Source organism: Vigna angularis, chromosome 2 (genome assembly GCF_016808095.1).
Source record: "Vigna angularis cultivar LongXiaoDou No.4 chromosome 2, ASM1680809v1, whole genome shotgun sequence".
Classification (NCBI taxonomy): Eukaryota; Viridiplantae; Streptophyta; class Magnoliopsida; order Fabales; family Fabaceae; genus Vigna; species Vigna angularis.
In genome coordinates, this window is record NC_068971.1 from 11,783,436 (window position 1) to 11,849,535 (window position 66,100).

General features: G+C 33.1%; 7 protein-coding genes across 10 annotated transcripts; 4 read left to right on the forward strand and 3 right to left on the reverse strand.

Annotated features, from left to right (window-relative positions):
* Positions 1-9,630: 9,630 nt before the first annotated feature.
* Positions 9,631-11,402, forward strand: LOC108321322 (uncharacterized). Its single transcript, XM_017553042.2, has 5 exons — positions 9,631-9,989; positions 10,063-10,189; positions 10,285-10,563; positions 10,650-10,754; positions 10,832-11,402. The coding sequence occupies exons 1-5, from the start codon at positions 9,631-9,633 to the stop codon at positions 11,354-11,356; spliced, it is 1,395 nt and encodes a 464-aa protein (XP_017408531.2). The 3' UTR covers positions 11,357-11,402.
* Positions 11,403-15,320: 3,918 nt separating this feature from the next.
* On the reverse strand, positions 15,321-18,963 carry LOC108321332 (alpha-galactosidase 1). Its single transcript, XM_017553052.2, has 15 exons — positions 18,673-18,963; positions 18,309-18,367; positions 18,067-18,123; positions 17,904-17,938; positions 17,666-17,769; positions 17,498-17,573; positions 17,347-17,405; positions 17,175-17,240; positions 17,011-17,094; positions 16,643-16,707; positions 16,471-16,553; positions 16,305-16,395; positions 16,001-16,050; positions 15,775-15,915; positions 15,321-15,601 (listed from the first exon to the last, which is right to left on the reverse strand). The coding sequence occupies exons 1-15, from the start codon at positions 18,846-18,848 to the stop codon at positions 15,509-15,511; spliced, it is 1,239 nt and encodes a 412-aa protein (XP_017408541.2). The 5' UTR covers positions 18,849-18,963; the 3' UTR covers positions 15,321-15,508.
* A 9,100-nt stretch (positions 18,964-28,063) lies between these two features.
* On the forward strand, positions 28,064-30,872 carry LOC108321352 (mannan endo-1,4-beta-mannosidase 6). The gene is made up of 6 exons (XM_017553085.2): positions 28,064-28,353; positions 28,433-28,706; positions 29,001-29,195; positions 29,400-29,522; positions 29,718-29,929; positions 30,331-30,872. Exons 1-6 carry the CDS (start codon positions 28,202-28,204, stop codon positions 30,761-30,763), a joined length of 1,389 nt encoding a protein of 462 aa, XP_017408574.1. The 5' UTR covers positions 28,064-28,201; the 3' UTR covers positions 30,764-30,872.
* Positions 28,900-35,555, reverse strand: LOC108321350 (serine/threonine-protein kinase STN8, chloroplastic). Of its 4 annotated transcripts, XR_008247307.1 has the most exons (6): positions 34,828-35,554; positions 34,133-34,306; positions 33,381-33,785; positions 32,569-32,940; positions 29,442-31,700; positions 28,900-29,203 (listed from the first exon to the last, which is right to left on the reverse strand). XR_008247307.1 is itself a non-coding variant. In XM_017553082.2 (5 exons), the coding sequence occupies exons 1-4, from the start codon at positions 35,401-35,403 to the stop codon at positions 32,599-32,601; spliced, it is 1,497 nt and encodes a 498-aa protein (XP_017408571.1). In that variant the 5' UTR covers positions 35,404-35,555; the 3' UTR covers positions 28,900-29,203; positions 32,569-32,598. The 4 variants fall into 4 exon arrangements, 3 of the variants coding, with proteins under 3 accessions (XP_017408571.1, XP_017408573.1, XP_017408572.1); XM_017553082.2 differs by lacking the exon at positions 29,442-31,700 and having other exon boundaries at positions 34,828-35,555; XM_017553084.2 differs by lacking the exon at positions 29,442-31,700 and having other exon boundaries at positions 32,565-32,940; positions 34,828-35,555.
* A 907-nt stretch (positions 35,556-36,462) lies between these two features.
* LOC108321345 (serine/threonine-protein kinase AtPK2/AtPK19) lies at positions 36,463-41,590 on the reverse strand. Its single transcript, XM_052873780.1, has 7 exons — positions 41,345-41,590; positions 39,843-40,783; positions 39,570-39,652; positions 39,361-39,481; positions 39,094-39,267; positions 37,764-37,871; positions 36,463-37,038 (listed from the first exon to the last, which is right to left on the reverse strand). Exons 2-7 carry the CDS (start codon positions 40,494-40,496, stop codon positions 36,739-36,741), a joined length of 1,440 nt encoding a protein of 479 aa, XP_052729740.1. The 5' UTR covers positions 40,497-40,783; positions 41,345-41,590; the 3' UTR covers positions 36,463-36,738.
* Positions 41,591-43,812: 2,222 nt separating this feature from the next.
* LOC108321314 (uncharacterized) lies at positions 43,813-47,895 on the forward strand. Its single transcript, XM_017553035.2, has 7 exons — positions 43,813-44,560; positions 44,756-44,836; positions 45,163-45,237; positions 46,168-46,212; positions 46,291-46,380; positions 47,081-47,182; positions 47,517-47,895. The coding sequence occupies exons 1-7, from the start codon at positions 43,985-43,987 to the stop codon at positions 47,682-47,684; spliced, it is 1,137 nt and encodes a 378-aa protein (XP_017408524.1). The 5' UTR covers positions 43,813-43,984; the 3' UTR covers positions 47,685-47,895.
* Positions 47,896-48,661: 766 nt separating this feature from the next.
* LOC108321337 (uncharacterized) lies at positions 48,662-49,768 on the forward strand. The gene is made up of 3 exons (XM_017553066.2): positions 48,662-49,220; positions 49,310-49,384; positions 49,476-49,768. The coding sequence occupies exons 1-3, from the start codon at positions 48,780-48,782 to the stop codon at positions 49,608-49,610; spliced, it is 651 nt and encodes a 216-aa protein (XP_017408555.1). The 5' UTR covers positions 48,662-48,779; the 3' UTR covers positions 49,611-49,768.
* The last annotated feature ends 16,332 nt before the right edge of the window (positions 49,769-66,100 follow it).

A 66,100-nucleotide genomic window follows, 5' to 3' on the forward strand; every position in this document is an offset into this window, starting at 1 on the left:
GTTTAAGGTAGCGACTGTTGTTCATGGTATGGAGTTATCAGAGGATGAGGTGAAGGTATCAATAGACGACATTATCATGCCAGATGCCTCAGTTCCTCTGCACACATATGAGATTTTTACTATGGCACAGGCATTCCAGTCTTTTATCGCTTGGCCTAAACACTTGGTTGGTTCGGTTTCTGACCCCCCGGTATGGACTTCTACTTTACACTTGTCAATTTCAAATTTTACATGTTATTGATGTTGAAACTTATCCTATTTTTCTATGTAACAACAGACGCATGGACAAGAGAAGATTCGTTTATCTGAGGACGATCTGTTGGTGCATTGCAACAACTTTGTGACATCATTGGATATGAGCCTATGAAGGTTGAATATGATACTAATGTATTTCGGAGAGGCTCTGAGGTCCTAATATACCTGCATAACCAAGATGTTAGGGAGCTTGCGTCAGGAAAAGAAGAGTTGAATATTACATTAATTCAGCTATGGATGATGTAAGTCTATGAGCAATTATTTATATAAAATTGATATATCAAGTATACTTATATCAAAGGTAATATTTGATTTCAAGTATATGTTTGGTGTTAGTAACTGTAACACCCTAATATTTTAAAGGGTATTACTGATAGTTAGAGACTAAATTAATTTGATATCTCATATAAACAATCAAACTTTATTTCAATTACTCCAAAGTACAATACCAAACTTACAAACGTTAAACAATATAGTCTTCACCATTGAAATATCAACTTATAAGTTTTACACAACATAATCTTCCCAATACAAATTTATTCTTTTTACAAAAAATCCCTAAAAGTTTTTCCCCGCATCTCTCTCATCTCTAAGCTTTTTCAACCGCATCTGCAACATTATCTAATCACATATAACATGAGTTATCTGATCATAGTACAAACAAATAAGGGTAAGCCAACCATATCATAAAATCATTAAACTTGTAATAAAAATATTATAATCATGTGTTTCTGCAATTGAATAAAATATCATTATTCCGATGTCATTAATTCATCGTTATCAAAATCATCTTTCTCCTTTCCATAAATCTTACAAGTGTACCATGCTTACTCATGAAGCCTTATGGTCAGACCGCTCTCTGCCTGCTTCCTTAAGCCTCACTTATATACTATGTCTTACTTTCTGAAGCCTTATGGTCAGACCCCTCTCTACCTGCTTCTATATAACTTACGAATCATATGTTTATGTCAAAGCCTTATGGTCAGACCACTTTCTGCCTGCTTTCATAAACCTCAGGTGTTACATTGCTCATACCAAACTCTCATGGTATAACTCGAACATACTACTCCCGGTAGTAAACATCATTTCATAAGTAATGATTTCTCATATCCACTCCAACATTTCATAAAACCAACAATTCATACCCTCTTATCCATCTAACTCAATCATGTTCATTCTTTAATCATGAATTCATAATAACCCGTTTTGGTATCAATAAATTAAACATATTGCCAGATATCATGCTTCATATTATAAACTCATTTTTGCCCATAACGAGTATAACTCAACGTATTTTCACCAAACAAAGATCATGGATCAACCAAAATATATCAACATATCTTAGGAAATACATATTAAAGTCTGGGCTCAATGTAATAAAATATATATGAAATTTTTACCATGATAATATTATGCATCTACAATCAACTTGTTTTATTTTATTTTCATCCTAGTATGGATTTTTCTTTATTCCAGTTGGTCACCGGAGAGGACCCAGATGTCTGAACACATCAAACTCACCTTCGACGCTAGCACATATGACTAGTCACAACTGACTGGACCAGGCCAGGGCTGCTCTATGATCAGGGATGTGCCAACTCAGGTTTTTAAGGTTCCTCTATCCTACCAACAAAGAAAGGCCCTCAATAATTAACAATTGATTTATTTAAATTATCTATCATGTTCTCTTATGCTCTAAATTTGAAATGCCAAAATTCTAATGTGTTCACTTCCTCTCATAGCAACCTCAAACAATATCTGTACATCTATTTAATACCCATATATAAGCTATTTCAGAACCCTTACTTCAGATCTTCCAACAAGATCAATTTCAGCCAACAAACTCATTCAAAACAGATTAAATTCATCACAATAAACATCCATAATAGAATCCATACAAGATAATTATAAACAATTAACAATAATAAAATATTACTATAAATGGTCATAGAAGAATACAATATTTGACAATCATAAAAATAATCTTAATATAAAATTTTATGGGAAACAAGAAGTTGAATCCGGCAGAGCCGGTTAGACAACTTCTAATCCATCCAACAATACAATATAATTAAATAACAAGAACAATACATGTCTGGGGAAATAAGAAGTTGAATCTGGCAGAGCCGGTTAGACAACTTCTAATCCATCCAACAATACAATATAATTAAATAACAAGCACAATACATGTCTGGGGAAATAAGAAGTTGAATCTGGCAGAGCCGGTTAGACAACTTCTAATCCTTCCAAAAATTGCAATAAAATAAATAAGTAAAGCAATAAATAGTTTGGGGAAACAAGAAGTTGAATCTGGCAGAGCCGGTTAGACAACTTCTAATCCTTCCAAAAATGTAATAAAATAAGTAAGGAACACTACAAGAAAATAGCCAGTTATCTACGGATCAGTATATACGGATTCAGATCCGTATATAATATATCTATTATATACGGATGTAATATACGGATCAGTTACATACGGAAAATTCCGTATATAATGAGAGAAAATATTTATATACGGAATTTCCGTATATAAAGTCCGTATGTAAGATTGGCGCCTTTGAGCACAATGCTTTCCAAGGATAAACCGTATGTATTTTTCGTATGAAAGGGGATAAAATATTAGCGGCTGATAATACATACGGATATGGGAAAAAAATAAATTAAAAAATTGAAATTGTGCTGCTAAAACGTGCATCTCTCTCGAAATGTTTCCCCTTTCTTTCTCGACAAAACTCTTTCTCCAGAACACCTAAATGCTCCCTCTTGCTCCTCCTTCGATTCTCCCAATCACGAGATTGTATTTTCTTCGTTGAGCTCTGGCAAGTGAGTTCCAGTGTGGCAGTTGCATTTTGATCATTTCACCATCGCGATTTGGAAGCTTTGAGGTTGTTTTATTGATTGCTTTCTTTGTCCAAGCCTGGAGCTGTGGTTGTCCCTGTCTCGAGCCCTCTTTCGTCTGGCTGTCCCTGTCTCGAGCCCTTTCCACTTTCGTTGTCCATCGCGCTTTGGTTCTTCATCCTCTCTCTCGAGCTGACTCCTTCATCAAACACTGTTGTTGGGCGTCATTGTTCGGTGCGGTTCGGTGCTGAAAGAGCAACTTCAACTGGTAATTAAATCGTAATGTTGAGCAATCGATGAAATCCTTAAATAGTGAAAATGGCGAACCCTAATCTGGTTTTTTTTTTTTACATATTTGTGGTTCGGCTCCCAAGCCGTGGTTGGAGTGTTAGGAAGCATCCATTGAGGCTACTGTGTGGCGGTATAAGAAGGTATAAGAAGATTGTTACTCGTATTAAGGACGAAGACATATTCTATTTGGAGTTGCGAAAGCCCTTAGTGAAGGAACCAAAGGTGAGTGAGTTCCTTTCGACTATTACAATTTTGTCTTTGTTTGATTCAGTGTTGTGTTGATCTGTATGGCTATTGTTAGTTTTCTTGAATTCACGTGTTGTTCATCGTTATCCTTTACTGTCTTGTGTTTTGAGCTTTTAATCATTGTTTGTCTGAGTTTGTTTGTTTAATTAGGTTTTGAAATGATTTGTTTGAGTTTTAATCAGTTGTTTGACTTCTGTAACAAATGTCCTTAACTAACTGTTACAACGAAAATATATTAAGAACATGAGTTTGCAGTGTTGTTACATGAAAAGAAAGATACATTTGCAAGGCAATGCCTAAAAACCCTTGATAAACATAAATAAACTAGAAAACCAAACCTTGATAAAACATAAGTAAACTACAAAACCACTAAAACCAACGAAAAAAAGTTACTACTAAGCCATACATAATGGTATGGCTGTTGTACATAGATTTCTTCCTTGAGTTCTCCATGAAGAAATGCACTTTTCACATGTAATTGAAATATGATCCAGCCATTATGAGCAGCCACTGATAGTATTATTCGGATGGTGTCTAGCTTGGCAACTGGTGCAAATACTTCTGTATAATCCACTCCATAGTGTTGTGCATAGCCTTTTGCTACTAACCTTGGTTTATACTTATCAATTTCTCCATTTTCTCTAAGTTTGGTTCTTGAAAACCCATTTTACTCCAATAGGTTTTGCTCCTGTTGGTGCATCAGTCAATTCCCATGTTTGATTCCTTTCTATTGCTTCCATCTCTTTCACCATTGCATGTCTCCACTTCTTACTTTTAAGAGCTTCTTCAACTGTTACTGGATCATTTTCTGTTACAATCATAGCACTTTCTCCTGTTTCATAATCTGCCATCCATATGGGTTTTCTTCTTTGCCTTCTTTCCCTCCCTTCAATTTGAATCTCGGGTATTGGAGTATGAGATTCATTCCAGCTATCTGTTCCAGCATTGTGTGAATTTGTCCACTGCTGCTCCTCATTTTCTGATTCATCTTCAAGTTGATTTTCAGTGCTTTCTTCATGCTCATCTTTTTCAATATTTTTCAACTAGTCTGCAGTCTTATTCTGCTCCCATTTCCAGCTCTGGTCTGCTGTTTTATTTTGCTCCCAGTTCCAACCCTTATATTCTTAAAAAATTACATCTCTGCTGATAATAATTTTTTTGTTGATAGGATCAAATAGTCTATATGCCTTAGACTCATCTCTAACTCCAAATAAAACACATGGCTTACTTTTTTCATCTAACTTGATTCTTTGTTGATCTGGTGTGTGAACATGGGGTAAGCAACCAAATACTCGAAAATAACTTACAGATGGTTTCACTCCACTCCATGCTTCTTCAGGGGTTTGATCCTGCACTGCTGTTGTAGGACTTCTATTCAGAATATGGACACACCACTTGGTTGCTTCTGGCCAGAAAATCTTTGGAACTTGCCTTCCAATTAACATTGAACGAACCATATTCATGATGGTTCGGTTCTTTCTTTCAGTAACCCCATTCTGTTGGGGAGTATAGGCAGCAGTCAACTGTCTCCTTATCCCTTCACTTCTACAAAATTCATCAAATATTTTTGAGGAAAATTGACCTCCCCTGTCAGTTCTTAAGCAGATGATGCTTTCTTCTGCTTCCTTTTCCACCAAAGTTTTGAAATCTCTAAAGAAAGAGAAAGTTTAAGATTTTTCCTTTAAGAAATACACCCAAGTTTTATGTGATAAGTCATCAAAAAAACTTAGGATATATCTCTTATTACTACTGGATGTTGGCTGAATGGGTCCACATAAATCTGCAAGAACCAGCTGTAGCCGTTTAGATGATCTCCACTTACATTTTTTTGATATTGAATTTCTGTGTTGTTTTCCAGCCAAGCAATGTACACAGAGCTCCTTAGGGGTTGTGATTGTTGATAGTCCAGTCACCATTTGCTAAGTGACAAGAGTTTTTAAGCCATCATAACTTAAATGCCCTAGTCTATTATGGCAGAGTTGGGAGTTGTCTTCTTCATTTGTCTGAAAACAGGTTGTCGGTTCCTCTTTTATGATTGTTGTTGATTCCCTTTTCATGATTGCTGTCAGAGAAAACATCCTGTTTGCACTCATATGTACCTCCAAAATCAACCCCTTTTCTGAATGAACAATATTGCGTTTATTGTTCTGAATTGTGATGCTTAAGCCCTTTTCTTGCAGCTGCCCTATACTCAATAGGTTATTCTTGAGTTCTGTAACTATGGCTTGAAAGACACAAACTCGCAACTTCATTTATAATACTCAATGGCACGCTTCATTTACCAAAATATCCCTGCAAAATGTTCTCACATATAGATATATGATACATGAAGTACTTCAAAATGAAATTACAATACTTCAAATTACAATCACAGCTAGTATATCATAATATAAATTACAGTTCATAAAATACACAGCTGAATATAACATAGATGAATAAAAACTTTAAATCAAAAGGTTGTACAAAACCATATGAGAAGAGAACAAGATCTTGAAGCCATCTTCCATTCCAGCAGTAGCGGTTTGTTCCTTCCTTCAACTCCCCATGGAGCTCACGGCCTCCTTCTTCCAGACTCACGGCCTTCCACTCTCTCAACTCAAATTGTGTCTTTCTTACACTCAGAATTTTCTCTCTCACTACCGTCCACAACTTAGAACCAGAAAATGTGAAAAACTCCCGACTCCTTGACCGTGCACTTTACTCTGCTATATGGAGTCTCCACTCAAATTGCAGAATGATGATTATCTCTTAAGTGGATGGAGCCCTCAGGATTAATGGCTATCACACTCAGGATTTGGAGCACTGAAAATAATGCTTTGAGCACTTAGGATTAGATAACCCACCTCCACTACTGACTTGCTGTTCAACGTTTGACTGCTTCCTTGTGTGCGCTTCTGCCACTGATTTCCATGTCCGTGTGAAGGTGTGAAGTCTAGATGTTTTGCTGCTGCAAAGCCGTGGCCAATTTCTTGTTGTGTGATGACTAGACTTCTTTTGTGGATGTACCGTAGCAAAGAGGATGGTCTCTCATGGGTGTACTTATTGTTCTTGTGAAAATCAAAAGAAAGAAAATTTATTCCAACATTGCAGCTGCATCCAAGGCCGTGACTTCTTCATGTGTGTAGCCTTCCATGAATTGAGTGGTGGTCCCTCTTCTTGTTTTGCTACTTCAGAAAAATAGGAGAATGCCATGTGGTTTTGAGTGGTGCTGGTCAAATTACGTGAAAGCTATGTTTTCTACATGTCACCATGTGAAAAATAAACAAAGTGCTGTCCACCTTTCACTCCATGATGAATTATTCTTTGATGCTTTTCCATAAACATTGCCGTGAATGTCCACCTTCATTTCACACTTCCTTTTAACAAAATTAAATAAGGATGGCCCTCCACTACATGTGCAACCGTGAATATTCTCTTACCATGTTTGCTTTTGTCTTTTCCATTTCCCATAAAAACCGTGAGGTGCTCCACCTTTTTCATTGTGTGTCTGCACAGTGAAAGAAGATTCTTCAATTTGCTTGGCCGTGAGTTGAATTCAGCAAACTTCTTCCAATATTTTATTCAACACAAAAGGGGTCATCTACTTTAGTGTGCAGCCGTGACATGTCCCAAGAAACAATAAGCTTCCTTCCCATGTGCCACATGCATTTGTTTATGAATTTCACGTCCAATGTACCAAAAATAAAGAAGCATGGCTGCCCATGAATCACGTGTTTGCACCTCACATGGTCCCTCCAATTGTTGTGATGTTGTATGATTATTCCAGCTATGACATGCGGATGTGGCAGCAGCCATCCAAACTCAACTTCACCTGCCATGAGTTTTGTAGCCAATTTGTACTTCAATAGTAATGTGCACTAAGAATGATATTTCGGATAATTTGATTAATGTTTGAAATGATTGATCTTTTTATTTATGATTACATCTAGAAGTATTTGTTTTCTACTAGTTTGGATACAAACATAAACTTCTTTCTTACTGTTAGGATGTGTGCACCTGTGGAACCCATAAGCCTCCTCTCCGGCAAAAACAGAAATGTCTAATTTCCTCCATCTTGATCAGTTGAGCCAAGTAGCATTGCACATTTTGGTTCCAGTAGCAAACTGTCCATAAACTGTACTTTCTGCATTGAGTTGTTATAATCTGCTTTGGTCCAGTTTTCTGGTGTTTCAAGCTTTGACCAAATCTGCTTTATGAGTCTAAATGTGTTTAAACTGATTGCAAACTGATATTAATCTCAGAAAAGCAAAATGACTGGTTCAATTCCTCACACTATGATTTCAAAAATCTGCATCAATATTCTTCACTGGTTTCAAGTTGTGCTCACTGTTGTTGGTCAAATTTTGTGGTTTTGAATCTTGGTACAAGTGTGTTTACTATTGTTATACATGTTTCAAGTAGTAGCAACTCTTGTTAATCACTAAAATGCAAAATGCATACCTGAGTTCCCTACTTTCAGTAGCTTGTCTTGTCTTTGTTTCACAATTCTCCAATTCAATTTCTGGTCTGCTTTGGTCAATACTGTTTCTGCTCAGTTTTGTTGTGTATAAAGCTTGAGACAAGTTTCTTTTATGATTTTAAGCATGTCTCAAGGGTTAGCAACTCCAATCAATCACAGAATTGAAAAATGAATGGTTGAGTTCATTAAATTCTGGATTTCAAAACTGTCACAGTTTTAAATAAAGTGTTTGCACCGTGCTTGCTGTCTTTGTGTGGTTTTAGGTCACTTTAAATCTTCTAGCTGATATCCTGTAGTTAGATCTAGTGTTTAGGCATTCTTTGAGTCTTTTTTTGAACCAGCCAGCTTTGAATGTACTGTTTTATTAAATCTGCAAAAGTAATATGCCTTCTCTTGTTGGGGGAAACCATAAGCAGTTTTCTGCCCAGCAGCAAAACCCCCTTTTGCAACAGGTAGTTGTTTATCAAATTTGTCTTTTCTTTGCTTGTTTTTTTTTTCTTAGAAGATTCATTACGGTCCACAAAAATTGAGCTATCCAGCCTAAACATGCATGTTCTTCTAGTGTTACTTTTTTCTTGATTTTTAATGTGGTTCTTTACTACATAAGCATTGGTCCTCTTAATATTCCAAGCTAAATTGGACACTTATTTTTAAATCTGTTTCAGTACAAAGTGATGGAGAAAGTTGTACAGGGGAAAGGGAAAAAAAATTCGTGTTTCTTTTTGTTGGTCATCGTTTACTGCCTGATAATTTGTCTGATTGTGAGTGTATTACTTAAACATGAATTCTGTTTATGTAAAGGAAAAGTAAAGCCTTCTGTGCTTCCTTTGGTAAGAGTAGAAATTAAAGGAATGAATGTTTTTTAGTCCGGGTAGAATATGAATTCATGGACCATCCAAAATCACCAGACACTTGATCTTGTAGTATCAAGTAGAATCGAAAATTTTCAGATTGGTTCGTGATTAAGTTGCAAATAGTAATCAATCGCTTATAATGCCCATGAGGAGGATTGTGCAGTGAGTGAATTACTTGTTTGATCAGTTGTAGTCTGATTAGTTCTATTGTCTGATCTGTTGTTTTCTGTTGTTTTCTGTTTGTCAGTTGTCACTGACAGTTTATTTGTTACAGTTACAGCGTCACTGGATGCTTGTTAGTCAGCTGTTATAATTGATTTCATCATTTAAATGAGCCTCTGTAGTGTATATGCATTTGCTGTCAACAGAAGCTCATCACTTGTAAACTCGGATGTTCAATACAAAGTTCTTTTTTTTTTCTGTTTTCTTAATGTGTTATAAGTATCAGTAAGTAAATATGGCATACTGTTAGTTCTCATTTTAAAGTGTTGTTAATGGTGTTTTTCTTGAAGCTTTATGTTTTCATTTTCAATTTTCCTTCCATATGTACTGTTTCTTCTCAATCTGGTATTGGACTTGGGGTCCAGTCCACTAGTCTCAGTGGTATTTCTTCTGCATCACTACAGCAGCCACCCTATTCCACCTTCAGCAAAATCAAATAAGGAGAAGGGCAAGAAGAAAGCTTATATGGTCAAGTTGTTAAACCGTTTCAATAACGTAAATGCTTCAAGTAGTCAGCCATCTACACCTACCTCTACCTCCACTGCTATATTTGTTCCACCACCATTACAAGTTCTTGGTTTGACACCTACTCCACCATCAATTCCACCTTCGTTGGAAGTTCCTCCTTTCACACCTAGTTCACAACAATTTGCTGCTGATCAATGGAGATCACCCTCCCCCCATGTTGGTTCTAACCCAACAACTCCCACAAATATGCCATCACCATCTCCTATAGGGGATAACCCTCCATGTTCAAGTTCAGCAGCCAATGACTTTGAAGATGTTTCCAACAATCGTCCAATCATTACACCTATTGGAGGAGGGTAAGAAAACATCAATTTAATGTTCCAAGCATATACTGTATTATTCTAATATTTGACTTTTATTTTGGTATAGGTTTTATCCAACAAAAACAGCATCCAAAGCAATCACAGCCACCATCAAGGCACAGTTTGATGAGCCATGGGTGACATGGGGACAAATACCTCAGACACGAAGAGATGTTTTCTTTGAGCGTTTTAAGGTACACTTGTGTTCATTTACATTATGTACTACAGTTAATTTTAAATGTTAAGGTCCTCAATTATCTTATCCAATATTCATCTTTTTTGTCAACAGAGAAAGGTTTCATGGAGGTCTAACCATGAAGAAAAGGTGAAAAAAAATTTCCACACAAAAGCATCTCATAGATTATCTGAGATGTTTAAAAAAGCTCGAACAGAAGGAAAAAAACCTGATTGGATGGGGGATAATGTTTGGAATGGTCTTTTGGAGAAGTGGAACATGCCACTTTATAGACAGAAATGTGAAACGGCCAAAAAGAACAGGACATCTGACAAGGGTGGTTGTTTGCACACTGGGGGATCCATTAGCGTGCATGAGCATGCAATTCGTCTGGTACATATAAATTTATTTTTACATTTCTATACGGATAAACTTTAAAAATATTTGATGTTAACAACTAACATCTTCTTTGCTTGCAGTCACAGGAGCTTGGTCGATCAGTGCATGTTGATGAAATATTTCAGCAGACACATATTCGAGCATCAACAGGAGAATTTGTCGATGAAAGGTCTAGGCGGACACATGTTAGTTTCTACTAACTTATTCTTTATTAGGTTATATAATTCTTAGGTCTATCTATTTAACGATATTCATTTAACAGGAAGAGTTTGAAGCCAGATTTTCTCAAATAAGATCTGAGACAGCATCCGTTGGGGCTTCAACATGTGCTCCCCTAGACCCTACAGATGAGGAAAGATTGAGGAACCAATGTTGGTTGGATGTTGCTGGTGGAAGGTACAAGGGACGCGTATACGGCATTGGAAATGTCAGTGCTCAAGATGACTGTGTCGATAGTTACATACAACAGACACAGGCATCTTCTTCTCAGCAACCGATTGCAGAGGACATTCTTAACCTCCACACACGAGTATCAACCCATGATGACCAACTTCGACAGATGAACTCTCAATTGCAAGGCTTTATTGGTGTCATGATGCAGTATCTTCCACCTCCTGCAGCCGCAATTGCACAACAATTTCTTCAATCCCAGAATCAGCCACAAGCTAATGTTCAACCACAACAACCACAACAACCACAGCAACCACAGCAACCACAGCAACCAACAGATCAACCACAGCAACCAACAGATCAACCACAAGATGATACTATTTATGGAGATTACTAGTTATGTTTTTAGAAGTAGGACATGTGTATGACTCACACTTATTCTCTCAATGACTTTGAACATGTTATTTGAACTTATTATGATTAACAATTATGTAAACTTTCTTATTATTAATGTGAAATGCATGTTTGTAGGTTTTAAACACTTAATTTATTTATCAAATTTGTGAATGGATATAATGTCCAGGTCTTGTGAATTGTGTGTGTGGTATGGGCAGGTCTTGTAAATTGTCTCTTTTTGGATGTTGGATGACCAGGTCTGCTTTCAAGTCAGCGGTATGTAAATTATATACGGATATTCCGTATATAAATTATATACGGATTATCCGTATGTAATCTTATCTACGACCTTTTTATATACGGATTTTTGACCGTATATAATCCGTATATAACACCACTTTTTATACGGATTTTCGGTGTTATATACGGATTTCGGCCGTATATAAATGCCATTTTTCTTGTAGTGGAAAGAAATAAAAAAATTTGGGGAATCAAGAAATTGAATCTGGCAGAGCCGGTTAAACAATTTCCAATCCTTCCAAATTACAATAAAAATAAATAAGGAAAACAATAAAATGTTTGGGGAAACAAGAAATTGAATCTGGCAGAGCCGGTTAGACAATTTCTAATCCTTCCAAAATATAAAAATAAACAACTAATAACATACAAATGGCATAACATATTCAACATCACAATTTACAACTATCACACTTGGATATCAACACAAAAGCATACTCTCATTTAAATTCAAGATCATACAGAAACAAAATACTCTATATTCAAGATTTAAGATCAGACAAAAGCAAAATATAGCATATTCAAGACTCAAGATAATACAAAAGGAAATACTCAAAGTTAGCTCCCCTTACCTCTATTCCAGACTTAGTTTCCTCTTCTCAAACCGTTCTCCGGAAACTTCCAGAATTTCCCCTCTTCAACTAGAATTTACTCCAACTCTCTTCTCTCACAATTTCTCTAGAATTTTGGTGTAAATTTCCAGCCTCCCCCCCTTGACTATTTATAGTAAAAAAATTTACTATTCATTTTTACTATTCATTTTTTTATTCATTTTACTATTACAAAAATAATTTTTTTATTTGCAAATTGGTGAATTCTGATCTCAAAGCTACGTGTAACACTTATCCTTTCCAAAAATAAATTTTTTTTTTTTACTATTCACTTTTTACTATTCACAATTTACTATTCACTAATTTTTTTTTTCTAGTATCTAACAAATATTTTCAAGGATCTTACAGTAACAACTTGGGGTACAATTATGTCTATGGGTTCATTGATCCCTAAGTCATTCACGAAGCAAATGATTTTGATGACATCACAACATATCTCACCAGCAGATTAGGAAGTGGGAAGGAAATATATTTTATTCCTTATATATTTGGGTAAATGAAGTTTGTTAACTTCATAAAGATCCATATGTGATTTTAATATATAAAAATTAAGTTATTATCAATTTCAGGCACCATTGGCAGTTACTTGTTATTTCCATATCGGAGAGCTATGCTTTGTGGTTTTTCTCATTGCACAAGTCTCCTCCCAAACATCTTAGACAAGCAGTTGATTGGTAAGAACCTCAATGTTTGGACTTTCTTTGTTATATAAATGAATGCTAAAACCTTTTTTTATATAGTTCTATGGTTGGGAGTTCAACTGCTAACAATAGAAAGCTTGCATGAGTTGCTCTCAAGGTTTGTTTTAATGATTTTCACTAACTATTTACAACTGTGATGATATATTGTAGTGTAACAGACAAAGTGGGTCATATGAGTGCGAATACTATGTAATGTATTGGATGACCCACATTATTCGTGCCCATATCACAAGAGGTTGGGAAACGGTAATATTTAAATTTAATGAATTTTTATTTTCTCCAACATTTGGAATTCATATACACTAATTAATATCAATTGTCTTGTGCAGAGATTCAAGACTACTACTCTACTTCCTGAGAAGCCACTTACATTCCTGAGGAAGGCACTTGCAAAACATTTAGTTAGATTATATAATATTTCATAGTTATTAGATTTAAAATACATTACAACATGTTGATTTATAGTTATTAGACTTTGTACATTATGTGATGTAAATATTGAATATTGTGTTGAATCTGTGTTGTATATATTGTGTTTGATATGCAGGTTTGTTTTTGTGATAGTGGATATCACAAAAACAGACCTGTTATTAAAAAAAATTGCAGGAGAATAGACCTCGGTTGTAGCCAAAACTGAGGTAGAAAGCCACCTTATGACATCGGTTCAGCCACAACCGATGGCATAGGGTGCACGAGAATTTAAAAAAAAATAGGGGTTTGCAGCGGTTCAAGCCAAAATCGCTGCCATATCTCCATGTTATTACCTCGGTTGAACCGAGGTAATAACCCCTTCCCCCTTTTCTTTTCTTTTCTTTATTACTTGGGTTGTTGAAGAACCGAGAGAGTAGCCTTCAGAATATTACCTTGGTTGTAACCGAGGTCAAAAATCTCCAACCTTTTTACCTAGTTAGATATGTCTTGGTTCGAAAACTGAAACGTATTGTAAAAAATAATTGTTATCGTTTTCCTTCGCTGTACTAGTGAGTGATATAGATTATCCAATTTGAGAATATAGAAGATTAATTTTAGGCCTCAGATATTTTCCCTTAAAAAAATAGTTTTACTTCAACAAAATTTATAAAACATTATTCGTGTCAAATATTTATAATAGAAAAATTTAATCGATTGTTTTTATCAGATGGGAGAAGAGAGTATTATGGACATCCTAACATGGCTTGTGTCTCTTTCGCCGTTGATAATGTGAAATTGACTTTTGTTGGACAATAACTTAAAGCTGGCCAGCAATGAAAGATACCTATCCAACACATGTGGCTTAAAATATTTCAACTCTTAGGTTTATCCTATATTTCATTTGTTCACCCATTTTATTTTATCTGTTCATTTTAACAATGTTATGATGTATTTTTATTATATATTTCTGTAAATCTTTTTAATAAGTATTAAATGAAAAAAATATTTAATACTTTAGAAAAATTATACTTAATTTTTCTATTTAATAACTAAAAATACTTATAAAAATATTATTGTAGGATTTAAACTAAGGACAGAAAATAGATCAATTGGTTAGCTCTATTGCAAGGTTTCATCAACATCTCACACCTAAAAAGTTTTGTTTCTCAATTGTTCCGTAGTGATGGAGCTTTAGACATCTCTCACTCAGATTACACAGCCAGCCAATTCAAACCAAGCAATTTACAACAATGTGCCTTGCACACATGAAGCTGAGATCACCTTCACTTCACATTTAAGCATTTCCTTGGTCAATGCCTCTTTTTTAATCATATGCATATTTATAACCTGATCTTATAACAGAGTATAAACAACTACCCCATGATATATTAAGACAAAAGTGAATAAAACAAAACAAACGTTGAAAAATGCTATTCCCTCTATAAGGCCTTCACACGTTATCTCTGCTGAACATGTTTCAGGTATAATTTTACAATATTTAAAGTCCTTTCATGGTTTAGCAGGATTCATAAAATTCTTATAATAGTGATATTTTTAGACAGATCATTATGGTGGTTATTAATAAACCATTGATCCTGATCATGATGATGGGCATGCTTGGTTTTGAGTCATCCCTTAAGATAAAAAATTAACATACTGCAGAGTAACTTAACCTGCATGATTTGGTATAGAACAGACTCTTTCGTACTATCATAATTTATTACTATAAACCAGTAGTTAATCTTGAGTTTGTAGAATCTTTTTATCTTACAAAGAAACAAAATAGTCCAAGAAAAGCACAGTCCAACTAAGAAAAGCACGACATTATTCATCTTGGGTAGAAACTGAGGGTTTCAAAAAATTCAGATATAGCAACCTCGTTATAACATGCTCGCTCTTCAATCAACATTTTAAGAGATTATGTTTAAATTTGGCAATGCTGGAATGATTCTGCATGTCAATAGTTTTATTATCATCTGAGTGACTGCTTCCATTGAGCAGCTTTGTACACTAAGCAACGTAGCAAGCTTCTATGAACAGAAGCACAAGAAAATGTTTATTGAAGTGAAACTCAGTAAGAAAAACAATATTGACAGACACCACAAGCTGCAATACCAAAATCTGTTTCAGAACTCAAGCAACTGGATTCAGCACGTACATTTTACACGCCTGTGGCTCAACTTGGGCAGTCAATTTTTCCTTAAAGCGTCCCACCAGTGTCTTGTGCTGCATGCATTGTACCAGATAAGTCACAGCATCAGTATCAACAGAGTTGTGATACAAAACAAAGCATGCATTGTAGCAGCTAATTCATAGCATCAGTAGTACCAACAGAACTGAGATGAAAACAAAAGCATGCATACAAAAAACAAAAGATTGAATGCCTACAAACACAGTACCTCCCAAAGGTCTCTTGCTTCAACAGCACTTTTTGATGGAATACCAATATCATCCCAATATGCTGTAATGGAAATATTCCAAGGGCCACGATTTAGCAAGACAACAGCCACCCTGTACCTTGAAAGAGGACCTGCCCAAATCTGCATAAAAGCTCATGCATGATCATTTATTGTTCATATGAAAATAGATACAAAAATCACGTGTTGTGTTCCAAATTCTACTTACCTCAATATCACCTTCCATCCTAACCTTCTTACCTTGCACACCAAGTGAATCTGCGATTATATGATATAAATATTAATAACAAAACCTTGCTATAATGAATAAGAAATGAGTCTGATATAAACTTACAAAGTTACAGACTTTTACAGTGTGAAAGGTTTCTAGACAATGAAAACGGTTTTAGACTGTCAACCAATTAGAAATCATGGTAGCTGTGACTTATTTTGAAGATTGTAAATTCATCATATGACAGTTTTTTATGGATTACTGTGTAAAAAAAAATCAGTACAGAAACTATTTGTATCACCTTGGTTAACTGCAATAACTTCCTTATTTGTTACAATGTCAACAGTGTCTTTGGTCATATTTCTAACATCACAGCCAAGAAGAAGAGGAGCCTGCAACAAAAGAAGGCCTTGTACATGTTTTTGCATAAATCAGTGTATTTGAAGACACAAGAATCATAGTACTACCTTGGAAAGGGCCCATAAACTGAAGTGAACAATATATTCATTTTTTGTCATCCCTCCATTTCCCACCTCAAGCATGTCAGGATCTGTTGAGTTAACATGTTCAATGGATATCATGATTCTCAATTGGATAAAAATATCTTCCCAGAAAGCACAAGGGTAATGAGATTCTAACCATTCCAACCACCAGGTCTTGCATATTCAGCATAAACTTCATTCATGTCTGCCTTTGAAATCATGCTGCCAAAGACAATGTTAGGTAACTTTTATTAGCTACGGATCCATATTAATTCAATAACTCTGCACCAGTTGATTTGATTGTACAGTGGTAAATTATCAGTTTTTTCGTATTTATAGGAGTTGAATTGAACACAGGTTCCATGAGAGCTTAAACAACTAAAGACTGTTCAACCAGTTGAGTGAGATTATTACTCTGATTAACAATGACACTATTGTTTTAGATGAAAGAAAAATAGAATAGGAGTTTGATGGCTATAGAACTTTCTCCCATTTGTACTAACTAATTCAAAACACAATTTTCACCTTTCCCATGAATCATTAATGTCATTGGTAGTTCTCCAGCTGTTTCCCACTTTAGCACCCCATAAAGCAGGGTGCAAGTCTCCCCTAACAAACACACCATCGATGATTAGAGTGAAGAACATGAAATTGGAGGAGCAATAAGTTACTAAAACAGATAAAATTACCATTCACATAGTGAGAAGAAGATTGGACGACCAGCCATTGATAAAGCCCGAGTCATAACAGGGTATCTAGTCATATGAAGACCATAGTTTTCAAAACTATATACAACTAAAAAAGTGGAATGCTAATATTCACTTCGATCAGTTAAAATATAACACTAATAAACATGACTACCTATCAGTTGGTTTTGATTCATCATTGTTACAGTTATCATACTTCAAATAATCAATACCCTGTAGATAAACCAAAACAACCGTTTGTTTAATTGCACTGAATGCGATTATTCCAAGGAAAAAGAAGAAGAAACGAGCACAATGTGCAATACCCATGACGCAAAAGTCTTGGCATCTTGAAACTCATGACCAAGAGAACCAGGCATCTGTTTGCTACAAGTAAAATACCTGCAAAATTGACCAATCTAAAGCTTAGTTAAGAATGTCACAAAGAAGTACATGGGACTAAATTGGTTAGTTGTTTAGTTAAGTCTATGTACCCAGCATCTGAATAAATTCCAAGTTTAAGACCTTTGCTGTGAACATAATCTGCAAGAGCTTTGATTCCAGAAGGAAATGTTGATTTTTTTGCTACCAGATTACCCTATAACAATACAACAGACATCAATAGCCTATGTAAATGTTCGAAAAACAACAATTAATTGAATGTGAGAAGTTTCAGGTAAGCAGTAAGAAAATGAAATGCAATGAAGCATATAAAAACCAGAACAACCGTACATGAGCATCCCGGTTTAATTCAGCCCAACAATCATCTGCAATAATAGAAAATTGTGGATTAAGTTTGACTGCATGTGCTTATGACATTTTGCAAAGTAAAGAAGCACAATATTAATTAATTAATAAGAAGAAGAAACTTGAAAAAATAGGTGTTTCCATGTACCTATATTGACATATGTGTATCCAAGCTTAGAAAGACCAGTAGAAACAAGGGCATCAGCTGTAAACCCATGTAAAAAATCACAATCAGGCTAAATTCTCAACCAAGTGAATCTTTTCTAAAAAACTAAATTAAAAGTCAAAAGCTAATTTCTCAGATGTACACATAATTCTATATATAATCATAAACTGATGATAATAGATATATACAAAATTCACCCAGCACACACACAAAGGGCCAAATACCAGTTTCCCTGATGATTTTTTCGTTAATTTGACAGCTAAAATGATTCCAACTGTTCCACCTGCACTAAAAGGAACTGTTGTAAGTAATAACATCTCAGTATGATAATTTTTTTTATGGACAAACTTGGAATCAGACAAGAATGGGCTAAGTGTAGTTGCAACTACTTATTTGAGGTACAAGAAAAAAAAATTGTTCTCCCAAGATTCTTGCCAGGCCTGTTCACAACATAAACCGACAGTCGGTTGAAGAGTGTTGCAAGATGAACAGGGAAACTGAGAGACTCAGTGCAAGTGAAAAACAAAAAGCACTCATTCTCACACAAAGAAGAAACTTTATGTTTCTGAACACAAATCACAGACATACCCCATTGGAGGAGTTCTAGCAAGGCCATTAGCAAGAAGATTCCTCTTGTGTTGCTCCACATGGTCATGGAGTTGTGCTGGGTCTGATGATGATGAAGCATTGACACAATTCAAGGAGCAGAGCAAAAAGGGCAACAAAGCCACCAGCACTTTATAGGTAAACCTTCTTCTATCCATTGTGTTTGTTTATTCACTTCAAATGCAGTGCGAAAGACAAGATCCCTTATCTTTTTATACACAGATTTCCTTCACTGCTATGTTCCTCAGTTCAAGGTTGTTCTTTTGGAGTTACTGTGATTTTGAGTTTAATTACACATAAATAAATTAAGTAATCAAAAAGTGAAAAAAAAATATTAAAAAATTTATACTTTCAAAAAAATTTATATGGTTTTATATATGATTAACTCATGAGTCATGAATAAATACTGGTTTCATTGTATTTTCTTAGGACTGTCAAGATGTGAGTACTCTGCGTGCTGCAGAATTTGAGGACAATGTGACACGATGCAAACACTCTACAATCCACATAGTTTTGAATAATTTCCATGTGAGATATAATTTGAGACTTTCAATGGAAAAGATAATACTAGTTTGTCCACAAGCTTCTATAAACTTGTTTACATAATATTTTTAAGAAAATTTGTATATATTAGTTATATTTTTTTATATATTTCTCTAAACTCTTACTTTCAACTTATATTATTGAATTTCATTTTATATAAAGTTTATTTATTCTTATTCTTAAATTTTATAAAAAATTATAATATAAAGCTCTTCCAAACACAATAATATATATATATATATATATATATATATATATATATATATATATGAACACAAAATATCCTAATAAAACTTTGATTCCATAATGATCTTTGGATTTAGTTAAATCTAATGTTTTTAATTATATTTAATGAATAATTAAAGCATGAAATTAATATTATTAGTAATTTTTTTAATTATTTTTAATTTTGATATTATTCATATATGGAATATAATTATTTGTTTACTATATAGTTTTAAATTAATAAAAAACAAAACATAAAAGGAAAAAATAGGTTATTAGATTTATCTATATCTTTATATACTTTATTTGTAATAAAATCTTAGATACCAGTATTATATTTTTTATAATAATAATAATGATAAGATGAAGAAGAAAAGTATTATAGTTGTTAAATATTTGAGTTGATAATGATGGTTGGATTTAACAGAATTTAATGTTTTTAATTATATTGATTGAATTAGTAAAGTACTGAATAAATACTAAAAGATATTCTGTAATGAATGAAAATTAATGGTAAATAATGTTGTTGCAATCACATAGCATATACCAAAAGGGTAATTAAAAAAATGAAAGAAGAGAATAAAAGGTGCATCATAATCTGATGTCTATTATTAGAGAATAAGGTTTTGTTGTGTTTAGGAAATTATTGTCCTCATCTATATGAGTTAGCATAGAAAATTAGAAAGTGTTGTTTGTTTTTGAAAAATGAAGATTCATGACACATAAGTACTGAGATAGGGACCCTCAAAATGCATGTCACATGAAATCAGAAGATAAGGGTTGTGGGAACTATCTAGACTATACACCAGTCGGTGGAAATTTCAATACCAATATAATTTTACAAACTTCTTCCTTCCAACACATGTATCATATGTAAGATTGAAAAATATTTTTATAATTAATTTGTATAACTTCTGTTATGTATCTCATTCAACGTCATATACAACATTTATATAGCTTTTTAAGTTAACTAAAAATAAAGAAAAAATATTTTTAAACTGAGAATATTGTTTGAGATAAGGCTTTTCATTTGAACATAATTTTCTAATTTTTATTTTCAACATTATGTAACATCCCAAAACATAGCATTATCTATGTATTAGTCATCACATATATTCAGTATAATAAATCGGTTAATAAACGAAATTATAAAGTTATTATAGTTATCTAATAACCATAAAAGAGACTTTATATTTATAAATCATCTATGATTAAAACTATCTATAAAAATAACTAAAAGAAGTCTAAGCATCCACAACATCTCCATCCAAAGTTTGCTCCTAAACAGTCTCATCTTCCTCTGCTCACACCCACCGGATGATCATAGCAAAGAGAAGAAGCAAAGAACATACAAGCATAATCACAAGAAAAAGGGTAAGCTAGAATACAACAATTAATGATACATAACACATGTTAACATTCATACAACAACACATAGCACATCAAACCAAACAACCCTTTTTATTCATGACGACCCTTTGACTTGACCATCCAGATTAGTATGAATATTAAGCTATGGCAGTTCATGCTCTTGTTGTGGTGAAACAACTGGCCCACCCCAAGCTACCACACAAGGTTAGTCTGTTATCACTCGCCTTAGGCCAAGATAAAGCCCATAAACTAGGACCTCCTGTTATTCTCACGACATGCCTCACCCTTCTCTACTTGAGAATAGGTGACCATTAGAATGTCAGAATGAACTCCAAGACTGAGTTTCCCATATTCATATTTAAAATACTTGAAACCACCACTGAGAAGTTCCTCCTTGGATACCTTTGAAACTATTAATATCACTTCACATTTACATAGTATACCAATACATGAGACTATTGATCATACATTAAAGAAATAAAGACACCCTTACAAGTCATCAGAAAACACACAATAACACAATTTCTTCAAGGCATCATATAACTCACATTTAGGTAAGGAAAACAACTTTGAAACTCTCACCAACAGTTCCGGAAGGGTCAAAAACACCCCAAAACGACCTAAAGAACGTCCAAAATGGATATTCAGAACCTTGAAAACTCCCTAAAAATGTTGCAGTAGCGCTAAAGGGCGCCTAAGGGCGCTCGGGGGCGCCCGGGCACGAGCCGCACGTAACCGAGGGGCGCTTGGGCGTGCCCAGGGGCGCCCGAGCCCCATACCAGTTGACAAAAACTTCAAAATTGGCTTTTGATGCACTTGAAACTTGTTCTAATGATCAAAGGGGTTTTCTAAACATTAGAATTGATGGGAAGACACATTTATAAGTAGAAGTAAGCATCCATTTGATCATTAAACCCAAGACTAAGTGTATCAAACCATTTTTGACACTCCAAAAGCACTTAAACTCGGATTTTCACCTTCTACACCAAATTTCTACAACTTAACCATTTGAACAAGTCCTAATTGACTCAATAACAAATTACAAACCATCACCTATAACCCAGAACACTTGATTCAAAATATCACTCATCAAAACCCCTAAATCTAGCCTAAAATCAAGTTAAACCTCACCTATGAACCATCAACTATTCTTGTATCAGTTATATACAATCCTCACCACTCCAAAACAGTTACAAATCACCCCAAAAACAGACCCAAATGTTCATTTCATACTTCTTCCCTTTAGACTCCGTAAAATCATCACTTTGACTCTTCCTCTATTCCTTATCTAATTTTATCAACTCAAGGCACCAATAAGTCCCAAATAACCCATAACCAAACCTATACATTATAGATTTAATACTCCAACACTATCTCATCAAATGGCCTATCAAAACCTCAACTTCAACGACCAAAAACCAAAAGACTTACACTAATTACTTCGCAATCTTTAAAATGCACATTCCAATCATCAATACACATATTCACATGCAATTCATTATCACAACATCGTCCAAAATACATCACATTATAATTTCATTGTTACATAACCACATACACATATTTAAATGAACTAATACTAGCCTAAAACAGAAATCATCATTTAAATCAAATTACTATACATAAAAACACTAAACTTACATAAAAAAAATCAAATAATGATAAACTTCTAGCTTCCCTTACCGAAAATTTCTTCTCTTTCGCTAAAATTTCCAAGATCGCAAGACGCTGGATGAAAACCCCTTTTTGAAACCCTAACTCCCAAATTCGAATCTTAAACTCGATCGCGAATTCAATCCAAGTCTTCTCCTGCCGTTCTTCTTTTCTGACACCCCTAGCCTTAAGGTTTCTGAAAAAGAAAGAAGAAAGAAAAAAAGGAGAAGGGTGACAGGGAAGAAGAAGGAAAGAAGAAAGAGGAAAAAAAAAGGGTTCTTACACATTTTTCTTTAATTTTTATTAGTTGTTAAAAAGAAGTACTTCGTTTCTCACACCAAGAAGGGGGCGGGGGTGGGGGGGGGGGGGGTTGAATTGGTGATGTGTAAAAATGACTACTTTTAAGATATTTTCGTAAAATAGGAAGTCTTTAAACTTTTCTTGAATCGTAAGTAAATTTGTATGCAATGAAACAGTAAGCATATTTGAATGCAATGACAGTATAATCGACTTAATGCAGAGAGAAGGGATAAAAAATTCAAACTCTGAGTTTTTATACTGGTTTGGCCAAGCCTACATCCAGTGTCCTTCCACTCAACCCGAGATAGAAGCCAATGCACTATATAGATCTGAGTTTTTACACCAAGGGCTTTACAGCGACCTCACATCAAAATGTAAATCACCTCTCTAACTCACTAATCTAAGTATAAGCAATACACAAAATAGGCAAGCAGCAAGAACAATCATCTTCTGTTGTCAACCCCTTTGAGATCCCCCTCAAAGTCAAGAACCACGTTCTTCTTCCTGTATACACCATAGGGAATACCAGCAACTCTCAACATTTGCCAAAGCTTTTCCTGATCACGTAGAAAGCACCTTCTTGTGCAGAACGATCAGACATTTCCAATCACACAATCTTGCTTCACAAGAAATCCTCAAGACTTTATCACCACGGTAATTCTTGATTATTGGAGCTTTTCTCTCTTATGTAAGATTTCAAAAAGCATACTGAAAAAGATATGAAAGTGTAAAGATCAATTCTCCTTCCAGAAATCAAATCATGTGTCTATATATAGTATAAGATAAATCAGACGTGTTTTAATCGATTATGCTATTAATCTAGTCGAATGCATTTCATAGTTATAACAGATTAACGACAGTCAAGTGCATTAATTGAAAGTGCAATTAATGTAATCGATTTGCAATAAATGCTTGGTCAACATATATAAAAATATGACGGTTGTGACCGTTATGTCAAGCATTGAAACAATTTTCAAATCATTAACAAACTTAGTCGAATACAAGATGCATGCAATCGATTAAGTAGAAACACTTGGCATATTTTTGAAAACTTTTCTTCTTGAAATTCATCACAGCACACTTGAAAATAATTTGTGCAAACACACGAGTTTTAATCGATTTCACCACCAATGTAATCGACTTAAAACTTATTGTTTTGCTACCGTTAAAAAGTTCAAACAGCTGAAGCTTGGTGCTTGTGGTTTTTCATTTTCGAAAACTCAGATTATGCTTACACAGATAAAAACACATTTCCAATAGAGTAATATGCAATAATTAACACAATATGTTCACAATTATGCTTATACAAATATAACACAGTAAGCATATAAGCATGTAACATGTAACATAGTACATACACATGTGTTTTTATTAACTATGTGTTGTCAGCATCAGAAACACAGATATCATTGAGATTGTGAGTTTAACTAATCATATGCTCCCCTTATCAATAATCTCAACAGGTCAGGATATTGTTGGAACTAAAAAGTGTCATGTGAACGACATAAAAGAGGGTTTATGTATTTAAGGACTATTTGTCTCATCTTATAAGTTAGATTGAAATATATATTCTATCAAATATCCTATTAATTATGATTTTTGATTTTGGTGATTCACCATATTAATTTTTTTATGGTGTAATATTACATTAATTTATTATAATTATTAATTATTTATTAGCATCCTATTTAAAAAAAAGTATTTATTTGTATTATCATAATTAAGATCTTAATTGTACATTATTACTTGTATTTAAACAATACATTATCAATACAAATCATGACATTCGATACCATTTTCTATCTTGGTATTAGAGCTTTTAAGCAAACAACTTTTGATCCATAACCACAACCATCATGTCATCTGCTGTGAATAAGAAAAATGACATACCTTCTACAATCTTGTCAAGCTAGTAGGTTCACCAATCTGTAACTCTGATTTTGGTGATTCAAACACTAAATGGTTTGGATTCTTATTACAATCTAGTGGTTATCAAGTTGTCTGGCCAAATTAACATTAGTTGGGTTGAATTGCAAACTCCATTGTTAACATTTGAAAACAAATTAGATCAACTCAATAATTTCAGCAGCCAAGAAGGACTCTAGAGGCAACAAATTTAGATCCAAAGTGATTAGAAAGACTCTAATTTCAAAGGCACGGAAGGTGGTAGAGGAAGAGGTAGGATCTCAAAACTAATATGTCAGGTATGCAAAAGGATTGAACATACTGCTATACAATGGTATTATCGATTTAATATGCCCTATACAGGGAAAACTCAATTGGTTGAAAGTGAAAAACAAGGAACACACAGTGCATTCATAGCTTCACCTTATCAATCAAGGTTATGAATGGTATTTTGATAATGGAACCAGCAACCATGTGACTGTAGGGATGGACAACACACACATATACATACACATAGATCTCCACACTGGTAAGATATTGTCCGCTTTGGGCCAAGCCCTCACGGATTTGCTTTTGGTACCACTCCAAAAGGCCTATTATCAATGGAGGTATCTTATGTGTATATAAACTCATGTTCATCTCTTATTTTATCTTATGTGGGACTTTGTTTGTACCCAACATCCTCCCCTCAAACAAAGGACTATGGTTCTCTTACCTCCACCTCCTCTATAGCGGAAGTCTTTTCTTATCCTCGAGTACACCATGATCAACACTCTCTCTTCATGATCCATGGTCACAACATTGAGCATCTCTTGCTCTCCATCTCTCATGACTCATCTGGCTATCTGCCGACCACCTGCCAAGGCTTCACCTGATCATGAAGGGACGTACTCGTCCGAATCTGATCGTACGAATTCTTTACTTTTTAGTAATGGTGAAAGACTAAAATTAATGGCCTTAGGATCAACCAAATTGAATAATGTTCATCTCCATGATGTTTTTTATGTTCCAAAAATTACCAAAAATTTGCTGAGTATTTCAAAACTAAATGCAGACAATAATATTCTTGTTGAGTTTGATGAAAATTGTTTCTTTGTGAAGGACAAACTTATAGGAAAACATCTTCTAATAGGGGAGCTTAAAAATGGTTTGAATCAACTATGTGACAATAAAGAATCTTATGTTTACATGTCTCTTAAAGAAAATTGGCAAAGAAAACTTGACATCCAAACAATAAAATTTTGGCAAAGGTCTTGTAGGAATGCAATGTGAAAACATCATCTAGTGACTCATTCACATTTTGTGAAGCTTATCAATTTGGAAAATTGCATATGTTGCCTTTCAAAAGCCCTTCTTCACATGCTATTGAAATTTTATATTTAATTCATACTGATGTTTCGGGGGTCTTGCCTCAATTTTGTATCCATCTAGGGTTTAAATATTATGTTCATTTTATTGATGATTTTAGTAGCTTCACATGGATTTTTCCCTTAAAGCAAAAATAAGAAACTATATATGCCTTTACTCTTTTCGATACAAATTTTACTTCACAAATTGATTTTGTAAGGTTAAATTAAATTTAAAATTTACTTTTTAACATTATATATGTAATAAATAATTGGTAAACAAAATATATCTTATGTGGTTATTGTTGGTAAAAGTAATAAAAAATAGAAAATTTAATTATCTATTAATATCTAGCTCACATCAACTAAAAATTATATATATATATATATATATATATATATATACACACACACACACGAGAGTACAAGCCAATGAGATTGAAATAAATTTAAAATCAACTTCTTTAACATTTACGTAATTATAAAACATAAATGCTTAAGGGGATAACAATTGAATAACCAAATATAAAAAAAAATGTCAGTTTTTGTCTTCAATTCTTAAAAAACAGGGTCATCAAGATGGTGACCATCAAACTCTTCCTTTGATGAAAAGTGTACATCATCAAGAGAAGAAAAAAAACCATATTATAAAAATAAAGTGCATCTAAAATTGGATTAGTTAACATTTTCACCATCACTCACATTGCGCTTGCTCAAAATGAGTTATTCATTCGTTAAACTCAATAACATCAAATGAAAGAAAAATATCTTCAAAAGTGTGCAAAAAAAAAAAGAGTTTACTTTCTATTCAAGTTGTAGCTGATGAGTGAATTTATAAAGTCATGAGTTTACAGTTGAACCTAAACTTCAATAACTATGTTCATCACTGTAACCAAAATTTAGATATATAATAAGACTATATTATCTTACTTTGGTTTTCCCTGCACACTAAAGAATTTAGAGAATAAAGAAAAGATATAATAAAAGAACTTCTTTATCGTCTCAAAGGTTAAAATTTCAACTAAAATTCCTTTCAACATCACAATCTCTAAGACATGCATGGTTTTCAAGAGATTAAAATATGAAAATTTTTAAGAAAGAAAGAAGAAAACTTACTCAAGGTTATACTTGGTTGAGATTCAACCCAAACCCACAATTCTTTTTAACATCGCAATGTCTAAGACATCAAAAGAGCAAAATATGAATTTTTTTTAGAAAAGAAGAAAGCTTCCTCAAGGTTACACCTTAAAGAAATAGTTTAGTTTATAGGTTTAGCAAAAAGGTGCAAAAAGGTTAAAGAAAAAAGGATAAAGAAGAACTTATATGGTTGAGAAAAACAGAAATATCATTTTATTATTGGCACCCTTGCTTTTACTAAGCCCACTTCATTCTTATTTGAAATCTATTTTTACTTTTATGAAACAATTGAAAGACCCAACAATTTACTAAACTCATCACTTAGAAATATGATTGGAAGGGTAACATTTTTTTCACCTCTGTATATTTTTATCGTACCTTCATAAATTTTTTAATTTCAGATTATACAATTCAAATGTAAATTTTATATTGTAAAATATACAATCTAAAACATTTTTTATTTAGAATTTCAAAATATAAAATTATAAATATAAATTATATTTTCAGATTTTACAATTTAAAATACAAAAAATTTCAAGGGTGCAGATCAAAATGTTTTTTCTCAAATGTTTGTGATGGAGACAGCACAACAAGAATTGATTATAAGACCTTGTACTAGATTATCCTGTGTGTATACTTTTGATCAATGACTTAACATTTAATAATCTTAACGTTATTCCTGTAATGCTATAAGAACCAGTTGAAATCCAACAGAGCCTATCTATTTATGGAAATCTAATTAGTGATAGTGTGGAGCCCACCTGAACTTACCTTAAAGAGTAGAGGGTGAAGACTTGAAGTTTATGCAACTTACTCCTACCCTTTAATCACCTTGTCTATCTAATGCTAAACAATGGAATAGAGAATTTTCTTTGCTTTAAAGGTAGAGTAGAAACATCATCAGATTGATCTCCACTTGCACCCTACTCTTCTGTATCCGATGAATTTATATGGAAGAAAGCTTAAGATGTTCACATATATAATATGATCCAATACAGCATAAACACACCGTGGCTGTGTAACCAGGCTCAATGGAGATATTTGGTGTTCACATTATTTCTTTGGTACTTTTCTTGATGCTTACTAAAAACTTAAGTTGCAATGGATTTGGTGGGAGTATGAAGGATGAGGAAGCACTCAAGGAAGGCCAAAATGACATGGAAAATTCTGTCTCAAATTATGGGTTTGTGTTTGAAATTCCTTGCATCTGTAGTAGTTGTATCTTATGTTTACTTGGCACTCACGTCTTGTATGTTTTTTAGTGAAATGAGGGGCGTGGAAGATGATGATTGGCAGATGGTGCAAAAGAAGGGAAACCAATTTGTGGTGAATGACAAACCTTTCTATGTGAATGGATTCAACACATATTGGCTTATGGTATTTGCTGCAGATGAGTCTACGAGAGGAAAGGTAACTGAGGTGTTCAAGCAGGCATCCTCAGTGGGTATGACAGTTTGTAGGACGTGGGCCTTCAATGATGGCCAATGGAGGGCCCTACAGAAATCTCCATCAGTTTATGATGAAGAAGTCTTCAAGGTGCTTTTTCAGTACTGCTTTGTTATTCTGTTTAATATTCTACACTAAATTGGTATTCAGTTTACTGCATAACATAATACTTTACACAGTATTATAATGTTAACTTGTCCAGTATTATCAGCTATTTGTTACTTCAATTGAACCATGTTAAATGTGATATAATTGTTTGCTTGTGTAAGCTTTGCCATGGTAATTGAAATAAGAATATGCTACAATCAAACTTCTGAGTTTCTAGTCATCAGTGCAGGTAATTAGCATACCTTGTGTAATTCCATTTTACTATTGGTTTCTCAGGCCCTGGACTTTGTGGTGAGTGAAGCAAAGAAATACAAAATCAGGCTTATATTATCATTGTCTAACAACTGGGAGGCATATGGAGGCAAAGCACAATATGTGAAATGGGGAAATGCTGCTGGCCTTAACTTGACCTCTGATGATGACTTCTTCTCACATCCAACTCTTAGAAGCTACTACAAGGCCCATGTTAAGGCAAGTTCCTGTAAATAAAAAAAACAGGTCAAAACCACCATTGTTAGTTTCATCTGGACACTTGAATTGAAGCCTGTTTGTTATACATTGCAAAACTAAAACTACCCTGTAATCATATCTTGATATGGACTGTTTTGTTTTATTTTGTAATTGTTTTTCTTTATGATTATGCTAAGCTGGTTCCAGACTATTTTCACTGTGTAGACTGTGCTCAATAGAGTTAACACATTCACAAATATCACTTACAAGGAGGATCCAACAATTTTTGCTTGGGAATTGATGAATGAGCCTCGTTGCACCTCAGATCCCACAGGTGACAAGTTACAGGTTTATCCCTTTCTTTTGGCCTCCATATCACAAGGAAGGGTCTAGAGGTATTGATTGAAAAGAAAATATAGACACACTTTGTGATGTCATATAATCACATCGCACTACACAATTGCATTCTAATTAATAGCAAGTTCTTTCCATGATGTCACATAGTTCACTGAACCCAACTACTCACTTGAATGTGTATTCTAGGATTGGATTCAAGAAATGGCATTCCAAGTGAAGAAAATTGATCCAAAACACCTGGTAGAGGTTGGACTAGAAGGATTTTATGGCCCATCAACACCTCAGAGAACTCAGTTCAATCCCAATACATATGCTACGCAGGTTGGAACTGATTTTATAAGGAACCACCTGGCTCTTGGTGTGGACTTCGCTTCTGTTCATGTATATGCTGACTCTTGGTAAGTCTGTTCAGAATTGCTATTGTTTTATTAAAAAAATATGAAGTTTTCATAAAACTTACTTATGTCAAACGTTCATGTAAGGAGTTTCTTTTTCACGTTTTGTCAGTGTAAAGATTTTTATATTGTCAACCAATAGAAAATATGTGATGTCAACCAAATAGACTTCTAAGGTAATTATTATAAAAGTGGACAAACTTGCCATACATGACATCCTGTCATTGGATGACAGTTATACTGTCAATGCATTTAAATTAAATTCTTATACGAACTGTTTATATCAGTATCAAATTCATATGCATGCACATTTGTCTAGTGTATCAGAAACACTAATTTTTGTTAGTGATTTATTTTGACATACATATACTACAGTTCTAACTTAATCAGCTATCTGGTTGAAGGATTTCACAACAAATTGCTGATTCTCATCTCTCATTTGTAAAATCATGGATGGAAGCCCACATAGAGGATGCTGAAAAGCATCTTGGAATGCCAGTTATTTTTGCTGAGTTTGGTGTATCTTCCAAAGACCCTGGCTACAATTCATCATACAGAGATACACTCATAAGTAGTGTGTACAATACCATCCTGAACTCCACAAAGAAAGGAGGGAGTGGGGCTGGAAGCCTTTTGTGGCAATTTTTTCCTGATGGAACTGATAACATGGATGATGGCTATGCAATTGTTCTCTCAAAATCTCCCTCCACCTCAAACATTATACAGCTTCAATCCACTAGGCTTGCGATGTTCAATTCCTTGTGCAATACTAAATGCAATTGGGGATGTAAGAAGAAAAAGTTGTTGAAAAACATACTCTATCACGATGAACTGTAACACCATGTGTGGAAAGTTTCCAATGGTAATGCTGTGGTCCTATAAAACCATGCATGGATAAATATGTGATTCACCATACCTTTTGTTATGAACAATGCTTTAATTTGTATGTTGTGGCATTATGGTCACGCAAGGTCACCACCATATTAAACTAGAAGAGTGCTGCAGCATTCTTCGTTGTTTTACAATAAGAATATATACATGTGCACCATTATATAGCAATTTATAAAATAAATAAGTTAGCATTATAGACGCTAAGTACACCGATTGCCTTGTGGAAAATATAGTAAATTGTAGATTGGAATACACTGAACAATAGTTTCGCACAAGAACAATGGTTGATTGGAAGTGTCAAATGAAATTGAATAAATAAACCATCCAATCTTGAAAGTAAATATCATGGATAAGTAAAAAAATCCTTACTTATCAGAAAAAAAGCAATAGATTGTCTCTTCCTCAGTTCTATATTTTTTGAACCCATTGGCATTACTGGTCATGTCCTGCCAAACACTGAATATTTACCCCTTGAAGAAAAAATCATGAGAAAAGGCTTGTTAAGCCTTTGTAAGCCATTGAGTACTCCTTCCTGAATTTGAATAAGCCATTGATTTTGAGAGGAGATATGTCATATCATAATGGCAAACAGATAACATGGAAGGCATGTATGAATTTAGACCGCCAACATGCTAGGCAGCTATCATAGCTTTTTCCTTCAGATCTTCTGGAGGTTCTCGGGCTTAAACATAGAAAATATGCAAATTTCTGCTTGTAAATTTATAAATTAGTCGGCATTAGATCGGATGCCATTATATCCATATCATACGAGCTCCTCCGAAAGAAAAGAGACGTTTTTTAATAACATTGCCACAGAGAACTTCAATTAACAGTGATATGGCTTGTACTCATCAAAAGAGCAAAACAAATAGGTATACTATACCTGCATATTATCAGTGTAATCAGAGGTGTTACAGACCAATATTATAGTGGTAAAAAGAAAAGCAGAAAATATGAAGGCACTACAGAATTGTATGTTATTTGCAATTTAAAGGAAACTACAAAAGGAGGAAACCTCTAATTGCCCATAGCATAGCTTCTCTAACAGAAAATCAGATCATAACCCCCTTTCCCCTCTGCCTCATGAGACAATAACAAAAATATTCTCCCAAATCTAACTACCTTCCACTACTTATGCCAGCTCCGGTTTGTAACAAACTCTCCACTTACTCATGCTACCTCAGCTTGAAGATTTCCCTTTTTTCTTTTGTGCACATACCTTAGGTGTCTCATGCCCCCTCATGGACCAATGGCTCTTTCGGCTCATAAACTTGTTGGGCTTCAACAAAAGGCCAATAGAAACACATAATCTTAGATTTGACACTACTTTTGTTAACGAACACATTGTACTGCACACTTCTTGTTAAGGATTTATCTTTTCACAAAGAGCAATGGCCTACTCTATATGTGATACTGATCTCATTATCCCTTCCTTGCATCCTACTCCTATCTACTTACTTCAGAACTCCCCTCTAACTAACTATTACAACTAACAACTACTTGTCCTCACAACCTTAAGGTGAAAAAGACAACCATATAAAGTTCTAGCTGCTTGCATAATGATCCAAATGCATCTTGTTTAATTAAGTTAAAAGAAATCATTGTTTCCATATGCAAATCTAATTATTTAGTGTACTACTGTAGACACATTTTCAGGAGCCAACACGGATTTGCTGAAGCTTATTTAAGAGTCAGAAATATTAACCAGGTGAAAAAATGAAACAATCATAGAATGGAGCAAGTATACCTACATAGCATTTCTAAGCAGCGCACTTTGTGCTTTAAAAGCTTAGTTTTGAAAGGACTGCAGCGGCCTGATCCCCACCAAGAAGGAAATAAGGATGCCTCAAAGCAGCAGCAGCAGATAAACGTCCTCTTAATTGTGAGCATCTCTTGGAGATAAGCTTTGTTGCCAAGTCCCAACCTCTTCCAGAGTCACTATCAAGAATTTGGAAGTCAGACCTCATGCGAGTAGACGCTCTCCATTTGTTCAAATCATATCCACAAGTTCTTATCTCCAAATTAAAATTCTTCAAAGCAACTGAAGATCTTAAGGTTGGAATTGCTATTTGCAGGAATACAATCCCAGCAGAATACATATCAAACAGATCAGGACTCTTTAACTGTAAAAACAAGTAAGAGGATAAATCACGGGATGATTCATGCACATTGAAAAGGTGTGTGTCCTTGAATGAAATGATTCCATACAGATTAATTACCGAACAATGCCAATCATGCCACAATCTGTACTAATTGATGCAAAATCTATAGGAAAATGAATAACCCAGGCTTGGAGCAATATAGAAATCCCAGTGAAGATATTTCTAATACAGTAATGCTAGCCACAACAGTACTTACTTAAATCAATGTGTTATTGAAACATTCATTAAACAGAAGTGCTTTAACTAATTATACAGGATTCAGTGAAGATATTGTCCTATATACTGTTTTCACTAAGTGCAATAATTGTTAAAGCCCGTATTATATACCTAAAACTGACACGATGTCACCATTAGGGAAGAAACTTAATTTTGGCTACATCAATAAAGTGCATAAGTAAAACCTGCCACATGATTGGTGAAAGGAAAGCTGCAATTGGCTCTGGTGGAAGACTCAGAGTTTCTTCTGGTAGAACAGACAGTTCAGGCGGGCAGTAGTCACGGTCCAAGGGGTTACGATTGGGAACATAATTCTTTCCAATTCTAAGGTCTGTTGCAGCACCAAAATCGATGAGTTTAATCTGCCCCCGTTTGGTAACTACCAAGTTGGCAGGCTTAACATCCCTATGAACAATTCCAGTGTCGTGAATTTTCATAAGAGAAGTAATGATCTGGCGCATTATTTGCTTGACGATTAATGCATTTCGTTTAGAAGAGTCTACACTCTGCAAGACACGTCCAAACATGGTAGACTCTAAGTTTGACGGGAAGCTTTGATCAGCCATGTAATCGGCAAGAGAGCGCCCTCCCTGTGATGTGGACAACCCTGCAATTAGTTTATGGAATAGTTGGTATATCATAAAATATGTTTGGAGCATATCTGCATGCATTAAGTTATGCAATCCGTTCAAATAAATGAAGGGATAAACAAGAGCCAGAGCTAGTTACTTTTGCACCATATTCATGACAACATTTTGAATTAAATTCGCCATAACAAACCACAGCAAAGCCTTATACCACTATGTGGGTAAGCACACAACGTCATTCAATACCATGGCAAATTTGTGACAAAATTCGTGAGTTAGGTGATGCATGGCTGCATGCGTAGGCAACCTATGGATGGTTCTTTATCTAAAAGGAATATTTGGTAGAGTACCTCAAACTTCCAAACTAGCCATTTTCCACCTTTTGTGAACTGTGAATTCGTTTTGTCAGCTACAAAACTTCCAAGAAACTTAGCACATGTTTCAGGAGCTGCTCTGGAGAGTCTGTAATTGAACCACTCCTCAAAATCACCAAATTCCTCTGCCCCTTCAATTCCAACCTTTACCTGCACATTATGTCAGTCAGCTCCCGAGTGCATTTAACAGGCTTCATGATATAAACAGAAAAAGAAAAAGATTTACATCATAATATGAGATGATAAACCAAGTCAGCACACAAGTTTGGAATTTACCATCAACAACATAAAGATTAAATATTCGAAATCCAGTCTATCTATCCATTTTCCCTTTATTAAAAAGGAGAAATTTCTGAGAGAAAAAGAGAAAGAGCAAAAGGATCATAATCCTCCAAAACAAAAAGAAACATGGGTGTTAGCGTCCTTTTCTGAAGAGAGCAAAACCTCTACAGCACATTTCCCACTTTTTCCCCTCAAACCCTTAAAACTTAAAAGTGAACAGAAAAAAAAAATCTCTATTATATTAAAGAAACAAAGAGGAAGAGACGACCGAAGCTGATTCAAAAACAGTAAGTGAGAAGCAATGTCAGTAAATCATATCCATTTAGTTCCAAAAAATGACTCCATAAGCTAAGGAAACATTGGAAAATAAGCGAATATCATGAGACTACCTTTTTAAGAATGACTTTATCCTTAGATTTGGCATCCAACTTTTTCAACTTGCCTCTTCCATTTTTTTGCATCAACTCCTGTGCATCTACATTCTTTGGGACGAAAACACCTGAATAAACAACACCAAAAGACCCTTCTCCTAGTTTATCTCCAATAAGAAAATCAGTCCTCTTAAGATTTCTTCTTCCAGATAAACTGTCCAAAACCAGTTGAATAGGGGCCAAAAGGAATGCATCAATGGCGCCCACAAGGACACCCGGCCTCGCAGTTAAATAGGCCCATGTCAGCCCTGCAAGTATCACAAACCCCCACCTCTGCACGTCTGATAAATCTTCAGTTACATGCTGAAACTTTACTAACACTGATTGGAAGACAGAAAACTGGTCCAAGTGAAAAGTGGTCTCCAACAAGTCTTTGGGAGTATCACCAAAAACTGCATTACACTTTGCAGAGGTACTCTTGAAACGGTTTGTCGGAAAGGAAATGGCAATTGGGATGCTGAGTTTGAGAGGAGAGAAGCAGATGGTACGATTATGTTGAAGTGTTGTTGTAGTTGTAGGAAGCAGAGAAGCCATGACCCCAAGCCTAAAACTAAAAGCTAGAAATGAATAACGTCAGCGTGCATGGTAGCTCCTGGGCCATCCGTTCCTCCTTTCTTTATCCACCTTTTCTCTTTATTTTCTAGGTTCAAAATCACCCCAAGCCTCATCCAACAAAACCTCACACAAAAAATAAAGTATTTAATATGTTTCTAGCCTTACACTATTCATTTTAAATTTCTTCAAAAATAAATGCAGAAATTAATCCTGTAAGAATTTCTTTTATTCATTTTAATCCTTAAGAAAAAGTAGAAATTACTCTTCTAAAAAATTGGCATCATTACTCATCACATCAATTTCATTTTCTGGAAAACATAAATTTCACGACCCCAATCTAAGGGAAAACGTGATTTTCATCCAACCAATTTTATTATTTAGAGAAATTTTATTATGATAGATTAATTCATCATAAATAATAGTTAGTGACGTATCTTTTTATTTATCACGCAAACAACAATATCAATCAAATAAGCAAAAATGAAGTAACACTGCTTTTCAAAGACTAATTTGTGCAGGATATTTTTTAAAAAGAACAAAAAAACAATTATGTTAAATTGAGGGATTAAAAAATATTTACGTTAAAGAGAAAGACGAAATATTAGAGTTAAAGGATTAGTTTGAAAACTTATCATAGTTATTTAAGTTTTTAATTTGAATAAATATCCCCGGTTAATTCATACTTTGCTGATTGTTAATGCAAATGAAAGTATAAAACATATTTGTATTTTTGGACAATCGGTACAATGGATACCAATAGTATAAAGTCAAACACGACCAACAATTAATATTCTAGATTATTAAAATAAAACCAATTAGTATGATTGGAAAGTTAAACAAATAGTTTCAAAAACTAATTTATCTAAACTATAATAATAGATCCTGAAGGTTTTCAATGACGATGAATAGACGAGGTACATAAGACGACATTAGAAATTTTGAAGCAATCGCTATTGATTGATAAATCTTCATTTCCAAAAATTACTTTCAACATCTTTAAACTCTCATGGAAGATAATGAATGCTAAGTAAATCAGTGTATAAAAAAAGCAGTTTATTTCCTCCAGACATGACATACATCTTAATAGAATTGTGGAGCCGCAAGGCACATAAATAAGTGACTGAACTCACAACCTGTAGATTTTACACACAAGTCCTAGCTAGGGGCACAAAAAATTCTTTAGTGTTGGCAATTGTGACAGTCTATCACTCACTGTTCACGCAGCCAGATACAGGCAACTAACTAATGAGAAGAATAGGAGGAGAACTATAAAAACATATGCATCTTAAGTAAAAGCCGTTACAAGTTGTCTGGTTAGTACGCAGGGCTATTCCTCTGAAGAAAAGAAGGTGCAGGCCTCACGTAAGAGAAGTCCTTAAAGGGGTTTCCACCATTTGGGCTGGCAGCTGGCGAGTCCACAACAGGCATATCAGTCCAGCGTTTCTCAAAGTTGGCAACACAGTGCGTACCAGCTACGTCTGGGATAAAGCTTGGCTGGATTTCTCGTTCTTCCAGCTTTCTCCAATTGATTTGTTTAAACCACTTGTGTCCCTTAATTTCCTGAACTCCCCGGGCTCCACAACCTAAGCGCTTCGTTGCTTCCTTCTGTAGCAGCTGAAATAGGGATAATCATCTTAATATATGTTACAACTTCTGTCTACTAGTAAATTAGCTATAGTAGAAAAACTCAATAGAATGCGAATCAAGGAATTGAAATCTCTTACAACGAAGAAAAGTTGTGAATTTTCTACAGCATTTTAGGAAAAGAGTAATTCATATTTGTGATACAAACTCGATCCTTTTAAAGTCTATGGAAAAAAGCGTCACAATAGATGCATTAGTGATCATGCCCCAAAGAAAACTAACACTGATTTTATTAATAACCTTCAGTTTAGGGCAATTCACAATCTCATAGGTATTTGCACCTCCGTATTTAATTTACTTCGGTATACGTTAGTTTGGTTGATTAAACAACTACATTGGAAATTAAGTCTTTTTCCAGACCAATGTTCTCAAGACTTCAAGTTAATCCAATTAGTAATTGTATCGCAATTTTTGCAACCACTCAAAGATACAATGATCTCAAACATTTTACGGTATCTGCAAAGATACCAGAAAATAGAATTCTTGTGGTCCAGTTCATCACTCACTTCATGCTTAAGTAGAGAAAGCCAGTTTAAAATATATCAAGCCTATCTTCACAACGGTAATTTAAGATGTAAAGGTGAAGCAGAGCATCATTGCATCAAACAATTATATATAAGATATAGATTATGATGACTTTGATGATGAACTATATCAAAATAATCAAAGGAAATAATTTGTGGAGTAGTGATTACCGCTTTCAACAGTGAATGTGCTTCACTTGACAAAAATGCTGGTAGCTTGATCTTGTCTTTAACTATCTTCTGCTGAATTTTGTCACGGCTACCACCACAGAAAGGGGGCTGCAGAGGAGGTGAGACAACATCAACAAACATTTAGCAACTCCAAAAGACCTAACAGCTATTCAGTTCCCAGGCCATTACAACTAACAGATATATAGTATTACAATAACAAAAACAATGAACCAAATAATATTTGTGGTCATACTGTCCTAGAAATTCCCAAAATTGACGTTCTCCCCTTCCTTTATTTTCTCCTTTTAACTTGAGGAAAGGGGTAAAATTGTCTGCAAGCTAAAACACAAATAAACTTGACTAACTTGCTTAAAAGGAACAAAATTGAGTGCACTTTGAAACTCGAATAACAAGCAAGCTACCATGGTGCTTCGATAGACCTAGCTCTAAGCTTGAAAGTACTTCAATTAAGTTCAATAAATTGAACATTTCTACACATGAAATGCAAAGATACGAACATTGTCTTACTGAACAAAAAAAATGTACCGTTATACAATCAATTAAAGTATACTATTCTTATCCTTATCCTCTGGGCGATTAAACAATTAATAAATCACACAATCATAACTCCACAAGAACTGGCACAGAACAGGAAAGCACTTCAATTGAATTCAATAAATGGAATATTTATTGTTATTGAATTCAAACTGCTGTTCCTGAATAAAAAATATTTTAGCATTTCAAAATCAATTATGAAGCTACATTATCATCCTATGGCCAATTAAACATTTAATAAATCGTGCAATTATAACTCAACAAGAACTGACAGAGGAGGAAAACTAGAACAAACCACATTTATGCTGCCTAGAGTTGTTATACAAAAAAAAAGTCTTTAAACGAAAAGAAAATATAACATTGACATGTAAATGACATAATTAAGACTAGTGTTTTGGTTTCAGACAACCAACAGTAGTTTGATATCTTCCAAAACAGGTACAAACATGTAGCTTTCAAAGAAGGTACTTGTTTTGGATAAGTTTTCTTGCACCCTAAGGCAGCCAGGAAACAAAAGGAAAAAACATCAAACACAGTAAAAGTGCATTATTGTGCCATGATTAGGTAGTATTTGATGCAAGTATAAGTTTGACACAGACTTCACTCCTCTTAAATCCCATGATCATAATTTAGAGCCAATTAAATTTACTAAAATATATTTTTCCTCAACTAGTATGCAAACAGACCCTCATACCCCCCCAAAAAAAGACAATCTAACTACAAAGACCCAAAAGAAAAAGCAGCCTCACAACTTAAGAAGGAAAGAGATGCAAACCTTTCCAGTAAGCATCTCAAACAGTAGAACACCTACGCTCCACCAATCAGCAGCCTTATCATGGCCTTTGCCAAGAATAATTTCAGGTGCCATGTACTCTAATGTACCACACATCGAATTTGATCTAGTACTCTCTTCAAATTGTTTTGCTAAGCCAAAATCAGTCAACATAACCTAGTATATCAAAAAAGAACAACTGTTCAGTTATTACAGGTATGAAAGCACGGTTTAAAGTCACAATGAAAAACATGAGGGAGGACAGTGTACATGGCCATCAGCGTCCAGTAGAATATTTTCAGGCTTCAGATCCCTGTGCATTATTCCATTTGAATGGAGATGAGAAACTGCAGAAACAATCTCCGCAGCATATATGCGTGCTAGATCCTCTCTGAATAGTAGACAAAAATAGAACCACAAATTAATTCTGCAAATTAAAAACAGAAACAGAAGAAACAAAAAATCTCAGCTAAACTCACCTGAAAAGGCCTTGGTGATAAAGCTGGAAGAAGAGATGGCCCCCGTTTACAAAATCAAGCACAAGATACAGTCTGTATTTTGTCTGAAAGAGCGTATAGATGTAACATGAGTTAGCCTTTTACTAACAAAGAAAACAATTCTGGATATAAAGTACTTCAAAATATATCCATAATTTACAGTAATAAAATGTTCATTTAGATTTTGCGTAAAATACACAATGATAGTAAAAACAGGAAGAAAAGAAAGGGTCATGCCATTTCGAAATTAAGTACCTGAAAAGAGTATCTGAGTTGAACAACAAAAGGGTGTTCTATCTTTGTCCAGATATCCCTCTCAGCTTTCATATATTCAGTATGGTTCTTCTCCATAATCTTGTCCTTCCGCATAACCTTCATAGCATATATTTCTGAAGTACCTTTCTTCCTCACCTGATATACTTTAGCAAATGCACCCTGCCCCACAACCTTCAAAATCTCAAAATCTTCAATGCTAACTCTTTGGGTTTTTGAGATATTCCCGTCTTCATCTTTCAAAGACTCTTCGACAAAGGAGGATTCTTTAATGTCCTTAAAGGTCTCTTCATCAGCATAATCCACTAGTTCCAGTGAATCCTCAGTCTCATGTATGGTGAGTTTGCTAAGCTTAAGTGATTGACTAACACAAGCAGAAGGGCCAACCAGAGAATGAGATCGGGTGTAAATGACTGGTGGGTCATCATAAACCAACTCATTCACGTCTTCTACAGGTTCACCAGTAGTGGAATCAATGTTGTTCAAATCTACAGTAACTGGGCCGAATACATCAGAGAAATCTAGCTCAATATGCTCCGTGTTCACAGTATCAGGCAGGTTTGCAGGAAAGAGTAAATTAGTCTGTGAGGGTTTGTAACCACCCTTCGTAAAACCCGAAAACTGAGAGGAAACCATTTCTCACCGCTCAGAAATCAGGGATCCAAATATGCTGCTGCTGATGACCAAACCAAAAATGACTATAGATTAACCACCCCGAAGTTTCCCAAAACCCCCACCGCAGATGGACTCCTGTCAATGGCCTGAATCAAGAGAAAGTTGATGTAGGCAAATGGAGTTCCCAAAAACTTTGGCAGCAAGAAGAGCAAAACCCAGCAGAGGAGGTCGTTGTTCTTGTTTCCCGAAACACAGGAAACGAAGTATGCTCCAGTGGTTGCTGAACTCATGAAGATCCAATTGACAATCTGCGTTTCAATTCACCCAAAAACGGAACAAAAACGAGAAATCCCGAGTTAAAATCACAATTTATGACACCAATAGAAAAATTAACTCCAAAATATTCCTCAAAATTTCGTTACCATAACCTAACCCAAATACATAATCACAACACACTCCACAAACAACACTGTCATAAATAACAAATCAAAATTCAACACGCCTAAAGATGACGAAATCCAATTCCAAAACGTTGCAACATCAGAAACGGAAAATAAGAAGAAAAAAAAAGTGTATTTTGTCATCCAACAAACATACTTAGACTTGAATAACTGAAATCGACATAAGCAACAGTAGACAGCGAGATCTAACCGAAAAACTCGAACCACTAAATCACGAACCCGTTACAGAGCGCGAAATTAGGTTAGGGTTATCGACAAACAAAACATACCACCGGAGAAGACAATTAACAAACGGAATTGAAATTGAAGGAAACAGAAACGATGAAATCAAAATTCAAAACAATAATTCCAAGAACGTGAGAGAGAGAGAGAGAGAGAGAGAGAGAGAGAGAGAGAGAGAGAGAGTACCAGGGAAGGGAATTGGGAAGGGGCAGCGAAGGGAATGCGATGATTTCAGGAATATTTGATTCCGAGCGGTGAGAGACTCGCGTCGCCACTTATAGCTTCTTTGTTCGATTTATGGTTCTCTTTCTTTTGCTCTTCGACACGTGGCGATACGTGAGTGGTAGTTTATCGTCCCTCGCGGGGATGCGAATATGCCGTTCCGTGAACTATTTTTGGGCTCAGAATTAGGCCCACGTGTTTTTTTTTTTGGTTCTCTGTTTTAGGGAATTAAAATGAAAATTACGAATGAATTGAAAGTGAAAGTACATGAGTTGTGTTAGAAAAAGAATAACCTAGTTTACCAAATGTTGTTGTCAATTCAAAATACTTGCAAACAGTACCAAAACTCTCACTCTACTTAATTATAGCGTATGCGTATGTTCATCTCAATGTGTTTTTAGCCACCTACCACCCAACCTAACAAAACAAATAAACCTTTTTCTAAAATCAAATGAAAAATAAACAAATTAAATGTTAAAATCAAAATTATAAAAAATTAATTTAAAGTATTCAATAACATAAAATAAATTATTTAGGATTTTTTCATATAATTTAAAATTAAATTTTTATTATTAATTATTAAAAAAATGTTATAATAAAAAATATTTATGATACATAATAATAATAATAAGAATTATAATAATTTTTAAAATTTTTAAATTTGTATTTTATTTTTTATTCATTTTTTTTCTACAAACTATTATAATAATAATAAATTTGATTTTACGTTATATTACAAAACTAAAATTTATTCCTATTTTTATTTTTCTATCAAAGCAATTAAAACTTAATTTCAATATTTTTAAGAAATTATTTTAATTTTTATAATTTTCAATGGTTCATATTTTTAATTCTTTTCTTGTTTTGATAAAAACTTTTCACAGTTCAATTTTTGGGAACTCTAATTTCGAAGTAATTTCTGATAAGAACATTAAAAAAATCAGTTAAAATTTGAGCTCCATCCATTTAAAAAATAATAATGTTTTACTTAATTTGTTTGAAGATTTTTTTTTTTAAATATATGTTATTTATAGAATCTTTGAAAGACATTCATTTTGTAATATATTTAGAACTTTTTTTATTGCTATAATAATTTGTAACAAAAAGAATAGAAATAAAATATGATTTTTAAAATTGTATTTGTTGTTTTTATTATTGATCATAAGAATTTTTCTGTTATAATATTTTTCTTTTTCAATAAATTAATAATAATAAAAAATTAATTTTAAATTATATTAAAAAAATTATTAGTTATTTTTATTTTATTTTTTCTATTAAAATAACTTGTAAATTATTTTTATTTTATTCTTCTCTTAAAATAACTAAATTTTAAACTTAATATTTTTGATAAATTATTTTTTCATAATTTCAATTTTAGTTTTTAATTTTGTTTTCATTTCATTTTAGAAAAACAGAAAAAAAAGGAAACAAGTTAATATGAAGAATTAATGTTCCTATATATCTATTTAAGGAAATAATTTTACTCAATGAACTTTCTTTAAAATAAGATTATTTTAAGAAAAAAAAATCCTTTAAAAGAACAAAAAAATTAAATAGGTTGATTAAAAAAATAATGTTCCAATAGATCTATTTTAATAGATTTATTTAAAGAGTTATTCTTCAAAATAAAAGAAAATCCATCTTACCACCCTTAATTGGAAACTAGTTATGCATATGTAGTGAATACAATATTATAATAAGTTATGGTTACTAAGTATATATATAAAAATCATAGCATGGTTATAGTTTAATGAATAAATGAAGAAACATTTAAAGAATAAAAAAGTATTACCTTGTTAAAATGAAACCAAATTCTCCTCTCCTCTGCTACACTCTTTCTCATGGAGAAGAGTTTGAGAGAAAAGAATGTTAGAGAATCACTGCGTCATCCTCTTCCTTTATACAACAACCTAACACCTGGAATTTGCATTAGCCTCGTGTCAAACTATGGATCAAACGAGGACAATTATTCACAAACATGGGCTATTGGGCCCAGCACAAACTAATTTCATTGGGCGTCTACTTTCTCCACCCCACAATTGTTTCGCGTAGCTCACAAATTGTCAAAAATGACTATTTTATCTGTATTTTAGCTCACAAACAAAAAAATTTAATGCATGAAAATATATTTTGCATTGAATGATCTGATTATGGTTTGCATTAAGAGTATTTTTGCATCTATACTAACTGTTTAAAACTAATTCTTAAAAATATCTATATGTATATAATCACGGAAGTGAATTTTACTTGTTGCTATAAAGTTTTCTTTATTCATATTAAATACCTAACTCAAACATGGATTAAGACATTGTTGATAGATAAAAAGATTGATAATTATGATAATATTTTAGTAAATAGTCATGTGTTTCATATCTATATAGAAAATTGCAGAAAAAGAAATTCGGAAAACCCCTTATTATCTAATAGAATAATTTCCTAATTTCTAAACAACCATTGTTGATTAGCTTTCTACTTATCCCTTCTGCTGCATCTGCTTCTGCTTCAACATAAACACATACTCAACACACGACACCATATTCTAATGCTGTAAAATCTGTACCATGCTGCTTTTGTGCCTTGTCTCTGTCTACCCCTTCACTCACTATGGCTGAGTTTCTCGCCATAAACCCTCTTACCCTTTCAGCTGCAGAATCTCCGAGATTCCCCTTCCTCAATTCGCTCCAAACTCCTTCACCCAGAACCCAACTTAACCCAAATTCCCGCGTCTCCTTCTCTTCCAAACCCTCCAAAACCAGTTGCAATAACAATAGTGTCTTTTGGGCACTCAGCTCCCGCTCCAATGAAGGCCCATCAAGGGACTATGGCTTTTACAACGAACTTGAATTTGAAGAAGTAAAGGAAAAGACTTTTGGGTTGGAGGGAAACCCTGTTGGTGAAAATTCTCCCACTGAAAGTGGGTCTGTCCCGTTTGATGGAGGGGAAGGTGGTGATGATAAGGGAGAGGGTGATTTGATTCGGGTTCAGGGGGATGCAGATGGGGATGGCAATGATTTGAAGAAAGATGATGATCAAGGTGAGAATGAGAAATTTGGAGATAAAAGAGTAAGAAGAGGCAAACAGGTAATTAGAAGGTCGAATTTGTTGGCCAAGCAGGTGATCAGCATTCGCTCTGCCCTTAGCATGGGGTTCGTCTCGCAACTTTGGGTGGACACCACCTCTGTGAGTCTTGAAAATAGTTGCTCAATCTCAGTTTTCTGTGCAGTTTGTTAGTTTTGCTAGGATGTCTCCGGAATACAAGTTTTGAATGGAGTCTGTTAATAGTGTTTGTTTGTTTTGTTGGTGTGATGTCTTATTTGTAGGACAAAGAAATTAACTTGTTTATGCATTTATTCTTTTGGTGGATTCCATTTTCAGTGGATGGTGCTGTTTGTGGAGGTGAGGCCAAACTTGCTTTCTGGGGATTCAGAAAAATTCCTTCTGGAAGATATCAGCCAGGTATACGAAGTTTGGATTCAGGAGATATTTTTCTCTTATTTAGGTTTGATCCCTCTCTCGGTTGAATATGTACATGCCAGCTTCAAAAATACTTTACTAAGTCTTAATCCAAGTATTGCTTTTACATCACTTTTGTGGAGTTTTTTTTTTTTTGGCCTGCAAAAATATAAAAGACATTACTTAGCAATTTCCTCAGAGGAAAGGGGATTCTAAATCGTTTTATAAAAAATGTCTGATGCATTGAATGTTCTGATGGCAAATTGCCACCTTGGCTTTGGCTTTGCCAGCAAGTGACTTCTTGGGTATTCTGCCTGTTCCTTTTTCAGGTTGGAGATGTCGTCCTTGTCCAAGATGAAAGTGTTATGGATAATGAATTTAAAATGATTGGATTGGAGACACTGGTATGATTTACTATTTTAAATTATTCAAACTTGAGGATTATTTTCTTTTACATGATTTATTTGAGTTCATAGTGCGGCACAATATGGATAAGAAGTTGTCTTTGTGTATTATACGGTACTCAAACTCTGGTGTTGCTGAAGCAGTGCAGATTAATATTTAATGCAATGACTATAACCTTGCCTTAGAGGGAGATGTTATGTCGTTTAACGAATCTAAGCTTGTATGAGTGACTTTTTTTTTCCATGGTTTGCAAATTATGTGAACATAACCTCTGATATGAAATTGTGTGTCTGATTTTTTGGCTACCTTCCTTTCTAGATAAGCAATTTTTCTATTTGAGTATTTATGAAGGCAGATATCAAAATCTTTTATTTAAATGTGTTCTAGCATGCTTACATCTTTTAACAGTATACAAGTACCTGTTGGATTAGTTACCGGAGTAATTTGCAAACCTTGTTAGGGTTTGATTCAAAATTCTTAGTTTCCGTGTAAATTATTGCAAATAATGTGTAAATAAGGCAACCTACTACTCAACACGGATTGGAATAAAGAATTTCTTGGCGAGATATAAATTCTCTATGGTTCTTTGAGAACTGGGAACTTATCCGATTCTTTCAAACTAGAGTAACAAGACCACCGTTATTGCTTAGCAAAACAAGAACCTTGGTACACAGAATGCCAGCATGGATAGTCAATGGCACAACTAGATAAAATTACATAGTTGATAAATTGGATGAATGCCACTGAAAGAATCAGGTAAGTTCATAACTCCTGGGTTTGCATCAACAGGGTGACTCACAGCTTGACACTGGGTAATTGCAATGAATTTTCTTAATATTTTCCAAAATGAAATAGCCATTTGAATTGTTAGATGTGTAGCTTGATCTGATAAAAGTTCCTAGATTTCTTAATTTGTTGGTATTTGCCAGGTTGGATACAAAGTTGTAACACCCTCTCAACGGAACATTGGAAAGGTTATAAATCACTTGACCATGTCGTTTTCACTTATTCTTTTGTCTTTGTTATGTAATTCTGGAAATCTTAACGTGTAGGTGCGTGGGTACACTTTCTGCATCAATTCAGGTGCTGTTGAAGAACTTGAACTAGATTCATTTGGACTATCAATCATTCCATCAAGCTTGGTAAGTAGGTGGCTTCTTAGTAAGATTAATCGTACATGTACAGAGCTAGATTGCATGCAAATTTTGTCAATTAATAGGAAATACGAAACTTATGCTCTGGGGGAGGGAGGTAACACAGGAGCTATTTTGTTGAATGATGATCATTCTAGGCATGTCCGGTGGAGGCCATATTATAGAGTTTAATAGTAACAAGCTTAAAGCTTGGTAAGCTTTAATTCAAAGACGGTGTTAGTATCTAGGAAAAATATATCAATATTATATCTTTTAGAACATTTTAGAGGTATCTTAAGATAAGTTTCCCCATTTCCTTGGTTTCCACCTGTCTTTATTATCTCATGATGCTCCTTATTTGGATAGGAAACGATCTAGTACTATTTGGTAAATAGGGGTTCTTGTTTTATGTTTTAGCATCGCATGTCACACATCATAATCTACTAGAAAATGTTATTCAATGTTTTGTTCTCTCAACTTCTTTTGTTGAAATTAACCCTCTGGGCTGATTTTGAACAACTGAAATGGAAAGGTTTTACTTGTAAGGATCAAAATCCTGGAGCCACCCTAATATCTTTAGTACTTGTAAGGATTTAATCTAAATTTTTAACATTTAGAGCATGTTAAAATTTTGATTGTTTCTAGGGATTTCTATAAAAGTTCTCCCAAAAAAAAGGCTCATCCAGATACACATATTATTACATTTTAGGTGAGTACGTACTCTTTGCTGGTTGAGGACGTTCTGGAAGTAGTATCTGATGCAGTTGTTGTGCATGAAGCTGCAGCTTTACGTATTCAAAGGCTTTCTAAGGTACCTTTACTTCATCAATAAAACTGCTAGGTTTGCTTAATGATTTTCTTCGCATCTGTTTCTTGACTGCTGAAAATGTTTCTTCTTCAACGATTCTGATTCTAAATTCTGTCAAGTTTTCTTGCTGGAAAAACAAAAATATACAATCACACTTATTATGAACTGGTGTCAACGAATAAAATAATTAATTGTTTTTCTTCTATATAAGTGTAAATGTTCAATATGGAATTCAGTGCAGGAAACTGATAGAACATTGTTGTTTTTTCTCATTAAAATAATAAGCTCGTTAATCGTGTCCTGCTGATCATAAACTAACCTATTTTGTTTGTGGTAGGGTTTTTTGGGCAATCACAATGTGAGAACTTCTTTAGATTATGACTCCGAACAATCTGAGACATATGGTCCGATTTCAAGGAGAAGAAAAAGTGTCGGAAGAAAGAAACCCAATCAAAAAGAATGGGATGATGAAGATAATTGGGATCTTCCAATGGATTATCTCTGACTCTTATGGATTTTCTGCTAGATTTCATGTGAAACATTTATTTATTAAAAATTATGGAAGTTGAAATAAACCTGTTATAAACACCGAAAGGGAATATTTTATTTCCTTTTCACCTTTGCTGAGAAGTAGGCCTTCATTTATTTGTACAGTTAGTTTCATTGGATTTAAAAAACATATATATTTATTTTAGCAATCTCTTTTTTTACCATTAGATATGATTTTCGCTAAAGCTTATAGTATTATGAAATGCTTTTGTTTTTAATTACAATGCTTTTTTTATCCAATTATTTTGTTCATTTTATCTCACTAATTATGACTCAGTGAAATATAACTGACATTGCTGAAGAACTTCTTGAAAGTTTCCTTAAATAATTTGCATAAGTCTAACTATAATTGTTAACAATTATGGTAAAACTTGTACTCAAGAAGTCTTGTATTAATATTTTCTTGTTTCTTTCAATTTAAATGGGCATATGCTATTTCAAAACTAATAATGGACGTGCTTACTAAAGTCAAGAAAGCATCATACATCAAACCCGTAAATTCAAAAGAGAACAAAAAAAATGACTAAATTTCAAAAAGTTTTCTTGACATTGCTACTGAGTTTTTTTTTTTTTTGCTTTATAAATTCCATTTTTAACATTAGCACCAAATAAAAATTGATTTCAAGAAGAAAACAGAAAGCATTCAATGATGATGTAAAAGAATTATTCATTTAAAATAAATTAAACTGAATATGTTCATAACTTGTTGATACCTTAATTAAGTAGCCGGCATTGTTGCTATTATCAGAAATTTCCCGCTTAATGACATTCGCATAAATTTGTTATAAAATATATGATTTAACTCCTGATGAATAACTTTAAATGTAAGTGTTAACATGCGAATTTATAGGAGAGAATCCAATGTATTTTTTTTTTTAAAAAAAGCAAAAAACATTATAAGCAAAGCCCTACCCCATAAAAAAAGGCACTAGCCGTTAGCGCCTGTCTGGTTCAAATTCAAAACTCGTCGTCTCGAATCTCTTTTATACCTTTCCCTTCAGTTCCGAGTCCCATATTAATAACAAACCAACCAAATACGGCATAAAACCAAATGCACACAAAAATGCAGACACAAATGCTAACTCCGACGACCGGAGCACCGAAGATCCGGCCGCGATCTGGCCGGACGCCGCTTCAGCTCAAGAACTCTCCCGCCGATCCCATCCAGCCTTCCGCCAAGCCTAAATCCAAGCCTGACCGGCCGTGTTTCGAGATTTCATTGATCGACAAAGAGAACAATCCGATGGCCGCCGTCTCGATTCCGGCAGCTGCGCCGCCGGAGACGTCTCTGGCGGAGGAGCTCAGCGCGGTCAAGAAGAAGCTAGAGAGGATGAAAGCGGACAAGGAAAGAACGGAGAAAATACTGAACGAGAAACACGCGATGCTGGACGTGAAGATGAAGGAGATGGAAGAGCGAGGGGAAATTCAGAAGAACTTCGAGATCGAGGTTGATCGGTTGTTCCGCTTGAAGGAACTCAAGAATCGCTGCATGGTTTGTACAACAATAACAGCACCTGTTATGTTCTATTCGTTTCAATTTCAACTTCTCGACGCTGATTTTTCTTTTTCTTATTGCAACAGAGAGTTTCTCCTATGCGAACGCTCAGGGAGAAGGAACAAGGAAAGATCGTGAACGAAGCGCCATCGACATCGGAGGTACGCGCAAGTGGTGTTCTTGATTTTTGAATTCATTAACCGATTGAAGAAGTAGTACTAAGAATTATACCTTTCGTTTTGGTATGAGAAGGTTAAAACGGAGGAAATGGTGGCGTCAGAATCGGAGTCGGAATCGGAATCTGTTGGCCGCGAATGCCAAGTTCTGCAGAGTCCAGGTTCAGCTTGTTCACAAACTAATACTACACACACAAAATCAGATAGTTGAAACATTATCTTTCATGAATTTTCCATACATAATTGCTCGTTATGTTTGTTTTAAAAATTTGTTTATTTCACATTGCAATTTGTAGTTTTCTGTTTAGAGAAAGAAAATGGCACATAGTATTATATTATATTGCTGATAAACTTGTGCATTCTGTTTTACCTATTTTGTTTTGCTATTGCTCGATAATCACAGTTTATGAATGTAAACTGACTAATAAGAAAATATGAATCATCTATTCTCAAATAGAGAATTAGAGCTTCTATGCTTTTAATCCGAAAGTCATTGAAGTTCATTCGAGTAATTGAAGAATTTAAATTCAAAAATTGAAATGCGTGATACTTTCGTCGTTTGCTCTAAAGATACTTTCATAATATTTTTCACTACAATAAACTGCATTTTATTTATAGTTCATAGTTTGTTCTAAAGACACTTTCTAGAAATTTCATGTCGGTTCATGCATCAAATTAAACCTAACAAATTTACTGTGCCTTGTGAAAATTTTCCCCAATCCTTTTCAAAGAAATTATACAATAAATTATCGTTTAATTATTTATTTGGTCTCAATTTTCATTAAAAAAAATTAAAGTTAGTCCTTCAAATTTTTTAGTTTCAATTTAATTTTAAATTGTAAAAATTAATGTAATATGGCTCTCTTTTTTAAATTGTTTGAAAAGGATCAATGATTTTTTCAATAATATTAACATTATGATTATGTTAATTAAACTAACAAAACAAATTATCAACTTTAAAATTGAAGTACCAACTAACTAAATGGCTAATTAAATATAATCTTTTTTTTGTTTTATGTTTAGTAATTCGGACCTTAAAAACTGATTTCTCTCCGTTGATTTCCAGTCGGTGATAACAAAAATGGGACATGGCTTTTGTTTTCGTTTATTATATAGAAATATATTTGATAAATAAATTTTCTATAAATAATTTGGCAACTTTGATTAGTAATTAATGTATTTAACATTATTAATCGTATTTAGAGTTATTACTTTCAATAAGAATTAATATCAAGTGATGTTATCAAAGCATGTTACTAATTGTTGCAATTATTTAATTTAAATTTATCAGTATTATTAAATTAATAATAAACATATTTATGGGTAACTAATAATTATTAATTATTTTAAGGTTATGTTAAAATAAAATTAATAAAATATTAAAGGTTTATTTTGAAATGTTAAATTTAAAATTTTGATTTCAATAAAAAAGTTGAAAACTATTACTGTTTTAAGTCATATTTAATTCTTTTAAATATTAATTTTAATATAAGAGTTGATACTCAAATTTGAAATTATTTTTTAATTAGATTTATTAAAAATTTTAATAGTATATAAATTATTAAAATAGTAGTTTTCTAATTGGTAATATAAAAAATTATAATTGATTCTAATTATCAATTTAAACTATATATATATATATTTTGTAACATTCCAACAAAAATATAATATTAAACTATAACGGAGCTATCACATATTTGATAAATATGAATGTTGAATTATAGTAGTTTATGCACTTGTAATGGTAATATTGTTGGCTTAATCTAATCTACCACCCAAGGTTAGTTCTTTACAATTGTCTTTGACCAACGTAAAATCCCTAGACAAGAATTTCCTACTACTTTCACCACATGCCTCATTCCTCTTTAGTTGAGAATGGGTGACCATTAGAGTGTCAGGATAAACTCTAATACTTATTCCATACGATCATACACTTAACACTAGATAACAACATTAAGAAATTCCTCCTTGAAATTCTTTTACACAACCCTTCATTCACATAATTGATTTCGTATAAACACATTAGTCAAACATTAACATTCATTAAAGTATGATAAACAATGCATCAAAAGCTCTCTATCCTTTTATTCATTATTTTCTACTTTCTTGCAATTATTTTGTCAATTCTTTTTGGCTAGTTGTGGCTCTAGTATTGTTGTTCTCTAGTGTATGCAAGGCACGATCCGTACAAGTAGTATCGTATCATTAGAACCACTCCTTGTTGACCTTGAGGTTGAGAAAATAGCTCGAAGAAATAATAGTAGAAGAAGGAAGCAAAACAAGGAAGTCAAAGAAGCAACTTTTATCCCTAAGCAGTCTTTCATCCCTACATTTGATCAAGAAAGGGAAGACGTGACTGTTAATCCGAATGGTGACGGCTAAGGGCAAACAATACGCACTTTGGAAGACTATTTGACGGTCACAGAGCCTCTTCATTTCAATAGCATTGCTTGGCCAAGGGTGAATGCCACAAATAGGAAGATGAGCCTATTCTCATTCACTTAGTGCTAAACAATCAATTCACTAGCTTATCTCATGAGAATCCTTATATTTATCTGGCCACATTCCTAGAGATCTGATATAATATGAAAATTCATGACGTGCATGATGAGGCTATTAGGCTCGATCTATTTCCTTTTTCATTGGGAGGTAATGCCAAGTTGTGGTTGAACTCTTTCCTTGAGAATAGCTTAACCTTGTGAGAGGATGTGGTTGTTAAGTTCCTCAACAAGTACTTCCCTCAGTCAAAAGTCAACAAAGGGAAGCAGGAAATCTCTTCTTTTCAGTAAGAGGGTGATGAAACTTTGAGCTAAGCTTGGGATAGGTTCAAGGGATTGCTGAGAAAAAAACTCACTCATGGAACTAGAGCACCCTTGGGGCACCCCTCCCTCCCCGTGATGATGTTGTAGAGGATAATTGATCGCTCGATGGTGATGTCAGAAACGTGAGAGTAGGGAGAGATATTTGCATGAATCAATGTAGTCCAAAGTTTGCTCAGAGGTGTCAAGATAGCTCTTTTGATGTAGATGGGTTGTTGCTATCTATTCCTATGAAATCTCCCTCCTTCACGACACAATGTTCTCTCTATTTCATCAATGTCTTGAACTTCATTTCGATATTGTGCATATTGACATTGGGCATTTCCAAGTTGTCATTTTATTGCTAGGAAAGCATTGATAATTTCAGCATTAAATGGGACTTTCCTTCCCCGCACATAACTTAAAAATTGGTCATCATCAGCATTAAAGGTTTTTGTGTTTGCATAGAACTCCTTGACCACAGTTATATTGACTGGTGCGTGGTAAGTTCCCAAACTTTCCCATCCTCTTCTAGAATACTCATTAGTGAAGCCTCCCACATCCCTTGACTGTAATGATACATTCCTCTCCATTAATAGTCTTTTATTTTCCACCACAGTTAAATTCTTTTCATGCTATCTAGAGAGGAATCTGTTAGAGTAAAATTTCTCTTTACTTTTCTTCCCTCGGGAGGGTTGACCAACAGGGTTCTTTTTCCTTTTAGGACCTAAGGAAGATGCCATCTACATAATATAATTCAACGAACATCTTAGAATCATCACAGAGGCACAAATAGAACCTAACCTATCACAATCACAAACAATGAATCAAAGAACAAAAACATAACACACAAAACACACAACAATAAAAGGGCAAAAATTAGAGGATGCAAAAGGGTAAAAATGGCTTAGTTGGGGGTCATATCCACTAAGTACAATTTTTGAAGGCTGTTGGAAAATCATCAAACAGTGGCGCCAGCTCTTGGGCTTCAGTGCCAGCGTTGAGCATTGGCTGCGGCAGGGTTTTACACCATTTTCTTTGCTAGTTGCATCAAAACAGGACCCCCCACATCCAAACAGCAAACGTCCTAGGCCGAAATTAACACCGTAAAGCCCCAAAATCACACAAAATTGGAAAGAACAACATGAAAACTTCAAACTGCACAAGAATGCAACAATTTCACAACACCAAATGCAAAAGATAGAGTTCAAACAACCAAAATGCACAACGTAAGTGAAGAACGAAATTTTACAGCACCCAAAACAGATATTTTGCATGATTAAAATGAAAATGAGAGTAGAATCAAGAAAACACCTACTTGATTGAAGAAGATTTAAGTGCAATGAGATGATTCTAGGTTAAAATCGAGAGTGAATGACCCTAACCTCTTGAACAGTTCGAATATTACCCAAAAATGTTGAATGGGTTGATGGGTTTTGAGGAGAAGATGAAGGTGAAGTGATTTGGTGGAGAAAATGGAGTTTTTAATGGAAGATTTAGTGAAAGGGGAAAGATTTTTTGTGAAAGATTGAAAAGGAGAGAATATTACCCAAAAATGTTGAATGGGTTGATGGGTTTTGAGGAGAAGATGAAGGTGAAGTGATTTGGTGGAGAAAATGGAGTTTTTAATGGAAGATTTAGTGAAAGGGGAAATATTTTTTGTGAAAGATTGAAAATGAGAGTTTTTGTAGAGGAAGAATGTTTGAGCGGCGCAAGGAGTGAGGGGGAATAGGGTTTCAAACCCTTCTATAAGTCCATGCAGGCCCCAAAAAGAAGCCCCAAAACAGTAGCGCTAGTGCTGAGTGCTAGGGGTCCAACGCTGAGTGTTGGGTATTGCTCATCAGCACACCTAGATTTTTTTTTTTGTGATTATGGTTCCTTCTCTTTGGTCTAAGTTCTTGACACTAAATCTCATTCAATCCACTTAAAAACATCATGATTGTACTCACAAAACACACTACAAATGCTTAATGAAACCAATCAAAAACTTGTATTGAGACATGAGTGCAGAATTTGAAGCTCTCAACTCTTCTTCACAACCTTGCATTCATACACACTAAACAACACTCCAAAAATGTGCAGAACATAACTAAACAAACCAGAATAAATTAAAACATATTGAAACACATCAAATCAAATGGGAATGCATCAATTACTCTAACAAGCAACTAGTCACACCACAACAACCCAAGTTAGAATCAATCACTCAACAGTAATTAAATCAAAATAACATCACAAAAACACATTCAATAATTCAAAACACAAACACAACATTACAACTCAAAAATCACAAGAATGCAAGAAAGCACAAGCACATAATACAAGTCACTTATGCACATAAAAACAGAACATGACACATAAACCACAAAAACACAAGGACAAAGGGTAAGAAAATTGGGTTGTCTCCCAATAAGTGTTTGTTTAATGTCATTAGCTTGACGAATAAACCAATGAAGCACGAATGTTGTTGTTAGTGTGCTCCTTATCACCAACACTTCTTGAATAACGTTTTAGCCACCAAATCAACTTTCACAGGCATAAGAGTCTTCCTCTTAGTCCTCCCAATACTTTGACATCTTTAAACGTCCAATCCTTTTGATCAACTTTGGCTTGCAAGACTTGAGTTCTTTAACTCCCATCAAAGAATGGTGGTGACTAGGCTTTTTGCTTCTCCCTCTCTTTTCATTCTTTCAAATAGCACTTGGAGCATTCTCAAGGAATGAAGAATTTGGGCAACTTGTCGTGCTCAACCTTGTTGTCTCATTGTGACACCATTATTCCTTCAATCTCAAGGTTTACAAGATGCTTTGGAGGTTGCAGTCCTCCTTGTATGGACATCCCCCTGCATACACTTAAACAAAGGTAGGATAAAGCCACAAATTAGGCCAAGTAAAACTGAAAATCTATTTACAAGAATAGAGTAAAGAATGTACAAAAGAATAAAGTTTAAATAAGTTAACAATTGCACAATAGTCTAATATAGACCACGAGTCCCCGGCAACGGCACCAAAAACTTGTTAACTCATTGGCAAGTGTACCAAATCGTTCAAGTAATATAAAATGGTAAGACCAAGTATCGTTTCCCAAGAGACTTGTGTAATACTAGTTAATTGCACTATTAACAACTCATATAGACTCAAGAACAACATATCAATTGAAAAACAAGTGCACAGAAGATAAAATTTCAACTATACAAGTTTGGACTTTGGTGTTTGAAGACACTTGAGAATGGAATAGACTAGAAATGATATGAAATGACAATTTTAAGGTTAGGTTTCACCAATTCACTCTTGTGCATACACAATTTCATCTCCTCTCCATCAAATTATTAAAGTCAATCCATAAAATTACTCCCTTAATCCCTTAGGTGAAAGAGCCTAGCTTTTACCTATTAACTATCAATCCCTTAATTAATTAACAAGCAAAACCCGCATTAAGAACTAGGATCTAAGACAACATGTGAATCATCTTCCATCCCTAGAATCAATGAACCACAAGGACTCTTGTTTCAGTTCTAGGCTCCATCTTACGTCCCCGTAACCCATGAAACCCCAAAATCAAGTCATGAACGTCTCCATTACATGCAAGCTTTAAGATCGGAAACAAGAATATTAATAATTGATAGAAAAGACAAATATATATTCAAATCATTCAACAAGTACACAAGATTCAAAGGTTACAACTAACCCCAACAAGATGAGTTTGGCTCTTCATTTCCACGGATAGCCTTTAAGCTTACAAAATGGCTACGAAAGAAGAAGAAGAACCCAAAGAGGAAGAAGGGAGTGTTCCCACAAACCGTAGCAACCCTCTAAGTTCTCCTCTAAGTGAAATCGCGCATCCAAACCGCTCAGCACTAGGAAACGGGCGCTCAACGCCAGCTTTCTGGAGATTGGGCGCCCAGCGTTCGGTTGTCAGCACCCTGGGCGCAACTTTCACAAAATGCAGCACTCAGCGCTAACCTAGGCGCTCAGCGCCAAGCTTACTGGAATCAGCACTTGTTCTTCATCAATGGGTGGCGCTCAGCGCCAAGCTTGAGTGCTTAGCGTCAAGCGTTCCGATTTTCTGATTCCTCCAATTTTGTACAGCTTTAAGCTTCCGTGGTTAGTTCATCTCTATCCATTGCTGAAGGTTCTTCCATGTATAGTATTAGCTACAAAAAATATAGGGAGATTTGTGAAGAATTCACATCAAAGTAGTCCAAACACAATGATTTATAAAAACAAGACAAAAGAGAGAATTTAACAAGTTACAAGCTAGAAAATAGTTGATTTTGCTATAAAAGTGATACTTAGATAATGGTAAGAATTAACATTATTAGGTACATTCATCATAAGAATAATTAGGTGTACCATAATATCAAAGAATGATGGAGGAAAGTACATCTTTAACTAATACAATATGACCATAACTTCATTTTCTAGCTAATCCAACTTTTCAATGTCGATATTTTTACTACATATTGCATTGAAAAAGACGCACAATCTTATTAAGGTATATATGACATTCTTAGGCAATATACCTTAAATAACCTTTCCAAGCACAACCCTAATCTCCTTCACACGGTCATATACTTATGATCCACTTAAAGTCGTTAGAGCTAATTCCTTTTCTTGACATCCATTAAATGTTTTCTTTAATTTACAATATGGATGGTTTGTACTAAATTTTTTTAATATCCACAGTATACTATTTTCCTTCCATGTTGTAGTTGATAGTGACATGAGTCTTCTTCACATATAGGACATGCTTTGTGACCCTTAGTCTTGTAGCCAGTTAAATTTCCATATGTTGGAAAGTCGTTGGTTGTACAAAATAACATGACATGCAACTTGAAGGAATTATCGATGTACCCATCAAACATATGAACATATTCCTCCCACAACATCTTCAAACATTCAACTAATGGGATTAAATAAACATCAATGTCATTTTCTGGTTGTCTTGAACCAAAGATCACTAACACTACAGGCCATGGACTATGTTTGCTGCTCAAATTACCATATGGATTCATTCCATCTGTAGCAAGTTAAAACCTAATGTTCCTTAAATCATGGTAGAAATTTGGGAACATGGAATTAATTTTCTTTCATTGCAAACCATTTGTCAGATGTCTCAAATTATCATTTTTTGTATGTCTATCTATATGTCATCTTATGAGTTTTGTATCATTTACATTACTGAATAATCATTTCAACTATGGAACTACAAGAAGATTCCATAAGACTTTTGCAAAAGGACCCTAACCTATTAGATTCAAACTTCCATTTTTTTATTTGTATAGTGATACCCTACATTGTCGACATTGATGTAACTTGACAAACTTCTTCTTTCTTATACAAGACCAATCGTTTGAGCATGCATGAATTTTTTTATACTTCATACCCATCAGATACAATATCTTTTTTGCATCATAATTATGTGTCAACAATTTGGTACCTTCAAGAAGTATGTCACTTAATAACTCAAGCAATTTTATGAAGCTTTTATCAGTGCATTCATTTCTTACTTTCACCTTAAACAATTTTAATATTGCTAACAATTGAGTATACTTAGCACATTCTGCATATAGAGGTTTTTTGCGTCACTACTCAAATTGTTATACACGTGAGCACATTAGAAGGAATCCTCCAACATTACAAATCATTTCCTCTAATCAATCAATCACCTCTAAATCAACTTCTTCTGCTTATGCTTCAAACACAAGTACATTTGGCATGTCTATCACTTGGCCATGACATGTCCACTTTGTTTAGCTCTTTAGGAAACCATCACAAAAAACATATCCCCAAATAACTTCAATTGGTAGTTTCTTGCTCATTTAAACAATTTACACATAACCAATAAAATCATTCATTATTTTTTGGAACATTCATCTTTGTAAATTCAAAAAAATGTTTTACTCCACTTTTGTATTCATTTTTTATGCGTATAAACTAAAAACATCTTCTTTTAGTTAGAGCTAAGAAACAACCAAACACGTAGTTCAATTTGTGAACTTAATTTTACCACTAAACCACAACACAAACAATTAATCAATGTATATGGTTGTTTACACCTCAATTCAAACTATTTAAATGGAATCCCAAATCTTGATTTTATGCATGGATGGGGAGAGGTGGAGTTTGAAAGAACAAAATTGAGTGAGGTGAGCTAATTGTTTTGTTTTATTTTCCTTCCTTTTTGTGAGTCATATGAGGGTAGTAGTGATGGAAACTTCATGTAAATCTTTTGAGGCCAAACAAGTTCTCCTATATTCACTGTCAACATAGTTATCCTATATTGCTAACAAGTTAAAATTCATAAAAGTTTGAGGGATTAATATCTCATTGGGTACTTCACATTGGTTGAGAAATATCTTCTTAGATATTCTCTAGGAAGAGGAATATCTTCCTAGACTTTAGATTCCCTTACCCTATATGACATACATTGTGGTACATTTATTCAATAAGTGTTGGACTATGTGAAAATGGAATCAAGAAGACAATAAAATGCATCCACAACCTAATCTTTTGAGAATGAGATAATTCTCATAAGAGTTAGAAGATGTCTTCTAAATAGGCTTAACAATATATACAATTTCTCAACAAAGATAAATTGCATTCATTCAAAAAATATAATATAGTAGATTCTATTTAAAGTAGGATTGAAAAACATATAAGACATCCATGAAATAAGTAAGTCAAGTATATAATTCAAGCCATCATTATATACTAAATAATCTCATCTCATAAAATATCTAGAGTTTATGAAGATTTTCTAACTAAGTTTCTTTATGAGAACCAAAAAATAAACCAATTAAAAAAAATTGAAAATATAAATAAGCGGTATGTTTTTCTTGTTTCTAAGTAGTTTTCTCTCTTTTTTTAACTAAGACATCCTAATAGAAGGAAAACATGAGAGCAAGCTCAACAAAGTTGAAACCCAAGCCTACGTTATGTTACTCCTTTTTTTAGTTCTGTAGAAAAAATGATGCCTTGTATCTCAACCAAAAGGGAGAGGTGATCTGGTTAGCCCTTTAAAATTTGTTCTTTCAAAAAGCTTTTAGAAACCTTTAAGTTTTCTTGAATCAATTTGGCAAGTATATGAACAACAATAAAAGAGAAGGAAAGAAAGATCAACACAAAGATTTATACTGGTTCAGCCAAGCCTACATCCAGTCTTCCTTCAACAACCTTAGTTGAAGGGAACCACTATAATGATAAAGTTATACAAGCAAGAATACATAGAACTCCTCTCTCAATGCACTCTCCTTCTCCAACTCAATATCACTTACAACACAAGATGTGAACACCTCACAATCTCACAACCCAGAAAGCAATCCCAACTTTCTATACACCTTGAGAGCAATCCCATCTCTCAATACAAAACTCAGGTTCTCCTCCTGGCTCACAGCAACAGGAAACATAATCCTCTTGATTGTAGTGTAGACATTAATCCTCAAATAGTACACTTCAAGTGTTGAATATGATCAATAATGTATAAGCCCAACTATCTTGCAAGAATCTTGATGAATTTCTTTCCAAATCAACGATCTTGATTCTTCAAGAAGTCTAGGACGCTCCTGCAATCAATACTTAACAAATAAATCAGTTATGAAAGTGTAAGTACATCAATTCATATTGAAGCATCGTGTAACTTTTCTATTTATAAAATTTTTCAAACAAGACACAGTTTAATCGATTATGCTTTTAATGTAATATGTTAAGCTTTTCTTTCTGCTTCAACAGTTTTACATATGTATCAGATTTAACAGATTAAATGGCGCATGCAATCGATTAAATAAATCACACATGCCAACAACAAACAAATATGACCGTTATAGGCAGTTATGACTTTTAATGAAAATAATTTTCACAATATAAACGCTTTAACCGATTATGAAACTTGTGTAATCGGTTAAGTTCCATACTTATGCAAATTTCAAAATCATTTTCCTTTTCAAACACATCAATGCACTAAGAAACCACATGTTGGCATAACAATGTGTTTTAATCAATTATATAACTAATCTAATCGGTTAAAACAACTATTTTGCCTTTGTTAAGCATGTACTGAAATCTGAAGAAATTTAACAGATTATATAAACAGTTTAATCGATTATTTCTTCCAGATATACAAAGGGCAATATGTTTCAACTTATGATTCATTTCATACAATGAATGCATATATCAATCATTTCAAGCACACACATAGTAAAGATCAAGCAATTGTTTTGCCATTTGTTGTGCAAGAAACTTTAAAACATTTATTTTGTTCATCATAAAAAACACATATGTGAGATGGATTTTGCTAGATATAGCTCCCCCTATCAACAAGTTCCATAATGCAAAATTCAAAATTCCAATACAATGAATAAAGAGTATTAACCTACAAAGGAATCAAAAGTTGTAGCAATGGAACTCATGAATGAACATCCACTCTTGTTGTTACTAAGTTCTGCAAAGGAATAAAAAATGATCGCAAATTCTATCCTTCAAAGAAACTACAACAAAGTGGTGTAATCACATAAACAGGACAAATAAAAAAGTGATTTTTTTTTGCATATTTTAAGCTCTAAATGTATAAAATAAGTAGTGTAATCTCATAAACAGAACAAATACAAAAATGATTTTTTTTTGCATATTTTCAACTATAAATGTATAAAATAACTTTTCCCATTGTAAAGTTTTATAAAATCTCAAAAAGAACTAACCAGAAGGGTGACCTCCAGTTGATAGATTATTTCTCTTTGATGTAAACTAAGTATACAACAAACATCACACAAAAAATTGTCATTGTCTTCGTCAAAACAAAATGACAAAGCAATGAAGAAAAGCCATAATAATTGTAAATATTAGGGTTCAAATGCTAACCTTTTTAAATCGAGAAAATGCAGAGGAGATGGAGGAGATGGACGACGACGACAACGAGACTATGCGACAACCATAACACTAACTACACCATACAACGATGACAACAACACCCCAGACCATGCGATAAACATCCAAACAACCTTGTGAACGACACATAAAGAAGAACTTAGGGCATGACAACGACATTGACAACAAACACAACCCTAGCAAAAGACGACGATGACAACAATTGTGTTGTATAACTCAGATAGGGAATAGTCGCAAAGAAGAAGCATTATGTTGGAAATAAAAGTAAAATTGGGGTACGAAGGAAGAATGAAAAAACTAAACATATTATATCGGTTACAAGGTTCAATAAGCATAATATGTGTTTTTAAAATTAAAAAGTATAATAAACATATATACTGTTTGAAGCTAAAATTGGTATAAAATGAGTTCTATTTTATTACCATTTTACCACTTACCAACTTTCTATATCGATTCTAGCTTCAACCGGTATAGAAAATCTTGTGATATTTATAATTATGCCACTGCACTACTTTTTATACTTGGTGAAATATAACCAATATAAAAAGTTGATAAAAAATGTTTTTTGCACTAGTGTATTATTTAGAAACAATGAGAAATATTGTTTTAGCATGTTATGTTCTTCACAACTTTCTTTAGGGAAGGATAGTGCTAGTAGATGAAGTGAATTGAAAGTTGATGGAATAAGATGTTCACATGTCTCTCTCAAGTTCATGAGGATAATTATAGGCAAAAGAACAAACCTAAGTAATATTATAGCTTATCATATGTGAAAAGGTTATCAAAACAACTAAAATTTTGTAATAATTGAACCTAGATTGTCCAAACATACACAAACACTTGTTTGATCGATATAACATATAGACAAAAGATTCTTAAAGATATAGATGCAAAATGTATGATTTGTTTGGTGGTTTAAGTAGATTCGTGGGACAAATTCACAAAAATGCTTTGAAGTTGAGAACATAGTTTGAAATAGGTTTACGAAAGTATTATAATGAGGGTTATTAATTGTTTACATGCTACAACACGCATAATCTAGTATTCCTGATCTTCATTTGTAAACAAAATTAATGGTTAACCTTATTCACACTATATTTGATAAAATAATTATAGTATTAATATGTTATGAAACATTCAATTTAGACTATGTATGAGATTTAAATAACCATTTTGTTACCTAAAATTAAGGATGAACCTTAATAATGAAGTTGAAAACACTTCATGAGGTAAATATTTCTCATCCCATTTGATGAAGCTACCCAATAAATTAATATAGTTATAACAATTTCAATTTCCTAATTTACTAAAATTTTATAATTTTTAAAGCTATTATTATTTCACTAACATTTTTTTTTCTTTTTCCATGTTATTATCTTGAGTTTTATTTATTTTTTTATTCCTTTCCAACATGCAACTTCACATGCATTTATGTACATTTATGACTCACTTATAAAAAGGAAAAAAATTCTACACGCAATCAATTATAGCCACATTTTTTTATTTTATTTATTACCATTTTTTTAATAAAGATTTAAACTTCCCCAACAATATCAATTATAAAAAATTCAATAAATAAATCAAAAAATAAATCATCAATAAGACTGAAGAAATAATTACTCTCTGTCTTAATCTGAAATAAATGAAAATATAAAAACTAAGTACGACTGAATATTTTAAAATTTATGGTGGCAAATTTATTGTATGTTGTTTAGGTATTTTACTAACCATTCGTTGGTATTTTAATGCTTGATGCAGACACATAGACGTGTAACTAGGTTAAGTACTTATATGCATGGAGAATAATTAAAAAAAATGGTTTTTAATAAATAAAAAAGAATTTATATATTAATTAATTTGTAATAACTTTTTCATGTAATTTTGTTATTGTTTAATTTTAATTTGTGCATAAGTAAAATCTAATTGTGTTAATTTTTTTTTCTTAAATTCTTTTAAAAATTGTATTTTTCTTTAAACTAGACTATTTATTCCTTTATTTATAAAATCATGTAAAATATTCGTTTTAATAATTATTTCTCATGTAACAAATGAAATTTCACATTATAATATAACTATGGTATTTTCTGAAAATAATATTTTACACTATTTTTATAAAATAAAAATAAATAAATATATAGTTTAGTGTAAGAATGTAATACAATTTTTTAAAATAATTTAAAAAACATATTTTTTAACTCATTCTAATTTATATTTTTTTTTCTCTTCTTAAATTTTATTTAGTAAAATTTATTCAAACATTATTTTAAAAAATTTAGTGTTATTACATTATTTTGAGTTTCAATGAGATTTGTTATGAAACTTTCATATTACTTAAAACTAAAATTTAAAAGTAATTTACATATAATTTTTGTTAATTTATTAAAACGATTTTTTATACTAAAATTATGATGGTATTCATCAAATTTTAAAATGAACTATACTCTATATAAGCACATAACATTACATGAAAAACATTGAAAAAGGACTATAAGCAATTCCCTTGGGAAAACAAAATTATGGGAGAGAATAATAAATGACAAAGGACCATATTGTCATTTACCCCCCATAGCTCCTTCATAGGTGGCAGTCATCCTCATAAGTGAATTAGGGATTTGCTTCAAGCAACATAAAAAACTATTCATATATTAACATAATTTTTTATTTATAAAAATATTAAATAATTTTATATCTAAATAATTTTTCTGTATACATTATTAACGTGATAGAAACTTTTAGTCTAATAGTGAATTCAAAAAATATCTAATTAAATGTTATTCTATAAAAATTGACAAGTTCGTAAGAACTATACCGATATACTGGAATTATTTTGTGTATAATGAAACCGATATAATAAGTGCACCATTAATATTTTATTTGTTCAGAATATTTATTTAATATTTTTATCTAAATTAATTTTCTAAAAAATATTTTAAATATTAGAATTGTTGTTTTTATAAAGATAAAATATATTTATTTATTATTTAAATTTAGAAAAATAAGATTGAAAAATAATTAATTAAGTATTTTATTATATTTTAATTTATATATATTGTATCTTTTATACTTTTAAATACTTTAAATATATATTTATTAAGATTGTAAATTAATTTAAAAGAGTTGAATTATTGAAAATTTTGTATCAGGCTTTAAAATTATTTCATAACTCAAATAAATATACAAAAGAGAAAAAGAATATAAAGAAGGTAAAGACAAAGTCATGTTTGTTTGTTACTTTGTCATAAATATCTTCACTAAAATCCTGATCATAAAGTCATCTAAAAAAGATTGAGATTATTAGAAAGGAGATCAAAAAATTCTACACATGAAAATACTAAAATTGATAAGAGAAACTGAGTTGTAAAAGATGAAAGAGTTAGGAACAATTAAGGAATATTCAGATAAATTGTTAAGTATTGCTAAAAGATCAAATTATTGGAAAAAATAATTTTTTGATTCCATACTCATAAAGAAAGTCCTGATGATAAGGTAAGAGAGATACGAAACATTTATTACTTCGTTAAAAAACATAAAAGATTCGTCTATAATTATTTCGATTTAAGTGATATATTTCAAGCACAAGAGCATGAATGATTAGTAAAACGACATAATATGGTGAAGGTACTTTACTTCATAGTGTTAGAAATGTCTTCAAAGTCAATAATTAAAAATGAATAAATACAAGAAACCAATAATCCATAATTTTTTTTATCATGTCCCTGTTGTAAGAAAAACAATCACCAATACAAAAAGTGATGGTGGGATTTTCGAATGACTCATCAAATTATATATTTATAAAGTAAGAATTAGGAATAAAAAACAACTTCATGAGAAAGATACAAGAACAATAACAATCAAAACTTATTCAAGTGTCAAATCAATTTTTGATATCTTATATAATTTTGATATTATTCAAAATTTATTTAAGTGTTTCTTATCTCTTACAAAAAAGGTTATACAATGTCCTTTAAAAACAAACTTGTGTTAACAAAAGAGTATACAAAATTCATATGAAAGGAAAAAAAATTGTTTTAGATTTGATGAAAGAGGTGAGATTACAAATGAAGAAGATATAAAAGAAATATCAAAATAAAAAATAGATACATTTCTCTTGATGAAGTTTGATCTTAAAGAGGAGAAAATAAATAAAGAGCAACATTCTTACACTCATCAAATGTCCAATATTATTACCATGGAATCCAAGTGAAATGTAAATTTCACCTTACTACTAATATTGTAAGAATAAGCTAGACATAAACTTATTTTCTTGAGATGGTACCACATGTTAAGATATGAGTTTAATAAAATTTAATATTTAAGATCATAAAAATAAAATAATCACACATTATTATAAATTTAAGACAAAAATCTTATAAAATCTTCTCAATAAAATGATGAAAAATTTAAAATCATCAATAAAAAAACCATCAAATAATAAATCATTTAGAGACTAAAATAATTAGTTATTATATTGATTAAGTTAGATACCATTTTATAAATTAAAAATTATTACTAACTAAAATAATCTTTATTATAAGAAAATTATAATTGATTTATGAATTAGAATTTAAATTAGTCTTTACTATGTAAATTTTAGATAGTTAAATTTAAATTTAGACTTTAATTCACAAATTAATTATGAATTTTTTATTCATATATACTCTTTCAAATACAAATAATTATTAATTTAGAAAATAGTATTTAAATTATTTAATATAGTGATTAATTATTTATCGTCTTTAAAATTAATTATTATTTAATAACTTTTTTAATTTATAATCATAAGAATGAAAAAGTATTATTTATTTAAAAAATATACATTTTAGATCTTACAAACACTACAAGTCAGAAATACAAAATGTTGTGACAGATGAAACTCACAAAGACTAAATTAGGATACAATAAAATAATCTTTCAAATTGATATCAATTTAATTAAATATTTTAAAAAATAGTCCATCACAAAATAATAATATTCTTAATAAAAATACATCAAACAAATTATTTTAATCCTATTTTTAATGT

Excerpts from the sequence above, each read along its gene's own strand:
- LOC108321352 (XM_017553085.2), top strand. The coding sequence starts at position 28,202 with ATGGAGATATTTGGTGTTCACATTATTTCTTTGGTACTTTTCTTGATG. Across the intron at positions 28,354-28,432 it reads AATTCTGTCTCAAATTATGG|TGAAATGAGGGGCGTGGAAG; the intron begins GTTTGTGTTTGA and ends TATGTTTTTTAG. Across the intron at positions 28,707-29,000 it reads ATGATGAAGAAGTCTTCAAG|GCCCTGGACTTTGTGGTGAG; the intron begins GTGCTTTTTCAG and ends TTGGTTTCTCAG.
- LOC108321337 (XM_017553066.2), top strand. The coding sequence starts at position 48,780 with ATGCACACAAAAATGCAGACACAAATGCTAACTCCGACGACCGGAGCA. Across the intron at positions 49,221-49,309 it reads AACTCAAGAATCGCTGCATG|AGAGTTTCTCCTATGCGAAC; the intron begins GTTTGTACAACA and ends TTATTGCAACAG. Across the intron at positions 49,385-49,475 it reads AAGCGCCATCGACATCGGAG|GTTAAAACGGAGGAAATGGT; the intron begins GTACGCGCAAGT and ends TGGTATGAGAAG.
- LOC108321314 (XM_017553035.2), top strand. The coding sequence starts at position 43,985 with ATGGCTGAGTTTCTCGCCATAAACCCTCTTACCCTTTCAGCTGCAGAA. Across the intron at positions 46,213-46,290 it reads CTCAACGGAACATTGGAAAG|GTGCGTGGGTACACTTTCTG; the intron begins GTTATAAATCAC and ends CTTAACGTGTAG. Across the intron at positions 46,381-47,080 it reads CAATCATTCCATCAAGCTTG|GTGAGTACGTACTCTTTGCT; the intron begins GTAAGTAGGTGG and ends ATTACATTTTAG.
- LOC108321322 (XM_017553042.2), top strand. The coding sequence starts at position 9,631 with ATGGTCAAGTTGTTAAACCGTTTCAATAACGTAAATGCTTCAAGTAGT. Across the intron at positions 9,990-10,062 it reads ATTACACCTATTGGAGGAGG|GTTTTATCCAACAAAAACAG; the intron begins GTAAGAAAACAT and ends ATTTTGGTATAG. Across the intron at positions 10,190-10,284 it reads TTTTCTTTGAGCGTTTTAAG|AGAAAGGTTTCATGGAGGTC; the intron begins GTACACTTGTGT and ends TTTTGTCAACAG.
- LOC108321345 (XM_052873780.1), bottom strand. The coding sequence starts at position 40,496 with ATGGTTTCCTCTCAGTTTTCGGGTTTTACGAAGGGTGGTTACAAACCC. Across the intron at positions 39,268-39,360 it reads TACTGGACGCTGATGGCCAT|GTTATGTTGACTGATTTTGG; the intron begins GTACACTGTCCT and ends TTGATATACTAG. Across the intron at positions 37,872-39,093 it reads TTGAGATGCTTACTGGAAAG|CCCCCTTTCTGTGGTGGTAG; the intron begins GTTTGCATCTCT and ends CCTCCTCTGCAG.
- LOC108321350 (XM_017553082.2), bottom strand. The coding sequence starts at position 35,403 with ATGGCTTCTCTGCTTCCTACAACTACAACAACACTTCAACATAATCGT. Across the intron at positions 34,307-34,827 it reads ATAAAGTCATTCTTAAAAAG|GTAAAGGTTGGAATTGAAGG; the intron begins GTAGTCTCATGA and ends CATAATGTGCAG. Across the intron at positions 32,941-33,380 it reads TTTCACCAATCATGTGGCAG|TTAAAGAGTCCTGATCTGTT; the intron begins GTTTTACTTATG and ends TTGTTTTTACAG.
- LOC108321332 (XM_017553052.2), bottom strand. The coding sequence starts at position 18,848 with ATGGATAGAAGAAGGTTTACCTATAAAGTGCTGGTGGCTTTGTTGCCC. Across the intron at positions 17,241-17,346 it reads GAATCAAAACCAACTGATAG|ATACCCTGTTATGACTCGGG; the intron begins GTAGTCATGTTT and ends TCATATGACTAG. Across the intron at positions 16,708-17,010 it reads ATTAATGATTCATGGGAAAG|CATGATTTCAAAGGCAGACA; the intron begins GTGAAAATTGTG and ends TGTCTTTGGCAG.